This window comes from Peromyscus californicus, unplaced genomic scaffold (assembly GCF_007827085.1).
Source record: "Peromyscus californicus insignis strain IS unplaced genomic scaffold, ASM782708v3 Scaffold_8__1_contigs__length_139910024, whole genome shotgun sequence".
NCBI lineage: Eukaryota > Metazoa > Chordata > Mammalia > Rodentia > Cricetidae > Peromyscus > Peromyscus californicus.
The window spans coordinates 129,890,208-129,962,296 of NW_026294606.1; the positions used below are offsets into that span (position 1 = coordinate 129,890,208).

Sequence of the window (72,089 nt, forward strand, 5' to 3'; positions counted from 1 at the left end):
TCCCCACATTTACATACCCAGTTTTTGTCTCTGGAGTGAGCCGGACACACATAATACCTGTGTTTCTTGGTTGCTGACCTAATCCAGTGGGTGTCACACTCGTAGTCCACAACTGCAGTTAGATCCCCATCCCAAGTTTTTCCCACTAGGTCACAGAGATCTACATACAGATCTGGAAACCAGGTGTCCTTTGGGTCCGTTGCAGAGGAGGTGGAGTTGCTATGTCTCTGTTTTTGGTGTTGATGATAAACCAGGTCTGGTTCCAGAGTATGTGTGGGTTATTAAGATGACTTGTCCCGTAGGGGGCCTTTAGAAGCAGAAGCAGCAGAAGCAGGATAGGTTTTATTTCTTTTGGCAATGGAGCTTGAGCATCAGCGGGTTGGAGGGGTGTTTGGAACTTCCCAGGTCTCGCCCAGGTATTCCTCCCGGAGGGCGAATGGGTCTGCCAGTCAAGCATGGTAGTAGTGGACCCAGACTGCAATGCTATCCACCTTGAGAGCAGTGGATGTGGTCAGGATAACAACATAGGGCCCTTTCCATCTCGGCTGTAAGGTCCTACATTGGTGTCTACGGATCAGGACCCAGTCTCCTGGTCTGAACCTATGGGGGGTCGGGGTAGAAGCAGCCTCATAAATGGCCTGAAGTTTAGGACAGACATCTTGATGTGTGAGTTCGAGCCTCCAGATAGCATCCAGGAGATTATAGTTATCCAGGGAGGCAACCACCTCAGCCTGCAAGCTTGGTATCATAGGCAGGGGGTTCCCATACATGATTTCAAAGGGGGTAAGTCCCATCTGATAGGGCGAATTACACACCCTAAATAAGGCAAAGGGAGAAAGAATCACCCAGTCTGCGCCAGTCTCTAGGGCTAATTTAGTTAAGGTCTCCTTTAGAGTTCTATTTACCCTCTAGACTTGTCCTGAGCTCTGGGATCTGTGAGTGCAATGCAGTTTCCAATCAGTCCCCAGTGCAGTGGCTATTCCCTGGCTTACCTGAGAGATGAAGGCAGGGCCGTTGTCAGACCCTATCATGGCTGGGAAACTGTATCTGGGCAGGATTTCTTCTGTCAGCTTTTTATGCCACCACATTTGTGGTTTTATGCTTGGTTGGGTATGCCTCATCCCATCTAGAAAAGGTGTCTATAAATACTAACAGGTATTTATAGCCAAATTTTTGTGACTTGATTTCAGTAAAATCCACCTCCCAATACTCACCTCTTTGCCTGGCACCAGGGTTGGAAGGAGTTGGTAAAGCATTAGTCATCTGACAAACATGGCATCTGGATACTATTTCTTCAATAGCCTGGTTGCCATTCTGTATTTTATTTATTTATTTATTTATTTATTTATTTATTTATTTATTTATTTATTAGTGTTTTTTTTTGAGACAGGGTTTCTCTGTGTAATTTTGGAGCCTGTCCTGGAACTCACTCTGTAGACCAGGCTACCCTCAAACTCACAGAGCTCCTCCTGGCTCTGCCTTCTGGTGGTTGGTTTGAAGGCATTGCTAGGATTAAAGGCATGCACCACTGCCACCTAGCAAATTATACATTTTTTGTTTTTATTTTACAATTTGAATTAATTTTACATATCAGCCATTCTGTATTTTTACACTAGCCTGTCTCTGTAAATTTTGCATCCTTTGGATTTCCAAATGAGATGAACGGTGGATCTTCCTGAGTGTTGCCAATCCTTTTTCTCTCAGCAGGCTGACTCACCCATCTGCTGTCCTCCACCAATCCTCTACTATATGAGTCATGGGTAGGTCAGCCATGGTGTATTGGGGGGTTTGCGGCAGGGTCTTAGCTCCTGGATCCACCAAGACTAGTGTTACTCTTAGAGTGAATACCACTTCTCTGGCTGGTTTGATCTACCAGGTTGTTGCCTGTTTGGATCGGTCCTGTTCCTTTTTGACATCCCAGGCAATGGACAATGGTCAATTTTGTGGGTTTCCATATGGCTTGCAGAAGCTCCAAAATTTCCTGTTTATTTTTAATCATTTTTCCTTCTGTTGCAAGCCCCTTTCTCTGTAGATCACCCCATGGATATGCGCAGTGGCAAAGACATATCCAATATCTGTATAAATGTTTAGTTTTTTCCTTTTCCCAGTCTCAAAGCCTTAGTTAGGGCAATTAACTCTGCTTTTTGGGCAGAGGTCCCTGCTGATAAGGGTTCTGTCCAAATGAAGCCCAAGGTGGTGGTCACTGTGGCCCCTGCATACCTCTGTCAGTCACGCAGGTCAGGTCATCCTTGAACCAGGTGTCTTCTACATCTGGTAACAGCAAATCTCACAGATCTGGGTGAATGCAGTGTGCTTGAGCCAGTATCTCAGCACAGTCATGGAGCGGTGCTTCAAGGTTGGGGGTCTGGCAACAGTGTGGCTGGATTAAGGGCTGTTGGCACTTGGAATGTTATTCTGGCAGGGTTAAGAAGTAGAGCCTCAGGTGGCTGCTTGAGAACCCCCTCTAAGCGTGCGGGGTGGTGATGGTTAAATTTTGTCCCAAAGTTAGTTTATCAGCGTCCTTGACCAGCATTGCCACTGCAACTATGATACACAGACATGGAGGTCATCCTGTGGCCACAGGATCCAGTTTCTTGGATAGATATGCAGCAGGTCTTTTCCAGGACTCTATGGTCTGAGTGAGTATCCCTTTTGCTATTCCTTTATTTTCATCTTTAAACAGGTAAAGAAGTTTATTTATGTCAGGCATTCCGAGAGCTGGTGCCTCTAAGAGTTTTTGTTTCAGGGCGTCGAATGCCCTCTGTCTCTCTTTCGTCCATGTAAAGTCGGATGTGTTTTTGGTGGCCTCATATAACGGCTTGGCCAGCTCGGTAAATCCTGGGATCCATAGGTGGCAGAACCCTGCCGTGCCCAGGAATTCCCTTACCTGCTTGACAGTCTTGGTTTTATGCTGGGATGGTCCAGTTGGTCCAATCCTGCTGCCAGGAGGAGTTCTTTCGATTCTTCTCCATGCTAGACCTTCTGCTGTTCTCGCTAAACTTTTTCCTGTCTTTTTTCTCGTTTTTTTTTTCCTTCTGTACCCTCTCTTCCTCTTGCCTTTCTTCTTTTTGCTCATCTGTCTCTTTATTATGGTACACCTTTTCTGCCACTGCCACTAATTCCCTAAGATTCTTTTTGCCTAATCTTTCTAGCGACTGTAATTCTCTTTTTGATATCTGGGGCTGCCTGGGTTGATGGAGGCAAACATTATCATCTAAGCCAATTCGTCAGCCTCAAGATCGCATGGCGTATACTGCCAGAAGGCCTCTAGCAGGCGCTCCAGATCGGCAGCTGGACTTTCATTCGTTTCCTGCCCAACATCATAGACCTTAGCTATACTAGTTGGCTTCCGCGCAGCCACTTTGAGACCTGCCAACAGAGCCTGGTGGTAGACATGGAGCCTCTCCTTACCTTGTGCTGTGTTATAGTCCCAATCAGGGTGGGTGGAAGGAAAATAAGCATTGATGGTCGCGGGATCAGTGGTGGGAGCTCCTGTGGGTCCTGGAACCAATTTCCTGGCAGCCTCCAGGATTCTATTCCTCTCCTCCGTGATGAACAGGATGCTCAGGAACTGACCACAATCATCATAGGTGGGCTGGTGGGTGAAAAGAACAGTCTCTAAAAGGTTAATTAAATCCTGGGGGTTTCTGGAAAACAGGGCATTCTGCGTGCACCAGTTGTACAGGTCACTGGTTGCGAATGGCTAATAATGATAGGGTTGATTTCCATCAGTGTCCACTGGTCCGGCAGGTCTGAGGGGCAGGGCCACCTCAGTGTCTGGCTGTGGGGTGGCCCCTCTTTGGCTCCAGGTTGCTTGAGCTGACCCCTGTAAAGGTGGTTCTGGTTGGGGCTGCAGGTTGGGTAGAGGACTGGCTGACTGAGGGGGAGAGTAGGGTGGAGGGAAGAGTTTAGATTCCTCTGTTCTCCCTTGGATGATCTGGGGCTTTAAGCCTCCCTCGGGCTTGATGGGGAGCACCTGTGAGGAGGAAGAAGTTAATGGGGGGGCAGTAGGTTTGGGACCAGGGTTCATGGGTGTTTGAGGCACAAATGGTTTGACCTAGGGGAGGGGTCCCTCTATCCTATCAATGAGCCCCCTCCAGGTGACTATGTAGGGGATTTGATTTTATAGGCAATTTCCGGTGTTAGGACATTCTGTAGTTAATCAGTTGCTACCAGATGGCCCTCCAGACATCCTGACTTTGTACTTTTGAGTTCCTGGGACCTATGTCAGCAGTTCTGAGAATTTGAAACTCAGGCCTGTTTCAAGCTGGGGTTAGGGGCTTGCTTAAAATGGAGGTGCTTTGGTTCTTCATAGACAAGGCAACCCAATAGGAGGAAGAGAGTCTCAAGAGCAGGCAAAAGAATGATACGTGGCACTGGTTACCACATGGAAAGGTCAGGAGCCAAGACAAAACTCAGTATCAGAACTTTATTAGGAGGGAGGGGGACAAAAGAACCAGGCCTGGGGGAGATACACATGCAGAGGGGAGAGAGAGAGAGAGAGAGAGAGAGAGAGAGAGAGAGAGAGAGAGAGAGAGAGAGAGAGAGAGAGAAAGGATGGGGGGGGTCTGTGTCGTGCTTTTTAAGGGTTCCCACAAACATGTGCAGGCGGGCTTATGGAGCTATACCACGCATGTACTGATAGAGTGATCATTCCACGAACATGTAATCACCAGCACGCACTGATGACATAAGATGCAAGACCCCTTATTTAACTCCTGAACTACGCATGTGCAGTCATGCAGCTGGAGTGGCGGCAGAATCCCAACACTCACTCCTGCTACTAGGAGTCCCCAAAAAGCACTAAGCTAACAGCCATAATAGACACAGAGGATCTGATCGGACCCATGCGGGCCCAATGTTTGCTGCTTCAGTCTCTGTGAACCCATGTGAGCCCTGCTTACTTGATTCAGTGGGCTATGTTCTCCAGCTGTCCTCCATCCCTTCTGACTTGTACACTCTTTCCTCCTCAAGTTAAACCAGGCATTGGTTGGCCATTTCCACAAGCTCTGTACCACCATTGCCCCAGAGCATCTTACAGGCAAGACAGATTGTAGGTTCGGGTTTTGTAGTTTGGTTGGTGTCCAGATTTCTTTTCCATAGCCTGAAGAGTACCAGAGACTATAAATTTTTACAAAATTCTTAAAGGAAAACCTGACAGTGTCTTCTACTTCCTGGATTTTATGTAAATGAAGAAATGCAGTAGTTGTTTAAGGATATAAACTTGTTTGTGTATTCATACATTGATACTACAGAATACATTCTTTGTAGTATTAAAGTATTTGGGAGCAATAATAGTATATATCACGTAGGACTTGATTATAAAAGTTTTGGTAGATATCACAAATAAAATATTATAAATTTTAAAGATGATGATATAAGTTATTTATGTTTCTAAATGGAGACAAGAGATATTTAAGTCATAATAAAATATGCTGAAAGAACATAACTAGTATGACCACTGAAAAGCATAATATGCATGGTTAAGGGTATAGATGGAGTTAAGCAGCAAAAGGATGAAAAATGGCTGATAAAGAGTGAAACTGTGGGGTTAACATTTAGCTTAATTTGAGGCTTGATGATGATGTGGAGGCACAGGACTTTTTCAAGATCTGAAAGCATTTGGCAGTACTGGGGACACTGGTCATTTTCATAATTGGGAAATATTATTGGTCCCCATAGATAAAGAATGGAAATATTGCTGAACATCCTACCCAGTCTAAAGGGTTGATAACATCAAGACCTTAAAGTTACTCAAGCTAATTCGGCTTCACAGCTGTCTATCGGACTAGTATGATGTGGAAGATTTCAGCACTACAGCAGTAAACACGAGAGGCGAGGCTGTCACAGTAGGGACGGGGGTATAATACCTTCTAAAACGAGTTAACAAATTAGTGACAATCATAAAGTTGTAGTAATTAAAGGAAGGAGACAGGTGAGTCTTTAAAAAATATGTTTTCTCTTTGATCTATTAATGTTATCCATAAGAATTTTTAACTGAGTAAGAAATGCCAAGATATATGGACAGTATTGATTATTGAATGATTACTTACAATAGTGAAAACTGGAAATGAACAAGGTAGGGGTGTGGTAAAATAATGTACGATCATTCAGTTGATAAATTACCCTGGAGCTTTTAAAATACACACTTTTAGAAAACTGATGTGAAAAAATGCTTATTATATAAGCTAAGTGAATAAACAAACCACAAATCTGAGCACAGCTTGATCTAAATCTTACAAATACATGTGGGCATGTGGGGAGAATTTTAGCAAGAAATATGTTAAAATGAGTTATGAGTGGTTCTATGTTATTGCATTATAGGCAATTCTAAATATATTTTTCTTTATAGTGTGTGTACTTTCTAAATCATTGAAAATGATCATACATTATTTTTTATAATTAGAAGAAAGACAACCCATATTGATTACTACAGGCAAGGCCTTTACAGTAGCAGAGAAGAAGGAACTATGATTATTTTGCCTCGAGGAGCTTAAATATAAAGCAAGGAATGGATCATGTGGAAATGGAAAGTCTATGATGAGTATTAGCATACACAGCAGTGAAGTACAGGGATGGTAACTAACCTCCATTATCTGCTAGTCTAGCTCTGTGCAAGGTGCATTCTCTAACACAATCAGATCTCATGTCATCAACCATCTGGGTCACTGGTATTATTTAGCCCACCCTAGTGATGACCTTGTCCCAGGTCACCCACCACGATAAACAGACTGTAAGGATTCAACCTCAGATCTGAGTCATCTTCATATGAATCACTTCTCCTTGGTGTGCTCTTTCATTGTGAGACTCCAAGAAATAGTCCGTATTCATTATTCGAAATGTTTCAAAGAGAGCCAGAAACACCCATTTGCTTTTCTCCAGGGTTGTAGAAATAGTCCCTAAGGTGTAAATGGAAAGCCGTGATTCCACCAAGGACAGCAGCCTTGTGTGCTCAGTGTGTTGTGAGCACAGAATTTTTATGTTTTAGGTGTTTTTTGCTTTAAAGGACATAGCACAAATCTTTGCAAAGTCAAGTGCTTTTACAAGAGCTCTTCAGTCCTGAAGGGAAAGTGGTGAGATGTGATGGGTGACTGAAGCTTGCTTCCTCTTCAGAGGTTCCTTCCTAGAGACAAGTGATAGAAAGGTGCAAAGTAGTTGTTTTCATCAAGGACTTTTCATTCCTGACAGATCCCTGCTGAGCAGTGGGCCATTCTGAGTTGCTTCTCTTCGGCTCATATGGCTGCAGCTTGGTCTTCGTTTTCTGTAACACGGTAGAAGAATTCATTCAGAATAATGGCTCTCATTTAGGTAGGGGAATTATAGCTCTCACAATGACCACAGAGACAGACCAAGTTCTTCCTCTGTTAAACAAGCAATCATCACTCTTGTGTCTGCTCTTGAAAATGCCTATTAGCAGCTCCAGATTTATTTGTTCATTCAGTGCCTCCATTACAGAAAATCTAGAGTATTTCTTTTGGTTTTTAATTAATAAATTTAATTATACAGAAGATTTGGGAAGCAGAGAAACTAAAAATTTAGATGTGTTTCATTTAAGAAAAATATGAAAATACTTGGTTTTTAAAAATACACTTTATACTTTTTTATAACACTTTAACTTTTCTACACTGAAAATATATAGTTATTAATCTTATTAGTTTCAGAACTACCATCTTCATATTTCCTTGTAATGCTATGTTAAATAACTTAAATAGAAAGGGTCTATTCACTCTCAGAAAAGTTGTAATCTAATTCGGAATTTTTGCCAATGTTTAGTCTCTTCAAATAAAATTTGAATTGATATTCTAATTTTATGATGTCATTAATAATGACTGTTATTTGATTCTGAACATCGCTACCAAGCAAACGTTATTCCCTTCACTTCCTAATGCACTCTGAGACTCTGTTCAGATAAATTATTCAGGCTCCTATTGTGGTAATTGTTTAAGTAGAACCATATTCCATTGTTTCTGTACACAGCTTCTGTGGTCTCCCCTACCCAGACTCTCAACTTTATGTCAAAGCCAGTTGCTGAACAAATATAGAAATGTTCACCACTGATAATTGTTAGAGTAACACAGAATAAAACCATGCAACTTGCACTTCATATTCATTAGGATGGTATCATCAGACAAACCTCAGGAAAGCAGAAGATAACAAGTGTTGGCGATGCCGTGGAATAGATGGAACTCTTGTGCACTGCTGCTGGAAGAGCAGAATGGTGCAGCTTCTGTGGAAACATCAGCAGTAAAGGTGCAGGACTGCTGTGTGGTCCAGAAATTTCATTGCTGTGTTGTGATGTTCAATCATTTTCCTCTTCTTCTTCTTCTCCTTCTTTTCTCCTTCTTCCTTCTCCTTCTCTTTTTCCGCCTCTTCCTCCCCTCTCCTTCCTTCCTTCCTCCCCTCTCCTTCCTTCCTTCCTTCCTTCCTTCCTTCCTTCCTTCTTCCTTCCTTCCTCCCCTCTCCTTCCTTCCTTCCTTCCTTCTTCCTCCCCCTCATCCTTTTTTTTTCTTTACACACAGTTTGTAGCACTGTCTAACCTTGAACTCATGGATATCCTCATGCCTTGGCCTAATATTTAATCTGGATTCTCCACTTAGTTGAATGGAGTGATTCCTCAGGACCTAGTAAAGCACATTTCTGGCATTTCTGAAAAGATGTTTCCAGCGATGGCAGGCATGTGAAACAGCATCTGACAGAGGGAGATGTACCTGCAAGATAACGTAGCGGCAAGAGTGCCTGCCATCACGCCTGACTGCTTAAGTTTGGTCCCAGAACCTGAGGAAGGAGAGAGCCAGTTTCAGCAAGTTGTCTTCTGACTTCCACACAGACACCTTGTCATGTGTGACCTGCCCCCACCAAATGAATGAATAAATGAAAAGATAAATACGTATTTTTAAAAAGATTTACTTGTCCCTGTGTGTTTTCCAATCTTGGTCTCAACAATTCTCGCTCATACAAACCCTCCTCTTTCTCGCCAATTGGACTCCTGGAGCTCCACCCGGGGCCTGGCCGTGGATCTCTGCATCTGCTTCCATCAGTCATTTGATGAGATTTCTAGCACGACAATTAGGGTGTTTGGCCATCCTATCTCCAGAGTAGGTCAGTTTGGGCTTTCTCTCGACCATTGCCAGTAGTCTATAGTGGAGGTATCTTTGTGGATTTCTGGGGACCTCTCTAGCACTTTGCTTCTTCCTATTCCCATGGGGTCTTCATTTACCATGGTCTCTTATTTCTTGTTCTCCCTCTCTCTTCTTGATCCAGCTGGGACCTCCCGCTCCCCTAAGCTCTCTTTCCCCCACCCTTGCCCTCCATTACCCGCCCCCCCCATGTCCAGTTTGCTCATGTAGATCTCATCCATTTCTCTGTCGTTAGGTGATCCCCGTGTCTTTCTTGGGGTCCTATTTTCTAGGTAGCCTCCCTGGAGTTGTGAGTAGCAGTCTAGTTATCCTTTGTTTTACATCTAATATCCCCCTATGAGTGAGAACATACCATGTTTGTCTTTCTGAGTCTGGGTTACCTCACTCAGGATGATTTTTTCTAGGTCCATCCATTTGCCTGCAAACCTCATGATGTCATTGTTTTTCTCTGCTGAGTAGTACTCCGTTATGTATATGTACCACATTTTATTTATCCATTCTTCAGTTGAAGGGCATCTAGGTTGTTTCCAGGTTCTGGCTATTACAAACAATGCTGCTATGAACGTAGCTGAGCATGTGCCCTTCTGGTATGATTGAGCATTCCTTAGGTATATAAACACATGAACTATGAACCAATAGCTGAAGAGCCCCCAACTGAATCAGGCCCTCTGGATAAGTGAGACAGTTGATTAGCTTGAACTGTTTGGGAGGCACCCAGGCAGTGGGACCAGGACTGTTTGGAACCTGGGGCCTATGCAGGGACACTTTGCTCAGTCTGGGAGGAGGGAACTGGACCTGCCTGGACTGAATCTACCAGGTTGAGCTGATCCCCAGGGGAGTCCTTGCCCTGGAGGAGATGGGAATGGGGGGTGGTTTGGGGGAGGGCGGGGGGGGGGGGCGGGAGGAGAGAGGACAGGGGAATCCGTGGCTGATATGTAAAATTAAATCAAATTATAAAATAAAAAAAGAGACATGTGAAAAATAAATAAATAAAGAGATTTATAGAGGCCTGTAAATGTCAGATGGCAAAAAGTTGAAGAAAGAAGCTAGCCACTGTGTACAAGATTCCTTTTTCCCGAGTGAGTGCATCGACTACTGTTGGCATCACCTTGGACATCCAACCAACCTCCAAAGCCTCTGAATATGGACTCACATCGATATCTCTCTAGGGTGCTCCCAGGTCTTTAGCTGCCGTCCTGGACTGCATCATTGATGCATCATCCTTAGAGACCATCATTTTCCTGTACTGGGCAGCCATAATATTTGCTGCCTACTTTGGGGACCATCTGGAACTCCACCTGGTATGACAATTTCATATGTCATCTTTTATACAGAGGGCCCAGGAAGTGGAACTTCCTTTAAGACATAGAACTGTGCCTTTGTAAGTCAGAAGAAAACACTGAATGAGCATGGATTTAAAATTTCAACCATATAGTAACTATAAAGCATGTCAGAGTTACAAATTATCACTTTCAATGTCTGCATTCTTTGGGTTTTATTCTTAGATGTTCTGAAACAGCCTAGACTTTGCAAGCCTGCCCTAGGTTATTGGGACAAAGGACATGTTAAGTAGAGTGATTTCATAACAGATGGTTTAAAATTAAGCTAATAACAGAGTCAAGTAAATTTTTGGCATCTTATTTAAGTTATAGATGCCTACCTTCCATTCCAGAGGTTTTCTGTATTTATAGATTACTGGAAAACTCTGAAGTCATGGTGATTATGACACACTGCAAGATGGCCAGAGTCAAGCTAAACTGATCCACCATTCCTGGGGCTCTGATGCTTAAGTGATTAGATTATTGTCAAGGGTCAGCATTCCTTCCTCTGAAATAGTTTATTTTGCTTAATTAGTCTCTCCTCAACCTCAAAATATTACAAATGAAATATAGATACTACCACAAAAGCATTAATATAGTGAGTGTAATTTGTAGAATAAATGTTTAAATGGGGACTTTAAAATCTATTCACCATGTGACAAGACCTCTTTATGGAATCTAATAGAATTTGTAATGTTAAGGATTTAAGAGTAAGTTAAGCTGTGTGATGGACAAACTGCTTCCAAGATAAAAATGTACACAGAATTTGACTGTGTTTAAAATGAAAGCACAAAATTAAATAGGCAGTTTGTTTACAGTTTATTTTATGAGATTGCTTTAAATGTTTAACTAGGTTTGTCATCAAAAGGATCTGTGAAGGGACACACTGGTGGGTCACACTCACGCCAGAGCTCACTGTTTGCTGCACTCATTTGAGCTCAGATCCACAGTGGTTGGCATGCGACAGCAGGGTGTTGGGCTGATCGGTGGGGACACATACAATGCGTACACGATGTGCATATGCCTCCATTAGCAGGTCCTGCAGACCCACAGTGGACAATATTACACAACTGAACATCAGCTTCTGTAGGTCTCTGTTTCTTCTAAATGGTGGGCAACTTTTCCTGGGTTTCCCTCTTTTTCGTGTCCTAGTTTCAGAAATTCAGTGCAATGCCCTGCTTTCTCTTTTTACTTTAGTTTATGAAAGCATCTTTGCTATTTAGAATCTATAATCCCTGGTTCATGGAAGTACTCAATGATGGCTTTTTGAAATTAGAAGTAAAATTAGAGTAACTGTCAACACAAATGTTCAATTACTGATGGTCATCACTGCTGCTCCATGTAAGTACAAACTTGTCAGACAACTTTAAAATACTTCATAAAAAATTCAACATCAATTTTTAAATAGAGTCTAAAATATTTCCAAAATGTAATTTATGTAATTTGTCAATAAAACTAATGGTTTGTTATAATTTATTTAACACAAATTGAACATTCATCACATGTAAAAATGTAGGCTGGGGAGACAGCTTGCTGGGGCAAAGCCTTTGTAATGCACGCCATGACATCCATGTCAAGCCTGATGTGCTAGTGTGCAGCTGGAACTCCACTGCTCCTACAGCAAGATGGGTGGCAGAGGCAGGGGAACTCCCAGAAGCTCATGGGTCTGACAGCCTAGTGTCACGACCAGCATGACTCCGTCAACCAAATCCAACAACAAGACTTTGTCAGTATCCTAACAAGTTTGAGTAATCTTCACTGAGCACAAGAGGTCTAAATTTCTTGCCATCAGCTGGATCCCAGCGTACTTCCTGGTGGCAGAAAGTGACTGGCTTGAGCACCACATTTTCTCCCGCAATTCCTTTTAGGTAGGAAGTTCCTCCAAAAATTGTCCCTCAGAGGTGTGGCCCTTCTTATCTTGTTTGTCATGCAATTTTTTTGGCCCCTCAGGGACTGTGGAGCTTCCTGGACAGGTGAAGTTGGCCTTGTCCACGCTGTCAGTGCCATGAACTTGGACAAAAGCTCACATTTCCTTTATAATTTCAGTATGTTACAATGGATAAAGTTTCTGGCAAGATATTTAAAAGCTCACACTGATGACATGAAAAGCAATTGCAGAGTGGATTCCCAGCACCAGTGAGCATGACTTTGATATGGGATCTAACAAATCGTTAACACTGATAATTTATTAAGAATTGTTTCTAGATTGCTCCTCTACCAGCTTTTGCCCAGGCCTCCTCTCTCATTTTTCAGTGCCATTTACTTATGACTTGTAATGCACTGGAGTGTGTGACAATCATATAGTGAGATCACTTGTACACACACACACACACACACACACACACACACACACACCCCTGAAAAATGCTGAGTGACTAAGAGAGAAAGACGAATTGAAATCAAGCAAGGGCTTCCCAGTAGATCTTACTGTTTTGAGGACTTAGTGTAGAATGTTGTTTCTTATTACACAGGGTCTGAATAGTTACTCCTATATCTCTGCTTCTGTTCCTAAAGGTTTTCAGGAATAAGACATGATAACACTAAGTTTAAAAGATGAAATTTAAGATTAAAATTTGTATGATTCTGGGGACTAGAGCAATGGTTCAGTGGTTAACCTCTTGCAGAGGACTCAACTTTGGAAGTTCATATTTGCCTGTAACTCCAGCTCCAGGGCATCTGATGCCTCTGGCCTCTTCAGTCACCTGCAACATACATGTTACACCCACCCAGACATACACACCCAGACAGACATACCCAGACAGACACACCCACACACACCTCAAAATTAAAGGTAAATTATTAAGTTAAAGAATCATTATGTTTCATGATTCCACACATCATTTAACATACATCAATCAGAAGTTCAAACTGTCTCTCTGTTCATCTAACTTGCAGGTCATGTTAGGAATCTCAGATGAGCATCTAGTCTGTTGATAAAGCAGGTTGTCTGGTTTAGTCCTACTCTTGCTCATTCCCACCGCTGGATAGCTATGCTATGGCTTCCCCTTTCCCTCTCTTCTCCCACAATTCCACATGACTTGCCTTCTATCATCATTCTCAGCCGACAGCAAGGCATTCTGTTTTTCTAAGAAACTGAGAACAAGCAGGTGAGCCCTAGAGAATAACTCTATTCACTCGCTCACCTCCAAACATGCATTCTCTTCCTCTTCCTTCTCTCTGTTCCCAGCTAGAGCTATTTCCTCCCTTTTGGGTCCGAGTCCCTCCTGCTTCACTGTAATTCTCACGGACTTCTAAGGAATGGCTTTCCTGCTCGTTTACTAACTCAGTACCATCTGTTAAAGTGTTGCAATAGTTGTCATTGTTTGAGCCCCTCTCAACTTGAACTCTACATCAGTTGTTGAACCATTTCTTTGCCCCATTTGAGCAGAATGATTCTTGAGATAGTGATCTGGACTCTAATAATCCGTTCATCTGCTCCTCCTCTGAAACTCACTCCAGCCTGCCTTTCCTTATGATCACTTTGATATCCCTTCTTGGCCAGGCGACTGTGCATCCCACGAGCCCTGCAGGCCTGACCCACTCCATTGTACTGCAGCTCACCCTGAGAGCAATCAGAGTGCACATCTCTGCCTGAGAGCTCTTTCCAGAATTATGGACTGTGAGCTCAAGTGGAGAGGAAACTTAACTTCAGGGAGTCAACACTGCCTTCGCTTCCTTTCAGTAGCCTCGACTAAACTCCCAGCTTATAAATACCACCTCTCCTTTGCTCCCCGGATAAAATGTGACACTCAGCTCAGTTCAGATAAGGCAGTGAATTCAGTAAGCAGAAATGATTCTGGTAATACTACAGGAGCTGATGGAGGATCAATTGTGAAAGACTGTACATGGTCAGTCCACATGAACCAAAAGTCTCAGTTCGATTTCTTACAAAACATGAGGATTTTCAAAGATCCTGGAAGTCCGTGACATATGCAGGAACTTGGATTTCATTGATTATACCTCCCTACATTTACGGATCAGTAAAAAGAAATGCAGAGAGATTTACTGACGTACAAAATGGACTGCAAACCGACAGAAGGAGAGAATCTACTACTACAAACTCAAAGTCTAGGAGTTTTTCCATTATTGCTGCATAGAGTTAAAATCTATTTAGGAAAAATATAAAATATGATGATTAAACTCTGTGTCACCCAGTTAGAATGGTTTATGTATTGTATTTTACCTTCTTGGTAGAAAGCAAAAATAAAAGGACTATATCTCCTCGTTAGAGGGCATCAGAAATGCATGACTTCCCACAATACTCAGAAACTAATCAATGTAATTCACCACCATGGTAATTTAATGGAGGCTAGAAGCCAGATGATGAACTCAGTAAGTGCAGAAAAATCTCATGAAATCCAACTTAATAACAATTCTCAAAAAAAAAAAACCACCTAGGAATAGAAAAGCACTTGACTTCATAAAGAATATCTTAAAAAATATTTAAGTGGGAAGAAGAGGCTTATGCCTATAATCTTAGCTCAGGGATGCAGGAGGCTGTGGGAGTATACAACAGGTGACAACTAGTGTTTAACAGGTTGACCCTACCCACCAGAGGAGTAACTCTCTGTTGGGGAACCCCACTAGGCAAAGTTCCTGGGGTCACAGGCTGTGGAAACTGGTTGTTTTCTGTCTGTATCTTTCTCACATACCACCACTTACCTCCCTAAAAAGAACAGCTGTGGGGTTCCTTCCACAGTCCATTTTGGTAGTGTGTTTTACATCTTTGGGCATACATACATATAACTGTGGCCCATCAGGATGATGATTTCTGTTTAAGCTGTATAATTCTGATGACTAGAAATAATACTAGAATATTTTCCATAACTGATACAGGAAAGTAACAGTATTCTCGGTCACAAAGATAGCTAATTTTAGACTTCAGAACAAATTAAAAATAGACTAAGCTGCCCCCGCAAAAAACATACAAGGACCAGTTCCCAGGTGTTCATTGCTAAATCAAGGTCAGGATGGTTACATTGAGACATAAACCCCACAGTAACTGACTGCACATACTCCTAGGCTCAAGGTTCAGCCAACTAATTGTTTATCGCTAGTCCTGAATTTCAGTGTCATTTTCTATCTGGGAACTCTAACCACTCAGGCTATATGCTTAGCCAAGCATGACTCACTGGCCGGCCAGTGTGACCTTCCTAGCCTGAGAAAATCTGTGTAACTTATCGTGCATTATGAGAATGGGTTGGACCCTGAAAATGTAGGATATAATTGTCCAGAGTTTGGCTGAGAGGTGGGTAAGAAGGATGAAAGAGTGAGTGAGAGACTGAGTGAGAGAGAGAATGAATGAGTAAAGAGTGAATGAATGATGCAGTAGTAAGAAATACATCACTGTATCCAAAGAGGTATGAGGGGGGCTGTGTGAAAGAGCTATGTGAAGAAACTGTGAAAAGAGGTGTGTAGTTAGTGTTAGAGTGTGTGTGTTGTGTGTGTGTGTGTGTGTGTGTGTGTGTGTGTGTGTGTGTGTGTGCGCACGCGCAGAGGGAGCTGAGGAAAGAGAATGAATAACTAGGCAGGAGAGAGAGCAATAGAGATTTTCAGAAAGAGATTCTGAGATGTATGTATGGTGTAAAGAGATATATAGCTGTGTGGAGACGGAGAGATTTTCAGAGAAAGAGATTTTTTTAAGATGAAGTAAAAGAGAAAGTTACCATCAGAAAGCATGTGTGTTTCATCATTTTTTCCCTTCAGATAGAAGAAGTCTAGCCCTCATATAGATAAGATTTTTTTTGTAAGCCCTTGTTGTTCTGAGGTCTTCTATTCACAGCCCTGGAGCATTGTTGGGGAGCTGGCCTTCCCTGGACTGCATTACAGGAAGTTGATGTGAGTGGATTTCCATGACTCTGAGGCCCACTTAGGCTATGTCGGCTCTGGGCTAGCCTAGGTTACAGAGTGGCTTGTTATGGTAAAACAAAACAAAATAAAATAAAGCAATAAAATAAAATACCCACATATCTAGTCAGGCTTGATGGTGACATATTGAACAGTTTTGCCCCCATTTTAGAAATGAAGAAAAGAAATCCAAGTCTGTTAGATAATTCCCAGGTAATATTCGCCAATGCAGCAAGATAGCAAAGCCAGCCAGGACTGATCATGACAAGTGGTGATGGGCATGCGGCCTCACAGGCAGTACCACTTCTCACTGGTGGAAGACTAAATAACCCAATCACCTTTGGAAGCAAAATGTCAGTTTCTTTTTAAGTGAGATATAACCACATCATATCCCATCATACATCATTTTCACTTTTAAGTGGGGAACAGAAAAGAAAAATACACATTCCCAAAATCCTATACATAAAATTTTATAGTGCTTGTATTTACAGTCTCCCAGATATGGAAACACTCCACGTCAACACAGGAATGGTTAACTCCCAACATATATTGAGCCCTAAAAATGCAAAAGAAATCTAGGATAATATAAACCCAAGCGGTGTTTGCCTTCGTGGAGAGGCTATTTACTAGCAAATAGTAAATAGGTTACTGGAAATGTTCCGTTCATTTGAATGATGGTTTTATGGATAAGTACTTTTGGCAGCTACAGATTGAACTGTATATTTAAGAACTGTATGAAATTTCCATGTGAAATATATACACTAATAAAATAAATGTATAAAAGGAAAAGATAGGAAAGAAGACAATAAAAATTTGCATATTCTATAGTTTTGAATGCTTTGTGTGTAGATAAGGGCGTAAACGGGAGCACCGTGTAATGGGAAGGCAAGGGCAATGTTCTGTCACTTAGTGTACGCTCAGAGTATTCACTTAGCCTCCATGCTGCCTATACTGGCGGAAGAGAAGAAGTTTATTCTTTATTTTTTGAAGTAATAAAAGAATATTCAGGAGAAACCGAAAATCTGATGACATAAGAGAAAGACAAGGTGGTGGGAGGCGCTCGCCTGGACCTTAGCAATAAAATGAGTGATTATGAGAGGAGATTCTCTTGGACGGTAGGTTGCCGGGGTGGATTATGCTATGGAGAAAAAGCAGAGACATTTAGAGTTGACTGAAACAGACCAGAGCCTTGGGGCATGACTCTCCTGTTCTTTCCCACTCCTTATCTTTCTGCCAATCACCAGACTTTAAGGGCTTGTTTGCTCCCTTCCCTGCTGATCTGGGCAGCCCTCCCTTCATAAAATATAATGTATGATTAAGACTATCAAATAAGCCTCTTAGGACATGAAAGAGTAAAATAAAACAACTTGGGAGGTCTTCTCTTTTTGGACAACATTTGGCTTATCAGAGCATTCTCTTGCTACAGTCCAAGCAGTTAAGGTTTGAACCGTGAATTAATTGGTACTGACCTCTTGAATCCAGTCAGGACACTCTCTCCTCCTTTGAGAAAGGAGCCTTGAGCTTATTTCGAAAGTGAGAGGCTGCCAATGAACATGATCTAATAAAGAAAGAAAATCAGTTTAATAGTTAAAAAATACGTTCCTGTCATCTCTACTTTCAAATGCAGTGCTTATTTTATTTTGAGGAGCAGATTTTATGGTTACACTGTATAGTTGGTTCCAAGAATACCAACATGTTTGCACAGGACCTTGGCCATTTCACATTGCTACTTTTCCATTTACCTACAAAGGTAAAGGTGTTGGAGCTAATCCACATAAGCTTGGGGAAGCCATTTCAGCTCCCCAAATTCCTTGTTCCTTGGAGGTACAATAAAAGCTGATGAAAATGCTTTACCAATCCAATAGGCTGCTATTCTGAAATATTCAAATACCCTGAAGCCGCAGATTTTCACATAGAAGAATTTAATATCGTGATATCCAGAAGGCAAACTTCTGGAGACAAGGGGTTTTATGGAATGCAATTCAAATTAGGCAATGGAGCCATAATGTCATAATACGTCAAAGGCAGATTTTACTAGGGATTGAAATAAGGACTCTATAAAAAATGAAAGACTTTAAAAAAATGCTGTCTTTCTAAGAAAGCAAGTCCAGGATACCTAATTACCTCCATTTATGCAGCTGGCAATTCCAAAAAAGAAGTAAAAAGAAAAACCAAAATCCAAAAACCAAAAAAAAAAAAAATCAACTAAAAGCTTGGTATAGACAGACAGACTGTATGGCAGATGCAGGGTAATACCAAAGGGATTAAATGAATGTTTTGTTCAATGTCGATTGCTGTTCATTATTGTGCTTCTGTGCTTTAGATACCAGACCATAATTCTACAGATCTCACAAATACTCTTCAAGTTAGGCATGGCCAACCCAAATTCTGGGAGCATGAGTAAGAGAAATCAGCCCCAAGGGAAGATTTATGCAACCTGGAGGCCTCCTGGAGGGCCCAGCACAATTCTGTGGTGTACACAAGTAACCGTGTATAAACTTTCTTACATTTCCAATGGAGTTCAGAAAGGGATGGGTGTCTCTAGTTTGAGGTTAACAGTTTATGGGGAGCCCAGTTGCAGTGGATTACATCTTCATCATAGCTCCTTCATCTATGGCTCAGAGAACATCACAGAACAGGGGCTGAAAACTCTAAGAGCCCCAATACAAGGAGGTCTGCTATAAAAATCTTTTCAAGAAATGCTGCATAAATAAAACCGGAACAAGGGCGGCATCCATGGACATGTTAATGCAGAAGGAAACTCTCAAGTGCTTCCACTCCTAGACATAGCACCACAGGCAGCTAATGACTTCTGAGAAAGGGAGAATTAGCCTCTCACAGGGATGAGCCTCATTTGTTTGTCCATGCAGAGTGGTCAGCCTTGAAACCACATACACACAGCCAACAAAAATGGGCTCAGCCAGTATCTATATCTTTATCTATATCTCTATCTATCTATCTATCTATCTATCTATCTATCTATCTATCTATCTATATGTGTGTGTGTATACATACATACATAATATGTGTGTGTGTATGTGTGGGCATACATACATACATACATAGTGTGTGTGTGGGGGTGTGGGGGTGTGTGTGTCTGTAAAAAGGCTAATCAAGAAGAGGCTATCACTCTGAGAATGGTGGGGCATGGGAGGGATTGGAGGGATGAAGGAGAGTAGCTGAGAGGTGCAGAGGAGGAACAAAAGGGAAGGGGAAAAGTCGTGTCAACTAAAATATGTTTTTAAAAAGAGCCTGTCATTGAAGACTTAATCCATATTGAAACGCCTGTTCTATCAGTGAGTACCGAGCTCCGTCTTTAAAGTGTGGTGAGTTACAGTCTGAAAACACCGAGAGACAGAATTGTATCTTGTGTTCTCTGGGTGAGAGGAAGTAGGATAAAGTGGGAATATTCATTTTCTCTCCCATTTCTCTTCACCACTTAGCAATTGCTTTGGAAATATGTAGAAAGCATTTTGGAAGTACTTAGAAAGCAAAGGTACTCTCTCCTGCCAGTATGCAGTGGAGGGTCCAAAAGCACCTGCTAAAGACGTCCTCACCAACATGCATTTAGCTGTGGGCTTAGCTGGTAGAAGGTCTCAAAGTCAGCTGCCCACAAGATTCCCCTTGATGTCATGTGTTGTGGATCATTACATAGCATGTAAAGAGACTTAGTAGGAGTCTCAGGAGGTTCATACTTCACCAGAAAGAGTTTTTGAAGTAGTGTGGGGGAAAACCCTGGATCTATGGCAAGGCAGAGGACACTTATGTGGTAATAAATGGAAATTAAAAGCTGCCCATTGTAGACATAGCATCCTAAGAGCTTGGTGGGATTCAGGCTGTAGGTTAGAGATCATCAGATCTTACGGCAGGGGTTCTCAACCTTCCTAATGCTGTGACCCTTTAATACAGTTCCTCATGTTGTGGTGACTCCCAACCATGAATAATTTTCATTGCTACTTCATATCTGTAATTTTGCTGCTGCTATTACTTGTAATATGGTTATCTGATATGCAATCCCCACTAAAGGGTCATTTGACTCCCCAAAGGGTCACAACCCACAGGTTGAGAACAGCTATCTTAAGGCAAAGAGCCACAGTCTGAATGAAGCCATAAGACAGTCAGGCTTAGGTGTCAGCATCATAGATTAGTGGGTGGGAAGGATATTGTTCAGGGATCCTGAGAACATCAGGAGCAGTTCAAGGATACTGTGCCTAGGGATGAACAAGCTCCTGTCCAGCTCAGCTACCAGTCAGATCACAAAGGGAGGAAGAAACTCCCAGAAATAATCCATGGTCAAGGGCTGGCATAAAAAGAATGAATTTTATCTCAATACTACATATCTTAAGGAGTTCTGTGAGTGGAAGAAATAGTCTTCTCCAGGAAGAGCCCTCAATTGGTTATCCAATACCAAGCGGTCAGTCCTGAAATCGTATGCACACAATACACAAGTAACATTATACAGACTGTCAAGTTGAATTTATATATTTAGGAATAGATATATATGTATACATATATCACATATATATTTAAGTGAGTGAGTGTGTGTGTGTGTGTGTGTAAAACAACAATGAAAGAAAAAGAGGCCGTGAATGTAAGAGAGAGCCAGGGAAGCACATGAGAACATGAGAGTAGTTAGAAGGAGGAAAAGGAAGGAAGAACTGGTTAATTATATTATAATTTCAAAAAATAAGGAAGTCTTTTCTTAACTGGAGTAAAATATAAAATTTTTATAAATACATAAAAAGCTTATATATCAAATTCTTGGACTGCCAAATGTTTCTTTTTTCTTTTTTTTTCAAAATATGTTCTGAACAACTTTAAACTTTATTAAGTAAGTATTGCATAAACACAACTGCAAGATAATGAACAGAAAAGTTAAATACAATTTATCATATGTAAAATGGATTATTGTATAATTAGCAATATCAACCCTAAATCCCCAATTCCACAGTGGGAAGGGGATACAGCAATATTAATCTAATTAATTAAGTAAAAAACATTACTTTAAATTGAATAAAACTTTTCAAATAATTCAATATAGCCCTAGCAAAACTGAGGTTTGGATTCAATGAGACCTGGGATAAAAATGAATATTTACCATTATAGTTACTTTTAATCAACTTCCAAAAACTAAGGCAACTCTCCTTAATTCTGGGAAAGAATATGTCTTCAAATAACCATGGTGCTTTTCTCAGCAGTCCTGGACAGGCAGTTTGTCGCTTGGCCACAGTTCTGTATCCTATGCAAGTCCAGTAGAGTGTGATGGGTCAGAACAGCATCAGTCTGTGTAGTTCATTGTCCTTTCTTGTACAATTTTCAAGCTTTAAAAAAATACATTAAAAAAAACCTCCTCCAGCTTCAATTTAACCGTTACAACTCCAGCATTAGAGATGCTAGTCAATACTTCCTGCCTCTTCTTGCTGATGTCCCTCCTCATCTTAAACAGGAAATGACATTGTGATGGGCATTCCTTTCAGGAATAAACAGTTCAAACAAGGAATGGAGTTGGTAACTACAGAATTTTGAAAAATGACAATTGCCAGAGTTTGCAAATGAGTTAGTGAAAAGATAAACAATCATTGGTAGGAGAAGCAGACAAAAAAAATTCATAAATGAAATTCAACATTAAAACAATTTATAAACTAAACCCAACATTAAAACAATGTTTTCTGAACATACGTTCTTGTGTAGGTTGATCAGCAGTTTCTAAGCTTGCAGTAGTTACGTGCAGCCTATAGATGGCATTGGACAGGACTCGCCAGGTTAGGACTACATTGAAGAGAGTGGGCTTCATCCATATCAGACAGCTCAGTATCTGTTTTATATCTTTTCAATCCATCTTGCTTGAGGTATATAGAAAGATCAATGGAAAAGTGCAGGGGTGCCTTAGCAACCAGGTGGATGTTGTTACAGTAAGTGACAATTCAGGATTTGCCACACCATCCTCTTCCTAAAGATGGGCATGTATTCCTGAGAAAAGGTAAGTGATTGGTCTCTAGAAATGTAATCTGCGTATTTACAAGTAAAAATTCCACAGTCACTCCCATTCAGTTGTTGAGGAATCTCCTTTGATGTCATACTGTATCGCTTCCACTCCAATGGGTCCAGCTCAATGTTCCTTTTGCTCTCATTTTGTAAATACTCAAAAGATGGTCTCACAAATATTCTGCTCTGTCTGTGCCACTGAGTCAAGGTATATGATACTCTGTTTTCTTAGGTCGATTACTATCAGGCTCCAATGTACCTTCTGGTGAATAGGCATGAGAATAATTTCTTTTTCAAACAGTTTCATTCCTTGAGTCCATCATTTAACAGAACTGTAGCTTTAGTTTGGCATAAAAGAAAGTACTGAACACGTGAAGAGCTGGGTAGCTTTTATTTTTGTTTCTCTCAACCAGAAGATTCATGTAAAAATTGATGACCCCATCATTGAGCCATTGACCATTCTCTAGTGTCTGGATATCTCCTCTAGTAATTTGCAACTTAAATGCACTTGTTAAGATTTCTTCCTGGGGTCCTGGACTTAGTGCATTTTTTATTTCCTTTTCCATGTCCTCTGTAACATCAAGGACTTCCTCCATTCCTCTGCCCTTTTCTTGGTCTACAACAGGCTTTTTCTCTGCTATAACTACTGGCATCTTGGTGGGGAGTGACCTACTGCTGCCACTGTGCAGGAAGGCTTGAGCCTCTGCTCCTAGCAAGTCAGGCTCCAAGTGGTGTCTGCTTCTTCCTTCAAGGTTTACTGCATCTTTCTTCTGTGTATCAGAAGAGTTCTCTGCACATGTCTTCACTCTTTTGTCTGGTGAGAGACATTCTCTTGTGGCAACAACAGTAGATTGTTTAGGATCACATTGAGTTGTTCTGGATCCGTGACTGTGCCCTTTCATACAACCTTTGATCTTCAAGGTATCCACCAGGATTGTGTGAGCCCTGTGTGGGTCACAGTTCATAGGATCACTGGGTGGAAGGTGCTGCAGTAACATTTGGTACTTTTACCTTTGGTGGTTTTCGGCATATTCCTCCATGACGTCACAGGGCCGCTTGCAATCCTTGCTACCATCCCCAGACCTTTTCCCAGTTACAGCCTGATCTTGTGGATCTTTGGCCCACTCTAGGGCCTTTAGTTGTCTTAGACTTTTTTGCTGGGGTTCCCAAAGCTGATCCTTACATGGCTGTTGACTTTGAAGCTCTAGGTCTTGCTGTTCCTAAGGTATCCTCTTCTGAGTTTTGCAGGGCTCTTCACACTCCAAATCCGTTGCACCCTCATCCTGACATTTCCGATTTTGTTTGTTTGTTTGTTTGTTTTTCTTGTCCCAAAGCTTCAGACTCCATCTCCATCCCACCTTCATCCTGGTATTTCCATTTTTTACCTTGTCCAGAAGCTTCAGGCTTCATCTCCATCCCACACTGTTTAGGTTGCCATATGGACTCACTTCTGGATTTGCCTTTGTGGGGTGCCAGCTCCCCAGTATGGTACAGCTTTCCTATTTCAAATGAATGCAACCACCTGCCTGACTATGGCTGGGTATTTTTGGGCTATTGTCACCCTGATATCTGAAGAATTACTTATTCCAGTAACGGCATAATCTACAAATTGGTTCAAGGTCAGAAACCTATCAGTCCACAGGATGAAGAGCTCAGAATAGATTTTCTTTATAAACAAGAGTTGACTTTGGACGTCAGGGTAAGTCAGAGTATGAAGTCAATTGAGCTGGCAGTGGGAACTGATTGGTGCATATCAAACGTTGGCAGTTCACCGGGGTCCACTGTGGGAAACCCCGTGGAGTTCTAGGATTACTTCCTCAGAAGGATCCTGCAAGGGCTCAGGAACTGGCTAAAGACCCCGAATTTTGAAATTAGAGGGATTGTCCTAGCCACCTTAAAACACCAGGCCTTAACCATGCAGCTAACACATCGGAGGCAAGCCTCACAAGCGATGCCTGACTCCGAGGTTGCCCTATCCACAACCTTCAAGCTTTCATGGTTCCACAGGTGATTGTGATGTGACCTGAAAAACATTAATCAACGTTCTTTGGAAGGTGGCGGCCCTGATCACCCCCAGTGGGTCCAGGAGTTGGAAGACAGGGTTAGAGTGTTGCGAACGAATCATACACATCTCAGTTCCCTTCAGTAGAGCACAGGGTCACCTAGATCGTCTCAGTATAATCTAGCTTGTCCTGATTAGTACATTTGTCTTTTAGGAAATCGTCCATCATGGTCAATAATAGAAAACAAAATATAATTGCCCTTCAAAATGACTCCTCACGATGTGCTTACTAATTACAAAGAAAAAAATAGAATTTTACAGGTATAAAATCTAGTAGGTACTGTTGTGTGACGAAATTTTTCATGGGGAAATGAAACACACACGTCTACTCTCCCCAGACAGAGAACCCAGGACAGATCAAAGTACAGATACCGCCCAAGCCCAACTTGGTGAATTAATAAGTTTTATTGGGGTTGCTTACAGTTATATGGGTGAGGGATTATTTACAGGAGCAGAACTGACTCAAAGACAGGTGCATCATCATAGCCCACCCTCAGCATGAGTGACAGCTCACAAAAGCTGGGAACCAGGAAACACTGCACACCCTGCAGGCAACTCAACAGGCTGGAGAGTGTCCTTTCCAAGTGAGTCAGTTGATTTAAACCTCTTTCAAGCAGCTGGCTGGTTTCTGCTTCTTCCAGGTAGCTGGTCTGAGGTGGGCCCTTCTGAGAGTCTTCCTTGCTTCTCAGCTTCCTACCATCTGAGAGGGACTCTCAACTTTTATTGCTTATTCTGGCAAGGAGAGGTCGAGTGAATCTTGTCAGTTTCAGGGACTTTCTGAGCTCTTGAGTTGTTTGTCTTCACACTTAAGGAGCTTTCCATCAGTGTGGAATGTTTCAATCTTGGAGAAAACTGTTGCGAACAGGTACTAACTCACCAAGGATAAGTACCTTGCCATAAGAGAGCAAATAAAATCTCAGCATTGTCAATAGGATTGCTTGAGAAAAAGACACATCATTATCTTGGTGACAGTCCTGGCAATAACAAGCCTTGAATTCATTCCTCTTAGTTTAATGGGATCTGGCAGACTCTGCCAAATGTTTCTTGAGAAGAGACTAAACATTTTATATATAATCTCAATCTAAATCCTCCATATACTTTCATGGTTTCCTTATTTTTGTGCTGAAAAAAATTCTCAACTGAATAATATATAGATAAGACCCACTCATTCTTCATAGTTCTAGAGGATGAAAAGTCCAACACCAAGTTACCGGTAGATTCTGCTTCCCAGATGTCTTTACATGGCAGAGGATAGAAGGGAAAAAGTCCATACCTTGTGCTACCCAAGCCTTTTTTGTGTGACATTAGTCTCATCTATGAAGGGAGAACCACAGAACTCACCCCATAAAGGCCACACCACTTAATTCTGCTGCATCAGGAACCAGGTCCCAGTGTTAGTCAGGAGGGTGACACAAACATTCAGAACACATGGTTTGGTAAAGAACAGCTGAGATCAGCCATGAAGAGACACTAGATGCTCTCTGCACATCTAGGAATCGTGTGAGGGAGTTTCCAGCCACACTTACTGTGTTGATACGAATTTCTTCATTGCACCATAAGCTCACCAATTAGTAAGTGTCAAAATCACTTCGTGTGCATATGTCAGAAACTGTTAGTTGAACAATGCTGTATTTGCCACTAAAGATTCTTTCAAGTTTGACTTGTGTGTTCAAATCTGGCTACCAAAGAAAGGCTTTGGAACATAGAATTTACTTGTAAACCTTTCATGATGATATGAATGCTTGGTATTCTGGAGCATTGGCCTTATATATGTGGTAAATTGGTAGTCAAAGGCAATGTTTAGATGACTATAATAAGGAGTTCCTTGTATAAATCAAGCCAACAGAAGCATAATTTTTTATATTGACTTTAGTTTTCATGTATAACTATGATATGAATATTTTCTAAGATTAAACAAAATGATGTTTACATATCATACAAATATCATTTTTAAATGAAGACGTTTAATAGAACCCTCTGTGACAAATCAGAGTAACAAGTCTAAATTATATACCTATTACAAATACTAATAGTTACATTTTAGCATGAAACACCTGCGAATATTTGTTCAAGTAATAGTATTTTCTGAAATAATAGGCAATGTACTTAAAATAAACAGAAGTTTTGACATGAACTTTAAAAATATTAAGTATTACAGTAAAATTTTTATTACACTTTTTTTGCTAGAAAAGTCATTGAGGTTTAGTAGTTGTTTTTAAGTCCATCTGCTGTACACTTGTAGTAGAGTAAATAACAAAAAAGAAGAGAGAGAGGTGATCACTCTAGAACACATCTGTAGTAGAACTATTAGCAGAAAAAATGAGTGATAGAAAAATATATATATATTAGTTTTCAAAATTGGGGTCTACGCTGAGGTACCCAGTTAGTAGTAAGAATAGAGTAATAATACAAATATATCAATACTCAAGAGTATCTCAGAGAACTCAAGGATATTTACCTACTCATTGATAGTGCTATTTGTTCTGGTCTTATTTATGTAGCCAGTTCTAGGAGAGACGGTTTCACATCGGACTTCCTGGTGTTCTGGCTCTTTCGACCCCTTCTTCTGGGATGTTTCCTGAGCCATAGATGCAAGATCTGTGATGTATCCCTTAGCATGAAATGTGGTGGTTAGTGTTAGTTGCCAGTTTGACAAAACCTAAAATCATCTGGGAATGGACCTCAGATCGTGTGTATGACAAATTATTCTGGTTGTATTACTGGAGGTGGGAATATTCTCCTACTGTGAGAAGTGCCATTTCTCAAGCAGGAAATCCTATACTGAGAGTCCAGGGCACATGCTGGGCACTAGCATGCATGCACTAAGTCAGTACTCTCAGTTCTTGATTGTGGGTCTAATGTATTCACTGCTTCAAGTTCTTGCACATTGATTCTACTACAGAAAGGACTGTCACCTGGGACAGTGAGCCAAATAAATCCTTTTTGCAAGGGATTTTGTCACAGCTGCAGGAAAAGAACGTAAGAGAGGAACTGTCGATTGTTTCCTGACAGTTTGTATAAATGCCACTAAAAATTATTCATTGTTGTGAAAAATTGGAAGCAAGTACCAGGAACCCAACTGAGTAAAAATTAAGTAAAATGAAAACTAGAAAGATGAGGAGTAAGTGTTAATTCCCACCTAAGTATTATCTGGAAAGGGTGAGATTTAGTTAACAGGTTTTAACTCATAAGACTCCAAAACTGAATCATTCTTAATGGTTTGGTTTGCCATCTAATCTTTTGACTAGGATGTGTTTTACTCAATGTTTGCAAAGTATCTTATTTTTTAACCGTCATGGTATTTCAGTATAATAATTGCTGAGTCTTGGTTCCCATCTCTAAAATGAGGACAAGAAACCATTTAAACCTATTGGAATTCACCAGTCACCTCTAACTTACTTTTAGTGTAGACTCTCAGCATCTTGACTGGAAGATATTGCTTCCCAAGGAACAGTACACATTCTACACAATTAGAGAGTGGTTGTCTTAGCTGACTTCAATAGGTTCATGGGACTATTACTCAGTTTTGGCGAACAAATGATAGATGCAAGTTTTAGGATGTTTTCCTTCTCAGCAATAAAAAGAAGACTCGAGGTTCTTACAGACTGTCTTTTTCTGGCTTTAGATTCTGTAGAGATATGAGGCCTTGCGCAGCAGATGTACTCTGTAACCATGATGAAGCCAAGGGGGTGCCACGTGGACTGTGGGGGGAATGAACAGTTCTGTCCCTTGAAATCCATGTGTTGAAACTGTAATCTCAAAATAATGGCGTTTGGTGCTGAGGACTTTGGGAAATAACTAGGAGGACTGTAATTAAATTTGTATTTATTACTAGCCACAGGACCTAGAAAAGATTATATTGAGTGAGGTAACCCAGGCTCAGGGAGACAATGGACTATGCTAGAAGACTCAAACATGGGCACTCATAACTACAGCCATGTGATATTTAATGAAATGGTAAAAAACATTCACTGGAGAAAAGATACCTTCAACAAATGATGCTGAGGAAATTGGATGTTAGATGCAGAAGAATGAGATTAGATTCATACCCATCGCTCTGAACCAACAATAGAAACAAATGGACCAAATATCTCAGTTTAAACCTGAAACACTACAGTCCTTTATTTTAGCAACCCAAAGTAGGCAGTAAAACAGCATTGTTACACAGCTACCTCAAACATGCTTCAGACCTGAAGGCATAGGTCAGCCACAAAGGTCCTTTTGTTTCTAGATGATTTTTCTGTCACTTGCAGGTAGGTGGGCCATATGGATACTGAGAGAAAAAGGATCACTAGTATTTTAATGCAGTTACTTATGATATAAATGAAGTTTAATATATAAAATTTGGAAATATTGAAAAGTTCCATGACTCCTACGGCTGGTAATAAATACAATTTCAATTACTGTTCTCTCACCCATCAGGGTGTCTTTTTGGGGGGTGGATATAAAAACTATAGTAAGGGTTTTTTTTTAATGTAAGTTTAGTTTGCATGGTTGTGATGGCTAAAACTCATGGTCAGCTTATCTGAACATAGGACCTCCTAGTAGACACACATTTTGGTGTGCCTATGAGGGCATTTCCAGCCATCTTTAACTGAGCTCAGGTAATGTACCTATGAAGTAGTTATGCATTCTCTGACAGTAATACATTATTTTAGAAGTATCCATTGAATAGGACTGTGTCCATGAAAAAATATAACACATGACCCTGATAAAATGGATGTGGAATTAAACAAACAAACAAAGATTCTAGATTTGTGAAAGGCTCTTTGTGTGAGAAACTGAGGCCCTTCAGATAGGATGGTAGGATGTGGAAAATGCCGTTAAAATGCCATGAAATGTGAGGACTGTGTGATTTGAAGTTGATCTTCACATGTCCTGTTTTCTTGCTGCCTGTAACCTCCACAGGTTATGTAACTTCAGGTTGGAGATTCAGTATTTGACAGTATTAACCTTAGAACTAGAAATGATTCTGGATGAGGCTTCTGTAAGAGTAATTTAGTAAATCTGTCTGTAGTCACACAAACAGCCCATAGGATTCTGATAATTTCACAATGTTTGATAAGATCATTGCTTGCAAAACTCATGACCATTGCTCAGTGGGCTTGTGGATATGTCTTAATATCATTGATTTATTTTTTTATATATTTCAAAATAATTTCTTATAGAATATACCTTCTTAAAATTTTCACACAAATATCTATATGCTATGCATGTGTCAAATATAAGCACACATATATTGTTTTATAGTGTATCCTGTATACTACATAGAATACAATCATTGTAGTATCCAGGACCTGCCATGTTCTATTTAGCTTCTGGGAATTCATAGCTCCCACTTCTGAGGATAAATTCCTTCCTTCCTTCCTTCCTTCCTTCCTTCCTTCCTTCCTTCCTTCCTTTCTCCTCCTCCTCCTCCTTCTCTTCCTCCTCTTTCTTCTCTGTCTCTCTTTCTCTTAATGAGTATAGTTTATCTCTGTTCCCACTAAAAAGGCTTCTGCTAGGCTGCTGGCCAGTCTGTTTTTTTTTTTTTTTTTTTTTGCCATAGCTTCTGTTTAAAAACACTCTATCCTGAATTTATCTCTCTTAATACTTCTAAGATTACATTATAAAAGACCCATTACTTCCAAACAAGTTGAGGGAGTTAATGTTCTAATCATCTTGAAACCACAGCTGCATAGAAAGACCTCAATAAGCATGTATTGAAAGACTTGTTTTATTGAACAATGTTAGGGATTGTAGTCATTTTGGATGCATTAATAATAATCTGAACCAATAATGCATCAGTGTAGCATTAGAGACAGAAATCAATAAAGCACTCTCCCTTGGTATCACTTGACCAAGAGTGAACCAAGATTTGAATTCTTTAGTTTTCTCTGTATGTGTCTTCTGTCCTCTGTCTGTCTATTGTATGAATCTAAATCTGTTTGCCTGAACGCTGTCTTGTGACCCTGACTGTGTCTGAGTGCCTGTCCCTAACAAAAGAACTTTGCTCTGTATTTACAGAACAGCACATAAAGCATCACATGAGGGAAGGAATGGCATACTTCACAGATATATTTCATAGAGTTTTACAAGGGATTAGTCACTGCCTCCAATTGACCTCAGCTGACCCAGATAATAAACAATATTACAAATGTCATTGTTTCTCAAGAAGTATCCATGTATCAATCCAACATTTATAGTGGATTTTCATTTTATTGGGTTGCTTCCAACTTTTAGTTGCTGTTTTCACCAAAGTATTATCATAACAAACATAAACATATATCCATTACCCTTTTGTCAGGGGCTTAGAAGAGTACATGACTTAAGTATGTAACTTACATCTATGCATTAACTTAGGTTGTAAAAGTTGATTACATGGGAAATCTAAGACAAGTAGGGTTGGTTATTACATTGCTATTTAAAGGCAAGTTAAAGAGACAGGCTAAATACACTGTAGGATAAAAGTGTTAAGTCTTAAATGACCTAAAAAATCTATTGTTCACTTTGACTGTGAGGTCCAGCAAAAGTTCCAGTCTCTTAGAACATAAGGGATATTCTTATCATAATGCGTTGGCCCAAGAGTTGGTAAATATCTACTGTTAGATGCAGTTCTTAGGGACTTTCTGAAGGTGATGAGTAGAGAAAAGTAAACTCAGACAAAGAGTCCAAGCACTCAGACCTTCGATGCTGCTGAGTAGTGTCTTGATGCTGTCTTCAAACAAGTCCAAGCCTGCAGAGTCATTTGGATCACTGACAGAAATTACTGCAACTTTTGTGAGTGTGCTTCTCTAGCATTGAGTGTTATTAACTGGGTCTCTTTTATTGGTTCATTCAATGCCCAGCATCAAAGTATAAAATCAGAGACATGCAAAAAAATAAGAGGAAAGTCACAGGAAACAGTCAGAAGTGACAAGTGTAGGTATGCCATTCACAGGATATGGGAAGCGCGGTGAGATGTCTTTGGGAGATCATTGTTGTTCTTACTATAGATAGAGAATTTTATTAAAAAGATTTTATGAAAGACAAATGTCCATTGTCTTTGAAAATAAAAACATTGAAAGTAAAAATGTACAATAAAAAGAAGAAATTCCTTGATGAACTTATTTGCAGAGAAGTAGAACAGATCACATGTGCCAGAAATCATGTTTGGTGAACTTAGAAGTATTAAAAAAGATACACAGCATCTTCACTGATGTAATGGCATTAAATTCTAAATTAAGGACAATAAAATATATGGAATATTATAAGATATTTTAAAATAACGAAAGCAGTCCACAGATCAAAGCAGCCACAAAGATAGCTAGGCCTCAGTTTGGGTTAGAAGTCAATGAAAGCAGTACATACAAATAATGCAACAAAAGTCCTTTGAGAAAAATTCTGTTTTATATCTATAGTACAGAAAAAAATATAAAGTTTATGCTTTGTGTTATACAAAGAGTGTTCCGTGGAGTCCCAGATTGGGAATTTAAAACAACTATGATTGATGTGGTAAGAACTGTCTGGGTCTCTTCTCTTCTTTAGTTATGACAGACTAGGCAAGTCTGAGTAAATCACACCAAGTGGTAATTATATCTCTCAGTCTAACTGATTAAAAATTAAAGATAGAAGTGGTCACATGAATTGGCCTCTGGTGAGAGTGTTGTGACAAAAACACCACCATGGTAGGATCACAGTAGAAAAGACATCATGGCCAAACACAAAGTCAGAGAATTGGGTTCTCTTCCATAGCAACTCACTCTCAGGAGAGATTGATTCTTCAAGATCAACATTGACCCCTCCGTGGGCACTCCTCAAACCCAACTATCATACTGTAGACACTTTTATCTTTCCCAAATTGAATTCCAAAAGTAGTTCAGAGAAACCAAAATCACTTTCTGAAAGGTCTCTCCTCCTTGACATGACCACACTAGGAATATGTTTCAATATATACACCTTTGGGAGACAAAAACAGTATCTTAAATATTGTAAATCATAGTAGATTTTAATGAAAAAGTAGATAAAATCATAATAATGATGGATGTTACAAGTAGAGAGCAACAAATTCTAAGAAGATATTAAAAGAAATGCTAGAAATCAAAACCCTACAAGTGAAGAGTTTCACAGATGGGCTTATCAGTAGTCTCACCACAAAGAAAACATCAGTGAGTTGGAAGATGTGTTAGCAAAAGTTTCTCAAGTGCAAAGCACTGAAGAAAAGAGTTTAAGGAGAAGAGCCAAGTACCCCAATGTGGTGGGAAAACGATGAGAACATGATCTGTGAAAGAAAATGTTCGGGACTTGGCAAACTGCTCAACAGACCAAGTCAACAGTTTCAGCTCAGCAGCTCCCCTGGTCAGCAGTTACTGCTCCTGTGGCCTTCGGTCCCTCACTGATCTTTGTTTCAGGTTTCCCAGACATGACATTTATTTTCTTCGTGAGCATCGTCATGTGTTTTCCCCCTGCTTCGTGGCAGGAGTCTTCAGTTCTGAGAGGATTGCTTTACAATATGCATGGGGAAAAGCAAGTAGCCCACAGTCCTGAGAGTGCCCTCGTTTTCAGCGGACATGGGCCCATGACTGACAAATATGCCATGGCTCCTACTTGCCCACACCTTCAATTTGGATAGGAAGTAATGAAGGCCCAGGTTGAAGATTTTACCCTCCTTAGCTTGGTTATATTCCAACAAGGCCTTTATTTGTGAGCTTGTAGTAATATGTAATATTTCTTTTCTTAGAATAATAAAAAAGTAATAATTCTTTTCTTAGAGAAGAGGTTCACTAATGAATACAACATACTCTGGTCATATTTGAAAATATCTTTTTACTTCCCTTACCTGACAGGAGAGGAGGTTTTCCTGTGTCCTCTACCCTGAGAACAAAGTTAAGCTTCTATGGCTAAAACTCTTGAAAACATGAGGTCAACCCCACTCCTGTGAGGCTGAACCTCAGCTCCTTTAAATCTGTTGACCTTGTTCATAATTAATAGCCAGCAATTCATCAGTTACTCTTGAGATGTCTACCATTCCCTATTTCTGTTCCTGGTAAAGTGTGACTCCATGTCCTCTTGTCTATCCAGTTTAGAGGGAACTTGTCCTTTGACATCTGTACCCTTGGTTGTTACGAAGACTTGCTGACCTTTACTTCGACTAGCCATTTTCTTGTTGTGAGGATGACAGTGACAGCTAATTAGTGATTTGCATGTTAGGATGGATTCAGAAAGTCTCTCCTAAGGTGTGTTTATAGCAAAAATTCTTATACTGTACAAACAACATCTCCATCTAATTCAAAGACAAGTTTTCACAAAATAACACAGTAAAGTCATTAAAAAGAGCTCTAATAGACCTGAGCATGGCAAACATGGCTCTGGCAGGCCTTGCCCTTCTCCCCATTCCCTCTGCCATGCTAAGAACTGTTAGATTACATTCCTAAAGCTAGCCACCAAGGTCTGTTCCCTTATTTGGCCACTTCTTCCTCCTGAGGCTAACTACCAAGGTCCAGCTATCAAAGTGTTGAAGTCCAGCAATCAAAAGCCCCCTTGTGGCTGCCCTAACTAACCTGTCCAATCAAAATTAAACATGTCATCCTAAGACTGGTCTCCCCTTTTACCTTTATAAACCGCATCTGCCTATGGGCCACATCTGTCTCCTCCAGGACACATACCCCTTCCCCCTTTCCCTGGTTCCCTTCCACTTCTTCCTGGTCTTCTCTCTCCTGTCTTTGTCTCTTATTTCCTGCCCTCTGTCCTGCTGGGGCAAATAAATCTCCTCTGTGCTGAGAACTTGGTCTTGGGGTATCTTGTGCCAACACTGGTCCTTTCCATGAGTTTCCTTCCATCCTTACAGAGAGGATGCAGGCTGCCTGTGTCTGAGCTAGGCTACCACCATTTCATGCATGGTATTCACTGAGACCCCACTACTGTTGCTCACAAGACCAGAGGCCGGAGATCTAATTCAACTATCTTTGTATTAAAGGTGTGTGTGGTACTGCGAAGAATAATGGGTTTGTCCTGGAGAGCTGGCTTAGCAGTTAAGAACACTGGATAGTTTTACAGACGACCCATAGGGTTCTGTTCCCAGTTGGTGGTATGGTGGTTCATAGCAATCTGTAACTCCAGGTCCAGGGGATCCAACACTTTCTCTTAACCTCTGTGGGCACCAGGCACACATGTGGTGCACATACATATATGCAGGTAAAATCACTTACACACATTAAATAAAATATAAATCTAAAAGAAAAAAAAGAATAACATGTTTTGCTTCTGACTCAGAAGTCTGAAATCTGCCAGAAACCGAGAAACTATTCCAGGCAAGCTTCTTTGACTGTTAAATAGGATAATCTCCTAGATTTTTCCCCATCCTTAAACACACACACACACACACACACACACACACACACACACACACACACACGTTATCATTAAATTCAGAAGCTGCCCCTTATGCAACTGCTGTCCTATTCAGCAGTTACAGCTCCACAGCTACCAGTAGCTGTTCAGCCGCACTGGCCAGAGCCAGGCAGGAATTCTGTTCCCTCAGGCACAGGCTCTATCAAGGCCACTAAAAGGAACATTATTATCTACATCTCTATCCCTCTATGGAACTCAGGATTCAAGGGTTGAGGTGAAATTCTACTTGCTCAGAGAGGCTGAATAGCAAGCGGCTAACCTTCTCTCCTAGCTTGCTTCTTCCAAAAAGACAGGGTGTCCTTCTGCTCAACCCCCATTTAAGATTCCTAGCTACATTTGGTTCCTCCCTACCACTTCCTGTCAGCTACTTGCTGACTCAGCCTCCTAACTGCAGGTTAATTTTATTTAATCAACAAACGTAACTTGTCTTTGCATCATTGAACAGATATTTCACAGCATAAACAAATATAACACATCTTAAATTAATATTCCACAGCGCACACACACACACACACACACACACACACACACACACACACACACACACACACACATACACACACACACACACACACACACACACACCAAGAAAGGCTTATAATAGAATGATTGTTTTTATTACAGCTACATTCATAATAACAGCTATTTGGAAACATAATACCCAACCAATTCTGAGATTTCCTGGAATGGGATAGTTCTCAGAAATGTAAGGGAGTAAATTATGGATCCACACAATGACACATGGGAAAAGCTCTCTGAGTTATTCATACTGAAATAGTAGAGTCAGAGAAGTGCAAATCCTGTGTGTTTTTAGAAATGTGAAACTCTGGAGTGATCATAATCAGTTTAGGGTTAAAGAAATCACAATAGTATGACCAGAAATTTTGATAGAAATGTAACTTTAGTGAGCACATTTTCATAACAGATTAGAGATTAAACTGTATAAGCAAGGAGTCAGTAACTAGCTACGATAGAAATTAGACCTTCGCACTTACATAAAAACTAAATTATAACCACTAAAGGAATAAAAATTTAATCTAGACTTTCCAAATTGAAAGAAAATCTAACTCAAGTCACCAATATAAAATAAAGGAATATGCAAAAGAAAAAAAAAGAATATATGTAAACAAGCGCAAAGCAGAGGCTTGAAGAGTCCCAACATACCAATGCAATACTAATTATACAATTGGAACAGACATTTTCAAACTGTGTAAATAGCAGCACAAATACAAATATTAAAATCCCAGTCATTAACGTTATGCAAGAGACATCTATGAAATACTATGAAGCCAAAAGTATCAAGGCTAAAGATTTAAAACAATGTACCAGGCAAATATTTTACCAGAAATAAATTATCAGAAATGCTTCCTGGTAATTTCAGAAAACACTTATTTCCAGTCAGATAAAATAAATACAATGTGACAGTTTTATACATTATGTAAGGCACAATATCCCAACGTGCTACTGTTCATGAATTTTATATGCACCTGACACCATGACTTTAACATAAAAGAAAAGCTATCAGGCATGCAAGAAATACCTGACAAAGAAGGTACAATTGTATTTGGATGATTTAGCACAAATAATAAAGAAACAATGTTTCTGGATTATTCTATTAACATTGCACAATTTAAAAAAGGCCTTCTGGTGTTAATTGAAAAAGCTGAAAATTTCACTCATAATAGATCACAAGTAAAATCGCAATTATTTCCATGAAAATGTGTAGAGAAACTCGAGATTCTACACTGTTGACTAAATAAATGATAATAAACACTTTGTAAGACAGTTTGGCTGATTCTAGCAGGATTCAGTTTGTATATTTTTCCAATGTACTTTGCTTCTTATGTAACTAAATTACACACACACACACACACACACACGCACACACATGCACACGAAGACACGAATGGATATATGGTGTTACATGGAGTGTCAATGTAATAAAAATTTTGAAAAAACTTATTTAAGCTCGTCATTAATTGATTCGGTCATGATGTCTGAATCCAAATTTGTCTGCATAGTGAGTCTCAAGGCCATTCTAAGCTAGAGAGTGAGATTCTGTCCTCCCAAACTGAACAAAAGACATGGGGTAAACACATGATTATGTGTAAAGCTATGAATCAATGAGAAGAATTATATGTGAAGCACAGGTTTCCTAACCTGTGACTGAGGGACAGGCACAGCGGTGCACTTCTGCACCTCCAGTGCTTGAGAGACTGAGGGAAGAGGCTTACAAGTTGAAGACCAGCTTTGGTTCCATGGTAAGAACCTGTCTAGGGAAGAAAAATGAAAAACAAAACAAACAGAAAAACAGCCCCACACATAAATACACATGACCGAGGAGTGAGCCAAAACCACTGGCTTGTTACAGCAGAATCACAGGGACAGAATGACCCGTCTGGAGACTGCCAACACTGAGAGTAAGAGGAAGGGATGCCCCACATAGTAGGCAGGTGTCGCTGCTGAGGAGGAAAGGCTCCCGATGGCAGATGGTGATGTTTACTCAGTAGGCACTTGTACACTTTGTATTTATGATTAGTTTGTGGCTTTTCCCAAGACATACAGTCATGTATCAAATGCTTAAAAATATAGTTCAATCTAAAATCACCAACTATAATTTTTAAGACATTGTGACCTGCAGCTTAATAAGGAAAAAAAAACTGTAAGTTTTGAATTTCACTTAGAATTTAGTTCTAACAGTGGATTTGAGTTTATAATATAATGCAAGAGCAGCCAGGGTTCTTAACTGCTGAGCCATCTCTCCATCCCCGACAGCTCATTTCTAAAGGAGTTGTGTTCCAATGCGTTCATAATTGGCCGTGTCTTCAAACTCAGTATCCATTTGAAGAAAAAAAAACCGCAGACAATTTGAAACAGAAATCTTAAAGTTTCATTGCTGAAGTTTCACAAAGAGTTATCAGTGATGTGGGCATACGAGCTGGGCACTGTACAACTTCACAAACCTCTGCATCAGATAGGGCCGTGTCTCCTGTCCCCTCCTGGTCCACTGGTTATCTGCAATACCCTCCTGTCATCTCAACCTTGGAAGCTCAACTGGCTTGACAACGCTAATGATGTCCTCCAGTGGGTTTTAACATTATCTGGAACAGAAACGCCCTGAACTGGTATTTGAAACAGTCTGACAGACACCAGATATAAGCATGCTTGTTGCAGGTTTTTAAGTAGTCCTCCCACCCCACCTCGTGAGTTTGTAGCAATAGACCACATTGGCTCACAGTGTGGGAGCAACAGGGCTGTACGGGGTTGCTCCTTCTGATAGGTAACTCTTCTGTCTTGATGGAGGATCTTTGCATAAAAATTATCCCCTGTAGCAAGTAGATTTAAAGAATCATTACACTCTTAAGTTCTGTGTTCTTCATAATGGAAGACTCAGCCATCCAAAATTCCAGCATGAGTAGGGGCGGGGCTCCTGAAGTCCCACCCACAGCTGAGGAGCTAAAGCCAATTGATGGTTACTAGGGAAGGGAATGCATTCTCTTAGAGGAGGCACCCCTGGTAGGTTGACTGTGTGCTAGTGGATGGCTCTACACCCACACATGTACTGGTGGCACAAATTCAACTCAGTGGGTTAAAAAAATGCTTACCTTTGCTTGGGAGGGAGAAGTGGTATAGGGGATGGAAAGAGTAGCAGGGAGGGAGTGAGGGATGGTTTTGATCATAACCACAGTGTGTAATTACATGACATCCCCAAACATTAAAACATATCCACAGAATATTGAAAAGCACCATAGAGAAGAACAGGTGATCTGAAGTCTGGTACACGTGCATCATATCTCCTGCTAAGTCTCAGGGATCGGGAAGACATGCACATTCCATCAAGTCTAAAATTCAGCAAGTGTTACCCATACCTCACTGCCAAGATACAGGATGAGAGCATGTACAGATATTCTGTACCTAGCATATTCCAAATGCTCACTAAACATTTTATATTAAAATGATGTAATTTTGCCATGAGTTGAGTCTAAAGAAAAGTTTTTAAACTTTATATATGTAAGTAGGTATTACAAACAAACCAAGAAGCTTGTAATATTAAGCATGTTAACTTAGGACATTGAGATTTAAATGTTCCAGAACTAATTCAAATTGCTCATAGTCATTTCTGAGGGTTTCCATCTTGTTTAACACAATATAACATGTTTAAAAAAAATAAGCAAGGCGGTAGTGGCACAGGCCTTTAATCCTAGCACTTGAGAGGCAGAGCCAGGTGGATTTCTGTGAGTTCAAGGCCAGCCTGGTCTACAGAGTGAGATCTAGGACAGGCACCAAAACGATACAAAGAAACTCTGTCTCAAAAAACAAAAACAAAACAAAACAAAACAAAACAAAACAAAAAATAGACATTAACCTATGTTTATTATACACGGTTATAATCCCCAACGAGATTTTTTTATGTAAACATTTCCAGAAAAGTATGGGCCTAGGAAATTATGAACCACACTGATAACATGTTAACTTCTTAACCATTTTTTTAAAATTCATCTTTATTGTTTTGAGACAGAGTCTTCCTGTGTAGCCTGGACTGGCCTGGCTGTTGTTTCTGCCAACCAAGTTCTGGTATTTATAGGTGTGAGTCACCATACCTGTCTTCAACACTGTACAAAATCCATCTTATCAAAATAGCTAAATTATTGAATATCAGATTGTATTTGGTAAAATTATATTTACTACAGCATTGTATTCACTTATACAAATAGAGGACAGAACCTTTTCTTGAATCTCCCGTATTTTCCGCCCTTATTGCAGTTTCTGGAGCTTTCTTCCTTATGTCCCAATTTTCTTTCATCTCTCTGAGTGGAATAACTCTCTAAAACTGTGACATCCCTCTCGTCCTTGCCAAGGCACACCACTCCCTGGGAGAGAGGGAAGAGATGAGTCAGGGAGCCAAAGACAGATCCAGAAGCCAAAGAGCCAACTCGTGCCGTGAGCTTGCCTCGGTGTGAGCCTGCCTGGTTCTTACCAGTGAGAAGAGCGCCTGTAATGGTGCCTTGCTCACCAAGTGACTTAAACATTAACCTCGGAGCCTCTTAGTCAGTCAGACCGTCACAGCTGTGTAAACTGCAGCTCTGACTGGAGGGGAAGGATTAGTGTCAAGTGTGCCTACCCATGGCTGAACAGTGGGAACTTACCACACAGTGTTGCTCGATCAATGTTGTTCCTGGCGTCTTTGACTTCAGCCAGCTGAGTGACAGGACAGCATTCCAGCAGTCTGGAGTGACAGGGGGTGCAGAATCGATGCCACTGAGCAGGTGGAAAAGACGCTCTGAAACCGAGTGAAATGAATGGACACACTTTAGCACAGGGAACCGAAAGGTAACGGTAACAGACCCGCATGCTCGAAAGATATCCTGTGGGTGAGCTGACACCCTCCTCAAAGAGTCATAGCACCATGCTCTACGTCCTGCCCATCTCCCCACCTCCACCGAGGGCCCACACCGAGCTCTGTGTCTTGCCCATCTCCCCACCTCCACTGAGGGCCCACACCGAGCTCTGTGTCCTGCCCATCTCCCCACCTCCACTGAGGGCCCACACCGAGCTCTGTGTCCTGCCCATCCCCTCAGCTCTACCGTGGGCCCACAACACGCTGTGTGTCCTGCCAATCTCCCCACTTCCGCCATGGGTCCACACAGAAGCATAAACCACTTCTCAGAGAGTGGTCAGAAAAGAAAGATTATCATGTTTTCTCACAGAGAATCCTTTTTTTTTTTTAATTGAAATTAAATCTGGTTGGGGCTGAGAGGAGAAGGCAGACACAGGCAGGAAATTAGCCTAGGGCAAGGGGTGTGAGATACAAGCACAGAATGCAGTCTATCAAGAGAGACTTGTGATCCATTGCGGTAGCTGAGCATCCTTGCAATAGTCCTGGACTTCATATGCCCATCCAAGTGAAAAAGTATCCTGATGGGATGAAAACACCACGGCAGTCTGTCATAGCCAAGATGGTAGTAAATATAATGGCTGTTTCTCTGAGCACCGGAAACTGTGAACAAAATGATAATGCTAAGTTGTCACACAAAACCACTGTTTTTAAGCAATGTTAAGAGTGCTATAAGATTCTTAGAAATTCCATAAGGAATGCCAGAAAGTATTTTGGATGTATGAGACGGAATTAACAATGTTATAAATTAATGAAATCTGAAGAAGTTAATAAAAATTCTCTTAAGTCAAGAAAGGGAGCCCAAGTCTATGTATAATGGTACAGTTGCCCACTGACTAGGATATGTATTTTTGGCAACTTAGAGCTAGCGCTCTCTCTCTCTCTCTCTCTCTCTCTCTCTCTCTCTCTCTCGCTGTCATTCAACCTCAAGATTATTCCTCATGCCCTATATAGCATAGTTCTTTTTATTGTAGTGTTTATTAACTATATGAGAATTTCATGCACTGGTGTATTTTGAACATGTTCATTCTCCTCAACTCCTCCATCACTCTGCTACCATCCCTCCATCCCTTGTCCCCAACTTTGAGATTACTTTTTTTAATGTCTCCATTCCCCATCATGTCCAGCTTATATTGCCCAGTTAGACTTGGGATTGGTGTCTGATCTGGGGTATGACCCCAGTCTACCAGGAGTCACATTATTTAAAAATAAAAACAAACCGACTTTTCATCTCCCAGGAGCCATAACATCCTCATAGCTCCTCAGCTAGTGGTTGGATTTCTTCCTTCCTTCCTTCCTTCCTTCCTTCCTTCCTTCCTTCCTTCCTTCCTTCCTTCCTTCCTTTCTTTCTTGTTGATACATTTTCTGAAAATATCTATTGACCCCCAAGAGACTGGACTTTTGCGGAGCCTTACAGCCAAGTTAATAATATGCCTCGAGATCATTTGAGACTGTGTACCCAGCCCTCTATCCTGCTGTATACTCGGCCTGTTTAACTTGCTTATAAGAGAACAGTGCAACCAACCTCACTGTGCCTTGGATTGCCCATGTCATCAGCTTTACAGCCTAAGCTAAATGCACAGCTTTGATCATATGTTCATGCCTCTGACTTAGAATAGTGTGTGTGTGTGTTTTGTGTAAATCATCTACTTAAAGCAGCCAGTAGATTGAAAGGAACCTTAAACTAAATATCCCATAAATGTAATAACATGTGGATATAGTTTGATAACATCTGTGTGTGGTTTAGAATGGTGTTCTGGGTCCGTTGGGTCAATCAAGTCACTTCTTCCCTCATAACACTTTGTTAAAAATCTCTATAACAACTGTCTTTCATCCCTTTCCTCTATCATGTTTCCTGCGCTATCCACTAAACACAGAGCAAAGCCCTTTGTTAGAAACAGACAGTCGGTAACCGTGCACTACAGAGAGATGGAAGGCGCTGGAGGAAGACACTGGGATGTTTGCTAGGAAGAACGTGCCCCAGAGAATACACTTTATGAAGGAGGGTCTGAGACACAGAAAGAAATGATGCACTAAACTGGGAAGGGTACCATGGAGCTTCCACGGTCTGGGCAAAGTTAGATTGTACTACACAGTTATTTAATAATGTTATATATGCTACACACATTCATGTGTGTCAAATGCCTCACAAATTTGAAAGGGGGTCAAACTCATCTAATGAACTTGGCAGAAAATATATTTTGGCATAAAATATTGTATTATAGCTATACAAGCCAAAAAAGATTTACTTATAAGACAATCTTGGCCAGGTGGCAGTGGCACATGCCTTTAATCCCAGCACTTGGGAGGCAGAGCCAGGCAGATCTCTGTGAATTTGAGGCCAGCCTGGTTTACAGAGTAAGGTCTAGGACAGGCACCAAAACTACACAGAGAAACCCTGTCTTTAAAAACCAAAAGAAAAGATAATCTTGGTTGAATGATAAAGACAGTTAATAACTAAATCCCTCTGCAGTTACCTATTTTATTGAAAAGTGCTTATTTCTTTCATATAAAGAGTAGTATTTTTCTAATTCACATAAAAGCACTGAAGGTTAAAACATCAGAATCATTCTCAATACAAACAATACTCAGTAGCTATTATGAAAGTGTTAACAAATATAATCTATGCAGATGGTATGATACCCATTGATTAAGAACATTTTAATTCAGATGTGTAGACTACTTCACATTTCTGATCATCAGCATGGTACAGGGTTGTGGTGCTCTCATAATAGTATGTAGGTAATAATTTTTTAATTTTTTTTGAGATTTTATTTATTTCATGTGTTTGCCTGAATACATGTCTATACACCACATGTGTGGAGTGCCCATAGAGGCCAGAAGAAGGTGTCAGATCCCCAGAACTGGAGTTGTGACCTACCATGTGGGTGCTGGGAATTGAACGTGGGTCCTCTGGAAGAACAGCAGTGGTTTAACCACTTACTCATCTCTCCAACTCCTATAGGTAAAAATTTTAATAATACTTTGTTAACAACTATGATTATCTTAAAATTAACCAGGTATATGCCAAAATATATAGTCTACAAAGATGGTTGCTATGATGTCAAGTACAAAATATTGCAAAAATGTAGTATTTTTTCAAAGTATCTCACAAAATAATACTGTTTATTAAAACATTATACTGCATATTCATCAAGCATGGATTTTGAAAAATACTGGCTGATGTGGGAATAGAATGTTAATGCTTAGTGAAAAGGATATATGTTATTTTTTACTCTGAAAATATAATTTTATAATGAAATCTAAAAGAATGTTTTGAGTGTGATCATCACAAGGAAAAATTTTAATTCTTCTCTTAAGATTGATTATCTTCCAGTGCTGAGGTTATAGCCTACTTCTGTGTCTTTGTGTGTTAATTCACTGAGGAGGAGGATGGGAAGACGTGGGAGAGACATGGAGAAGAGGAGGAGGGAAACAGTCTCTGAGCTTGCCTCACCATGAAATGAAGAAATATACATATCTGAAATAGCCTGAAAAAATAATGTACGCCAATTCCAAACCAAGTGTGTTCAAGCAAGAAGGACTCATGGGGAGAAAGATGAGCCATGCCTGAAGCTAGCATGGGAAGTCTCCTTGAAGGAGAGACGTCCAGACGAGAGACAGGAGGACTTGGCTTAATGCAGCAGCATGGACTGAGAGGAGGGCCTTTATGTCAAGGAAGACTCTGTTCTTTGCCTAAAGTCTCAGGAAGCAGACAGCAAGACAGTGAGCTCATTAGGATAATCACAATTATATAAGATAAAAAAATAAAATCTAGTAGATTAGCTAATGAGAATGCCTGAAACAGCTGCCTAAGGGGGCTTCGGTGAAATACCATCTTGTCTTCTGGACACGACATATGACTGCATTCATGAACTCACATCAGCTGTACTGTCCGCACAAGGGCTACACTCCAGATCCACCCAGCCCAAATCCCACATAGATGGGAATTTACTTCTCTTACTGTGGGTAGAGCTATTGGCAGTTGATAGCTACTGGGAGAGGAAAAATTCCTCTTCCTTAGTGTAGTCATGGGTAGCTTTGCAGGCACAGCTGATGGCCCCTGACCATCCATGTACGGGCAGGAGTAACTGGACTTAGTGCATTACAAAAAGAAAAGAGACATGAAGTTGAGAAGGGCAGGTGTTGGGGTGGGCAGGGAGGGTCGGGGGGGGGGGGAGTGGGAGAATGGGGAAAAGGCATGTATAGGTTGATTTCATCCTATGCATGTGTGAGATTCTCCAAGACTAAGAAGTGGTTAATATAATAGAACATATAGAAAATGTTTTAGTGAAAAAATAATCACTATCCTCACTGTATTTGACAATAAAGCTAAGGGAAATTGCAGATGCAAAAAAAAAATCTTCAAAGATAATGGGGGGTAGGTATCAGATTTTATGGGCAATTCTTTAAAAGTTCAGCTGGACGTGACTTTTGGTTTTCCATTAGAAACTGTAGTTCGAGTTCATAAGTGATCCAGTAATATAGTTATGAGCTGAATGAACTCTGGACATTCAGAAGAGAAATGATTCACAATTACTTTTGGGTACTTTGTCTATGATTGTTAACTAGCACAACCTCCAAGAGAGTGTATAAAAATCTGTGTATTGTAGTGAAACACTAAGTAGAATTTAGGAATTAGTTCTTTATGCTGTTTTTCATACACATCTTCATTAAATTCATCCAAGAATTCAATGAAGATAGTAGACTGTAATTATATGTATAAATGATACTGTAGTGGGTAAATTAAAATAAATAAAAAGACTGTGGGACAATGTCTTTGTAAAGAGAGGATTGTGCTTCCGCACCTCTGCAGTCTTGGCTAAAGCCTGCATAGACAGAGGTAGCATGCAGGAGAGGAGGGTGAAAACCTGCTGTGATAACTTTAGTTGAGGTCTGTCAAAGGCCTTTCTCTAGCCTACAGATCTTCTCAAATACACTTAGTTGTAAATACAAATGAGTGGAGATTTTAAAAGGGAGACCTGGAGACAAATGTGTGAGACATGTGCAAACCCAACAGCAAGGCTGTTGTTATGGCTTCTTTAGCCAAGTTTGAACAGTTATGTGTGGACGGAGGTGTCTTCAAATACAAAGCATGGATTATTATGGCTTTTTTTAATGTTTTTACTAGGTTTGAACACAAAAAACAGCTTTGTGAACATAAGATTTTATTTTTATGCTCAGTAATCTCATTTCTAATTCATGCTGCAAACACAATAAAAATGTCAGGCTTCTACTTTGAAAGCCACTTTTCAGGGGAATGGCCACTCAGTGTTTGTATGAGTTTCTCTTTCTATGTACCAACAGTAAAGATTTTAATGTCTTCTTTTGTTTTCTCAGAAAGTAGCACATTTTCTATTTTGTTTGGGTAAGAACTCAAATGCTATATCACCTGCCTTCAATTTAGCCTGCTATTTCAAATGTTTCAGAATTTTTTTTTAATTTTTAAATCCACAACCAAATTTTACAACAAAGCAATGCTAGTTTCCACCAGCCTTTAGTTCCACATTATTTAATACTCATTTTTATTAAGTTGCATTAAAAACTTGTTTTTATTACCATTGGTGGTGGCTTATGGTGACAGAGTCTCCCTATGCAGCACACTGGCCTGAAACTCAAAATCTCTCAGACGTAAACTTGCAGGTGCTGAAATCACAACCAAGTGCCATCATGCTTACTTTTTATTTTTAATTGACACATGCAAATAATACATATCAATAATGTATTGTATTAATTATTCTTCTGGTTTTGTGACAAAATACCATGACCAGAAACAACTATGGGGAGAAGGGGTTCGCCTTAGGTCATGGTTCCTGAAGGATAGGCTCCATCATGGGTGGGGAAGGCATGGCCCCGGAACAAGATGGTTGATCGCATTTCATCTGTCCACAGGAAGCAGGGGTGGGAGCAGTCTATAAATCCTTCAGAGCTCACCCAGTGACATATTTAATCCTGTAAGGCTCCATCTCCTAAAAATTCCATAACCTTCCAAATCTTTGCCACCAACTAGGAAGTAAGTGTTCAAATATGCAAACTAATGGGGCATTTAAGCCATCATAGGTGTACCATGTGATGTTTGATATAGATATTCATTACATAATGTTTAAATAAATTAAATGTATTAATATATTAATCTCCTCCCTCAAACCACTTCTTTATGGCAAAAGCATTCAAAGTCATCTCTTACAATTTTTAAGTATACATAATGATGTTGCCATCACCTATAGTCATCCCCCTTATAATGATTCAGAAAGTCTTTCTTCCCTCAAACTGTAACTTAGCACCCCTGATTACCTTTTATTTATCACAGTTTCATTCCCCAACTTCTAGTAACCATCATTTTAATTTCTATTTCTAGATGAGCTTTTTGGACTCCTCATACGAATGACATCAGATATTATTTGTTCTTCTGTGCCTGGCTTATTTTATAGAATCGAGTGGATTCTGCTTTTGTCCATTTTGTGGCAAATGACAAGGTCTCACACTTGTATAAAGGGTGAATGTTTTCCCATGGGGTCTGCACCACATTTTCTTTACAAATGCGTCATTACTTTACTTCTGCCTCTTGGTAATGCCAGCAGTGAGATGAGAAGCTGAAGAGTGCAGACATCTCTTTCTCAGGCTGATTTGGTTTCTCTGTATGCATCCCTGAGCAGGGCTGTCGGTCATGTGATAGTTCTTTTACATTTTTAAGGAACTTTTGTATTTATTCCACAAAGGCTACAATTCACTTTTACACTTTTAGAGATACAGAGCTTTTTTTGTTTTCAAGTACTTCTTGGCAATTTATTTGTCTTCTTTGAAAAAATGTCTATTCTGATACACATTCATTCAAAGCTAGGAACTTTGATTTCTGATCTATTGATTTTGAGTTGGGCATTTGGGTTTCGACCTCTTATAAGATGGCTATTTTGCAAGAATTTTCTCCAAATCTGTGGGTTATCTCTTTACTGTTTTGATTCTCTTTTTCTATGCAGAAGTTGTGAGTTTAATGGAATCTGTTTATATAATTTTGTTTTTGTTTTCTGTGCTCGGGAGAATTGTTCTAAAAAAGCTCTGCCTTGAAGAGTTTCCCTTATGATTAAAAAAAGAATTTCATTGTGATGGTTCCTTTTGGTTGTCAGCTTGACTGCATCTGGAGCTGACAAAGAGGCAGGCCTCTGGGCTCCTGTGAGGACTTTATTGATCAGTGTGGTGGCTGCTCTCGATCATCAACTGGACCACATCTGCAATTAACTAAAACCCAGGCACTGGGCACACTTGTTTGTTGATTGGATCATCTGAGGTGGGGAGACCCATCTTAAATCTGGGCCATATCTTCTGATGGCTGCCTATACAAAGGGCATGGAAGAAGGAAGCTCTGACTCTTTGCCTGCTTGCCCTCATTCTCACTGGAAGTCCATTCCTTCACTGGTATTGTACCAGAATCTTTGAGATTCTGACATATACTGAAAACCAACTGAGACACCCAGACTCCTAGACTGAATGACTATTGGATTCTTGACCTTTCCATTGGGAGACAGTCATTGTTGGAATAGTTAGACCACGGCCTGTAAGCCATTCTATTAAATCCCATATATTTAGAGAAACAGAATCTAAAGTCTAGTTAACCCTGACAAATACAGTCAGATTATTTGAAATGGGAGGAGCCACTGTTGTACCCATTTCTCGAAACCCCCAGAGACCGCCAAGGAGCCAGTTTCCGATGCAAGCCCATAAGGGTCCTTTTATTCAGGTTCAACCTGGGCCACCACATGGCAGATGGAAGGAAATGTGGTGGTGGCCACCAGCCCAGATGTAGAGAGTTTTTATAGGGAAAAACCACAAGCCGGGAATTGGCAACTTGGGATTGGGTAGAAGGAATATGGGGCGAGGTGATTTTTTTTTGAAACTATTGGTTTAGACTTTGGGCACGAAACCACATTTGAAACCATTGGGTTAGACTTTTGGTGGGGAACCACAACCCGCTGAACAGGATTATCTGGACTGCTCAGCAGGATTATCTAGATATCTTTAAGGGCCATAAACCACAGACAGGATGTCTGCAGGAGGATACTGCTCTGTATCCGTTCAAGTTGTCATGGCACATTCCTGAGGTCCTTCCTGGAACTGAGTACAGCAGGTGGTCTGAGATGGTGGCCCTTTCCCTAAGATGGAGCCTGTAAAGTCAAGTCTAGGCCTTCGCACCACCTGAACATGGCATCTGGTATGAGGGAAAAGCTGCTTTTCATCTGACTGCCTTTATGTTGCTTTCCCATGGTTCTGACAAGTTCATTTACCCAGTTGCTGAGGCTGCTGCTGCCGTTCCTTACTGACTTAAGTGCTTAGCTTCTTTGGTCTTTCAACACTGACTAAAGACCAGTGGCACTCCAGGATCTTCCGGGTCTTAAGAGTCAGACATAGGCAGCTGAGGCAGACTTTCAGCCTAGTAGACCGAGCAGCTACTACCATCTCAGCCTCTGCGATGTGGAGACAGTCTTTGTTGGATTCATCTCTTGTGTAAGCCAATCTAGTTAAGCCTCTTTAAATATATATTCCATCCTTTCTGTCCCTCTAGAGCAGCAATTCTCAACCTGTGGGTCGTGACCCCTTCACCAAACCTGTAGCTCCGAAAATATTTACAGTACGATTCGTAACAGTAGCAAAACTATGGTTATGAAGTAGCAACAATGAAAATAATTTTTTGATTGGGGGTCACCACAACATGAAGGGTTGCAGCATTAGGAAGATTGAGAACCGAATTAGAGAATCTTGACTAATGTGGATTTAGTTTCAAAGTTTTAAAATTTATATTTCTGCCTTTGATGTATTTCAAGTGGATTTTTGTATAAGAAGGGAGGGGAGGGAAGGAGGACTTGGCTCAGTTTACCTGAATGTAAGGTATTCCTGTAAGCTCTCTGCTGAGAACGCTGTTGACAGGTGAACTGGGACACTGTGATGAGTTGTTCTTTTACTGAGTTCTGCATGTGTGCCTGGCGTGTGCCCACCCCTCCACCCTCAACTAATAAATAAATGTAACAAAATAAGTCAGACAATAATTTTATGTGTGTTTATCACTGTCAACAGGTGTATGTGGTGCAGAGTATTGAAGTAAATGTCAACAATATGAGTTTGTCTCTTTATACACTCTAGAGAAACCTAAGAGGGGCAATGTATGAGGTTTGTATTAGATTCTGATTGAGAAGGTCACTTTTAGAAGCCTATTCAGAATAGGTCTTTGCCAAATGAATTCCTTTCCTGTTTCTATTTAAACCACTTTTCCCTCCTACCGTGTAACAATTCATGTAGGTTTACATGCAATGTGAAATCCTTTCTGTGTCTCTCCATCTCCACCTTGAACCAGGTGTCATCTCTTACTTTGCCTTGGATACACCCAGATACCACACTTCAACACAGCTGCCCATCTGATTAAGAACTAGCAGTAACCTGTCTGCCATTGACTTTGTGGTTTTAACTTTTCAACAGTGCTCTGCCAGCCTGCTGTCAATCACTTTATTCAAATGACCCACGTTTGTAGCAGGGCTGTAATAGTCAGCATGCTTTCATTAGGGAAACAAGAGCTCAGCAGGCGGAAATTCAAGGTAAATGATGAGCATCCTCCCTCCTGGTGGCTAAACTCCTTGAAAGAGCCTCCCCGAGGGGCCCTCCATTGTTTCCTGTCCAGTCTGTGTTTAAGAACAGCCTGTGTTTCAGAAGCAATGACCTGTAGTTATCAGTCTAGAAGGAGCAGAGCAGAGAGGTTGGTTCTCAAGCTAGACTTCTTAAGTTCGAGACCTTATGCATCAGTCAACTGCCTTGTAACATGAGGTGGATGGAAAAAAAAATCCATGTACCCCAACATTCCAAAACAAAAACAAAAAACTGAGCAAAACGGTGAGAGAGAAACAAATACAGAATAATCTCCCTCTGCTCCGACTTAACATTTATAAAACTAAGATGATGTCTTACATACCTTTAATGTTACTGAGAGCACACATGTGCTAACATCTATGCTGATTTGTATGCATGCATAGAATTTTATAGTGTGTGTGCCCCAGCAGTGTGTGAAATCAAACTAAAAATAATTAAAAAAATAGCAACATAGGACCAAACCACTGTGTAAGACAGACACGAGGAATAGCTAGCACAGCTTACTTCTCACAGGCCCCCAAGTTTTGAAAAACTAACCCATCTTGACAAGCAAGTGAATTTCCTTACTGCAAGGGAGGAGAGGAGAGGGAGGGAGGGAAAGACCTGGACGGGTGAGGGAGGGAGCGGGGAGAGGAGGGGGAGGGAGGGAGGGGGAGAGGAGGGGGAGGGAGGGAGGGGGAGAGGAGGGGGAGGGAGGGAGGGAGGGAGGGGGGAGGACCAGTGCATCTTTCAGATTTGCACATTTTCAACATACTGTCAAGGAAACTTGAGGTGGGCCAAGCCTCTTTCCAAAGATCCAAAGACCAATGTCTTTCTGCCCTGTCACCAACTTACCCTTACGGGGATATAAATGAGGTCACTGCTATGCGCTGATTCATTAAATCATACGAGCTAACTTTTAACTTCTTCCTCTTTTACTCAAAAATCTGTTGAAATAATATTAAATCATTGCTTTTTTTTTTTTTTTTTGAGGCAGCCCAGGTAAACACTGAACTTGTGGCTTCAGAATCCTAAGCCCTGGCAGATGGGTACGAGTCACCACACCCATCTAGTAATTTATTTTAAAGACGGCAATCTTTGGGAAACGATCAGATATTTTCTTTAACTTATTCAACTCTGACTTCCTTGTTCATCCTCTGAAAATCGCTGTTATGGAGATTTCCATGCATTCTAGTTAGTTGGTTTTCAGTTCTTCTCATGTTGTAATTGTGAAAGTTCTCTTACAGCAATTTTAAGATTATTTCATCAATCTTGGTCTTTCCTTTTAATTTATGCAGTGGAATTTACTTGCTCATTGGTGTGAGTAATTTTCAATATCTTGCCAAACAGCCTGTGGCAAGTGAAAATACAAGTTGTATATATTAAAATTTTCTGTTTGAAATGCAACAAAACAAATTACGCTGCAAAGTCAAAGTCATTGGATTGCAGGCACTCACGAGTAATTAAAAACTTCATTTTTTAAATCTGTAATTAAGAAAACAAATTTGCCCTATGTATCTGAGAGGCACTAGAAGAACACAATGAGTCCTGTGGCTACAATGCTCCATTTGACTTTATTGTTATTGCTGTTACTTTTACCACAAATCTGCATAAACACTTCATACATCATTCAGCATCTTAGTCCAGAGCCTACTCTATATATCTATGGAGTAGTCATATATATGTGTGTGTGTGTGTGTGTGTGTGTGCGCGTGTGCGTGCGTGCGTGCGTGCGTGCGTGCGTGCGTGTGTGTGTGTGTGTGTGTGTGTAGACAGTAGTTATAGTCCAGTCTTATTGTTTTTATAGGCTGAGAATATTCCTTAAAGTTCAGCTCATGAAGCGCTCACTGGTTTCATAAAGTATTATGGAAATTCTCTATTAGCTCAGAACATGTAACACAAGGTGGTGGCTGCCGAGGTTTAAAAGTGTATTGTCAGGCAGGGCTGCCTGATCAGTCCTGGGGACAGCCAGCATGACCTGAATCCCAGGGCTGGTGAAGTCTTTCTGAAAGCATATGCCTCAGAGGAGCACATGAACAGAAGAGGACACTTTGGGACCTATTGTGTCGTCTGGCGGCAGCAACATCTGGCCCTGCTCGGAGGTACTGGGTGTGGTCCATGAAGTATCTTATTGTTGGCCATGTGGCTCCTCTACCAGCGGACCAAACTGAGGTTTGAGGTATAACCTACTTGTTCACCTCTATGTAGCTCATATGTTGGGATGTTCACTGCTGTTTCATCCCTGTGATGGAATTCAACCCTGCTTCAGGCCCCTTCTCAGTACATGTCATTTGGCAAAGCAGAGCTTCAACTTACCATGATGGAAATGTGACTGGGCTTGAAACTCATTGGCATGATTCAAGAAAATTCATTATATTGTTATGACAAATATGATTCCTCCATTTCGATTTTTTAATAAATATATTCGCCTCCCCCTCCAGTGTGTGTGTGTGTGTGTGTGTGTGTGTGTGTGTAAGTGCAGGTCCCTCAGGAGGCCAGAGCTGTTGTATCCTCTTGAGCAGGAGTTACAGATGTTTGTGGACCATCTCGGGGGATCCTGGGAATGGAACTTCAGTCCTTTGCAAGAGCAGCAAGCACTCTGAACGCCAAGCCATTACTCCAGTCAGATTCTTACATTTCTTTAGATATAATTTATAATGATAGCAAAATTGTGAATGGTTATAAAAATATGTGTTTTCACTTTTGATGATTATAGTAAAGTTTGGAGTGACTGTTATCAAAACGTCTATTAGATTTTGTTTCAAATATAAAATTTGATGTGACACAAGATAAGTTTGTTTTCACAAACTTCAAACTTCTCATAAAATTTTTTTTATGTGGAATGCCATGTACAGTTAATATTTAATTATTTGAATATTTTAGTTTTACCATTTTCTAAAATGATACAAAGAGAACACAGCTGCATTTTCAACTAAGTGCCAGGGTCCTTGTTATTTCCTCCTGGATTTCTTAAAAGCTTTGGGAAACCCAAGCCAGTGGGGCTTTTCAGTGATTCACATGTCTGCTGTTCTCAGACGTGCTTTGCAAAGCTGGGAACTGGGGCTCTCCCGTTGCCTGAGCTGCTTGAGATGGACATGTAGTTGACTCCTCATTAATGCAATCATTCCCAACTTAAAGATGCTGCTGTAACCATGTCTTGATAAAGTCAAGTGCAATGTTGTATATTAAACTACAAATCAGGCTGGAAAAATAATCCAAGAGGGATCCATTTAGTGGAAGTTTACTCTCCTAGCCCAAAGGTTCCACACAGCTTCTAGCAAGAGTTCAGAAACTTCCCTTTTCCAGACACTGCAGCCGGTCAAGGGTTGTTCTGGAGGACCGCCCATTCCAGACCCAATCCTCCCGGTGCAGGCTGAGTCCAGGTCTCCGAGATTTTCTGGGGGAAGCCTTCCAGCCTCCCCGCAAGGCCAGCTGCTGTAGATGTATGCAACCTGTGAACTCATGCCAGCTCCTTGAGACTTCACAGAAGGCCAAGGCGTTCCAGGACACACAGAGGCTGTGGCCAACTGCCCAGGGGGCGGGGACTGCTTTCTGCTCTCAGTTGCCCTTCAGGTTCTGAGCCCTGGGGGCCTGGCAGTGGCAGAATCATGTGGGCACCTGGTGCGGTGGCCCAGGAGCGGGTGCGCCTCCCGCAGCCTCCTCCAGGATGTTGATCTCCGCCTCAGCTTGGGCTCTTTTTCTTTCACTTTTCTTTTAGATGGGGTTGAGATTCCCCGGCTGGAAAGCGCAAGGGGAAACCCCAGCTGATTCCCCCCCCTCGTACCTCGATTGTTCACACTGGCTACTGCCTGCACCCTGCAGCCAGAACTCGATGGAGGTACAGAATGGGAGGTGGTGGTGCTGGTGGTGGTGGATCAACAATGGAATTTTTCCCGAAAGCCTACGCCCGGGGCCCCTCCCACCTCTGGCTCTGCTCAGGCACCCTTCTCCCCACCAGCTGCGGGCCAAGCTGCCCCGCCCTCTTGACCGAGACTTCAGTACTCAGTGGCACTATATTCAGAGCGTTTTGCCTTCTGTCCAGACATTCTTCTCGGGGTTCTCCTCTACATCCCTCCCCCTCTGCAGAATAGGGCAGCTTGCCGGTCCTCCTGCGAGTCTCTCCAGCCAGCTGCGTCCCGCAGCTTGCGGTGCACCTCCGCGCTGCAGGGACCTTGCCAGGGCAGGCCCAGCGGGAGCAACGCACGTCTGTCTGCCCCCGCCCAGTGGCAGAGTTGGACGAAGACAGGACCCTGCTGCTTGGAAGGCTGAGTTCCACATCTAACCGAGCTCAGAGAGGTCAGGAAAGGTACCAGCGCTTCTCTCCTCGCCACATCCCCCTTGCAAACTTCTGCTGGCCCTGGTGAATGGATGCGTGCTCTGGACTCTCTCGCTCTCTCCCTTTGCAAAAACCACCTCTTCCTTGATGAAGATGTGTCTTCTAGGGAAAGAAAGGTGTAAGGATGGTCATAGGCCTGGGTCTGTATTAGCGACAACTTAGCTCGAATCACCTAATGCTTATCATCGCAGTTGTCTGTCTGTAATGCCAGATCGGAGGGCAGCGAATTGTCCTAAAATCAAATCCGTACTCACGAGGGCGTTAGATGAAAAACCGGCAAACTTTTTCAAGTGGTTTTGAGACTGCAACGCTACAGGGATGCGAAGCTCAAAAGAATTTCTATAACCCCTGCATTTAAGGCTATGCTAACTCCCAAGGACATGTAAACACTGTAAACGATGCAGGTTCCAGACTCTACCAGAGTCACCAGAGTGGAAATGGAAACGAAGTGACTGCCTGCATCTACTTTCCACTGGCGATTTTAAATTGATTTCTGATACTCTCATTGGTGGCAGGTCTCTACCAGTGGCTATCATTCACCCTCACCCTTTTCTGTAGTAGAGGAGGTTATCAAACTGGCTAGGTCCTCCAGTTTGATTTGGTAAATAATCAGATGAGTAGGCTTAGCTATCTTTCTGTGCAGAGGCTGCAAGTTAGATCCTTATCAGCACTGAATAATTTAGAGGATTTCCTACAGAAAGCTTTGTGGGCGTCAGGTCAGAAGACAGGAGGCAACTCCGGGAGGGCTGTCAATAGAAATACAGGACGAGAGACAAAGCGTCATTTGAGGCTTTTAGAGGGAAAAGAATAAAATTAAGAGCTTTACTTGACGTCGAAGCATCAGGAAGTGCTTCAGGCATATTATAAGTGTGTCTGCACGCCCTGATCTTATGCTTCTTTCTTTTATCTTCTGGGAGTTGGGAGTCCGACTCCCATGGGTCCTCTTGCCTTATGATCTGTTTTGCAACCTGATAGGGAGTAGGTTTTCCCTCGCTCAGGTCCATGACAGGCTTTTCATAGCTTGGATGGTATTGCTGGGGGCAGCTTTACAGTGTGATGGGAAGCTAGTTCTGCTTGGAATTTTCCTGTAGATTGCCGGTGGATTAAAGGGAAAATACTGCGGTGCTTTCTTGTTTAAGTCTGGTTTCAATGATAGGAAATGTCCCAGGCTGTATTGCGTGATATAAAATTTGTCATTGGCATATATTTTTGTAAACTAATTTTGAAGATGAAAAAACAATAGCTTAAGGTTGTTGAAGCAGAATTTGGAGACTGGAGGATTTTGACCTTGGGAAGCACTCCAGCTAAGGTGTGCTGCCCCTCAGCAATTTCAGGAAAGCTGAAAAAGGAATGCTGCAGATTTGTGGATTTTCTTGAGGGAAATGTTTGTGACACTAATCAGCTCTAGAAATGGGTGTCTGATCCAAGCCTTTTAAAACGTTTTAGACTTTAGGCATCTGGCTGGTTTCTCCTAAATTTCTCTGCTTTTGTTTTTTTGTTTAACTGTTCTGAACGCTGACTAATGACAACACAGGAAATACTGTCTTCAGCCTACAGCCTGGGTTTTGGGTAGTAACACAGGTAACAGCCAACAACTTAAATTCTAAGCTCCCAATATTGTTCTAAGTATACACATATTTAGAAAGTGTCATAATGGACTAAATATGAATAGTAGTGCATATGGTAATCAGTGTGTAAACTAACTCAATAACTTATGCAAGGAAACAGGGCTTGGGAGGGTTGACCTCTTCCAACCCAGACAGACCTGAGATTGCAAAGCTGATAAAAAAATTAATTATTCTCATTGAACTATTTCCCACAGTTTGACAGTGACGATTACTACTTCGTTTGGGCCAATGTTGTGATGCTAGAGTTTGGGTTTCAAATTAACTTTTGTAGCTAATATTATTAATTATATATTAAAAGATTAATTATCACATAATATCTGCATGTATTTGATCCCTTAGGGAAATTTATGGCCCATGAATGAAAATATCTGCTTAATGTATATCAGGTTTTTAATAATGACTCATAACGGGCAAATCTGGATTGGTTTCTTTATTTGAATCCCTCTACTTGTCAATCCATCAGTCCAAGTAGGGAGCTAGCACTCAAAGAGAGATGGGAAAAGAAGATTCTCCTATCACATCCTGAGTGAAGATGTGATAGCTGCTTGGTGAGATGGCTTCTTTAGTGGACTAAGGTGGTACCGTTGACAAGGAGCCATGCTCCTTCTCTCAGCCCCGACAGTAGCTCTTACACGCCCCTATTCAGTGGTTCCAGCAACAGCAGGAGATGGCTGCAACTCAGTATTGCTGTGGTTTGTGCTGCTTTTGCATTGGTAGGAGGAAAAATTCTATAGTGGTGTTGAGAGAAAATTAGTGGGTTTTGGGAGAAGTAGAATGCAATTAATACTTATTTTATATTGTGTTTCAGCTAACTAATTTCAAAATTACACATGCATGTATATATGTACATATTTATATATCATGTAGGTTTGAATATATGTGTGTGTATTTTAGCAGCTGTCAGCAGATAGAAGGGCTATTTTAAATTATATCTGGATTACATTGACTGGAAAAGCAAGGTTAGCCTAGAAATCCTGACACTGATACTGAAGTAAAAATTGTTAGCAATGTATTCAGAAGGAACCAAATGTGAACCAGAAAGTTACTAACAGGGAGGCTCTGGTGCCTCAGGCACCATGTTGGCATGTCATAGGCACAGCCCCACTGAATTCTAATGCATTACATGTTTATTCCTACTGTACAAAAAGGAAAAGAGTAAAAGGTGGCACTACCATGCCCTTCCATGTGGAGTAGGGTCCAGCTAGGGAGGCATTGTCAATGTGGAGTAGGGTCCAGCTAGGGAGGCATTGTCAATGTGGAGTAGGGTCCAGCTAGGGAGGCATTGTCAGTGTGGAGTAGGGTCCAGCTAGGGAGACATTGGCCTTCTTAGGGTCCAGCTAGCCAGACACCGAGGTTAAGATTGACTCCATCAATGCTGTTTTTGTGGGTGTCATGATCTTTGTGTTCAGTGCAGTGAGAAATAATGCCAGGAGGCAGGCGTTGGCCATCATTTGAGTGATTACTTTGCTTTATATTAAACAATGTTATCTCTTTCTTAAGTGTTACTTGGGACCAGCAATGTGGCTTGTTGAATAAGGATCTGGCTACGTAGTAAGCCTGGAGACCTGAGTTCAAACCATGGAATCCATGTCCAGATAGAAAGAGAACCCACTCCATGAAGTTGTCCTCTGACCTCACACGTGTGCCAGGGCACACTTGCCTCCCACCCCATTTTGCATACACACACAATGATAATGAAAGTTAATTGAAAGTAAGGAATCCCGTGCTGGGGTCAGAACAGGAAGTGAGGTTCCTTGAGCCATTTCTGTTGTCAGTGTCTGCACACATTCTCCTGGAGTGTTTGTGTGCATTGATTGGAAGTGTTTTATCCCACAGCAGGGGAGAGGCCTATAGAGAGGCAGTATGATGGGCATCTATGTATCTGTTTGTAAATATGTGTGTTTGCTCCAAATGCTCATTTCTCCTATGTCTGCAGAGGTCGCAGAACAGATTAGGAGGATGACAGAGATTATTTTGCCAAATGAAGAAATAGAAACTGAAAACGATCAAGGGTGGGGCTGGGAGAAGTGATGAACACAGGGTTGGTGGGGGAGGGGAGCTGTATTCATTGTGACACAGAAAGAGGCCCAGAGAAGTCCCTGGTGTCCAATAACATTGAGTCATATTTCTTGATAGACAGTTTACTCTTGTACTTTCCACCTGAAATGTACAAAACGAAGCAGTGCTTGAGAACTCATGACCAAGCTCTGAGTGGTGAAGGAACTTCCCTTCGCTGAAAACCTTCATAGTTAAACGTATGTTTTTCCAGTTTTGTTTTGTGTTTATGTTGGGTATAGGAGTGTGTGTGTGTGTGTGTGTGTGTGTGTGTGTGTGTGTGTGTGTGTGTGTATGTGTGTGTGTGTTGGAGGGGGGTAATTCCTCAAGCATCCATCATTTATTTTTTCTTGAGACAGCGTTTCTCATGGGCCTGGAACTCATGAGTAGGGATGGGCTGCTTGGCTGTTAAGCTGTAGAGATGTGCCTGCTTTTGCTTCCCAGGCATTGGCTGGATTGCAGTCTCAGGTCCACATGCCTCACTCTTTTACAGAAACGTATATTCTGGTGATCAAACTCTGGTCCTCAGGCCTGTAAAGCAAACGCTTAAGAACTGAACTATCCTTTCTCCAACCCTACTGTATTTAACTTTTGTTCTTAGCTCTCTACAACAAAAAGTAAGTACATAAAATTAAAATGAAATATTATTATTAATACATTTTATTATTCAAGACTACTCTTGGGTTATTTTTCATATTTTTAATGCATAACTCAAACAACCTGTGAACTTTTAATATGTAAGAACTAGGCATAAAACTAAGAGCTATTGGAAATGTGTATAAAAGCAGCAGAGAAGACAGGAATGTCAATTCTTTGATTAAAGGCGTCTCCTATGTGAACAGTTCCCCTGTATGTGGCACCAGGGAAGATCAAGGTACATGGTGAGACTCTGGGTGGGGGAGGGGAAGGGTAATCCTGAGAAGGGACAGGGAGAGCAGAACTCAGGCTCATCCGTGAGAAGCTCCTCCACACGCACTGAGTGTGGCTCTTCAGTTCCTTTGGAACCCTGTGTCTTCTCCCCTTTGTCAGATCTTGGGTGCTCAGGAGAGCTCTGACCTGGTTCAGCCTCATCGTCACCCTCCCCCGGACTTCTGGAGAAGCCGGCAGAGTGGGAGCATGAAAGAACCTGGTTTGGTTCCTGTGGAGGGTCCTCCGAGATTGAAAGAACTGAGTGTCTGTATGGCTGGCATAAACAACGCTTCCTCACCATATCCTCCAGTGCCAGCTCCTGGATGCTGCCTCTTCTCTTCTATGTATTTGTCATTCCATCATGCTTCATGAGTCATGCCTAGGTGAATCTGTGAGATGCTGTTTCACAAAACGAGGTGGAAAGTAATTGAGGAAAACATCTGATGTTCACCTCTGATTTCCACATACACGTGCATACTCGGGCTTGTACACACACACACACACACACACACACACACACACACACACACACACACACACACATTGATGGGACAGTGTATTCTTTATGCCTAGACAGGAGCTGGTCATAGGGTTGATTTGTATTAACTTCAGTAGAAGTCAACCACATCACCCAGGAAGTTCACAAATGAACAGGGCTATAAGGAAGTAGGAGACAGAAGTCACAGGGGAAAATGTTCAACAAAGGTAATAAGATCAATATTTGAGGAAAATATTTTGGGATAGAATTATTGATGGAAAAGACAAATTAGAACTAAGGAAATCATCTGGAAATTCAAGTAGTTAATTCAAGTGTACAGTCTTCTGCCCATTTTCACTCAAGGACATAACTCTAGTTACCCTTTCTCGCCATTTTTCCCTGCCTTCTTTCTTCCTAGGAGACCTTTCCTGTCACCTACATCCTAATTTCTCCTATAAAGAAAAATTAGCCTAATTTTTTTAAACTTTTTTTGTTGTATTTCTTTCCGCTATATCTGGTTTTTATCCCACCATATGAAAAATTTTATACTGTTGTGGGAGAAGACTTTTCCTGTGGGGATGAAACACACACACACATACACACACACACACACACACACACACACACACACACACACACACACACACCCCTACTCATCCCTGATATGAAGCCCATTACTGACCAAACTATGTATCCCACCAAAGTCCTTCTTTTTACTTACAGAAATATGGGTGAGGGGTCACTTATAGGAGCAAAAATGACTCAAAGACAGCTAGCTGAGACACCAAAGCTCACTTAACATGGATGACAGCTCACAAAGCTGGACAAAAGGTGACAGCCTGCTGGCAGCTCAAAGGGTTGGAGAGTGCCCTTTGCAGGTGACTCAGTTGGTCTGAGGCTTTTCCAGGCAGCACATGGGGTTGCTGCTTCTATCAGGCAGCTGGTCTAGTCTGTTTTGCAACACGTCTGTCTTGACTTTTCTGAGAGTAACTCTCAACCGTCTTGATTGGTTTTTCTGGGAGGGAAGGGCCTAGTGAATCTGGTGGGTTTCCGGGACTTCCTGAAACAACTTTGAGTTGTTTACTTTTTGTCTTAAGGAGCTTTCTTGGAAGATGGAAAGTTTGGATCTGGGAGGAAACTGTTACACGCTACATGCTCACTTCTCTGAAAGTGTACTTTTCTTGCTAAAGATTCACTGAATCTAGGTGTAGTTTACTCCACAGGCTAGTTCTTGGTTCTCTTTGTATGTGTCTCTCCCTACCCTGTACCCATCTATTACCTCACTAGCAACTATTTCACTCTTGAACTAGTTGTTTATTTCTCAACATGTAGATATAGGAAAGTCTCAGAGCCAGGTTCTTAAACCTGATCTCTAAATGGACTTCCTCTCCTGGTGATCTCATCCTGACTCCTGACTCATGGATTTTAATGCTTTCATGGGCTGATGATTCATAAATTTATGCCTCTAGTCATGATCCCCCACATGAACTCCAGACTCACATTCAAAGTCTGTCCATCATCCTTGATTAGATGTTTAATATATTGGATTCTCAACTTTACTCCATAATCTACCTTTCTATGCTCTTTGGTGATAATTTGATTCTTTAAGTTCTGTAAATAACCAATGAGTAAGTCAGTATGAGTTATTTTTAATTTCTGTTTTTCTCATGCCCACACTGACTTTGCCACCAGATTACTTAGCCATGCCTTTGAACAGCATTCAGTATCTAAATGATAGTAATGATGGACTTTGACACTCTTAGCCTCCTCCTACCTGTGACTTATTATATCACTGTCTGTAGCTCAGGCTTGAAGTTTTAAAATTAGATCTTTAAATGATGGATATTTTTTTTTCTGATGCTGTTTGTTTCCTGAGTGCTGAGATCTCTGACCTAAAAAGATAGCCATTTTCTCCTGCCCCCAGCACACAGTGATATGACATAATCAGGACAATGACAATAGATAGTGCCATTTTAAAATGAGACAAAGAATGGCTGTGGTAGCCATCAGTCCGTAGCAATTCTAAACCCAGCCAAGCCTATTCCCTTATTTCTCTCCGTCTTCAAAGCAGAAAATGTGCCTAGTAAAAGCTCAGATTTGTTCCCAGAGTGCCACAGTCCAAGAATGGAGTCCTGTGAAAGGCATTCTAGGTACTTTTGAGAAAACTCCAAGATAATAAGACTCATAATCTCATTTTCTTCAGAACACAGAATTATTCTTGAAATGTACTTTCATATCCCTCCAAGGTTTAGCAGATAGGAGTGAGTTTGCCTCAGCTCTTCTTATTCATATACCTCTATGGAAAAGCATGCTTTATTCAGGTGACTCTTCTTAACCCTCAGTGTATAAACTGTCCGATGCTCTGAATAAAGTTGGCCAATGCACAAGCCTTTAGTTCACCTCATATTTAGGCCTTGTTTGCCCAGGTTCAAGCCACCAAAGAGAGTGCTAAGTACCAGAGAACAGTTCTCTTGGCCTTTTATCTTCATTCTTTGGATATTTGGCTCCTTGGACATTTACTCTTCTTTCCCTAAGAAATAGCTAACATTTTCAATTAAGTTGTGTACTTCCTGCTTTCAGAGTTAGACCACCTGTGCACTCTTTTATATATTTGCTGGTATTCTGTTTTTGCTTTTAAGTTTAAATATCTTTAAAAATTTGAGCCTTCCTTTGAGTTTTGTTGAGGTCCATTCCGTTAAAAAAAATACTAGTACAGTGCTCCCGAGACTGGCTCCTCTTTACTTTGTCTATGAATCAGAATACTATAGAGAGAGCCCATAAGGTGTTTTAGAGCTCTTTAGACTGACTGGTAAGATCTGCAAGATGTGACCTTAAAACTTTCTCAGGTCTTAACGAGAGGTTCAGCTACACAAGTGCTTGATTTTTAACCTGAGATTACACAGTTCTAATGGACCTCAGATACGATCTTTGCCCCTAGACCATGTGGTTCTTTGAGAATTTGTTGATGTCTAGACAAGCAAGGAGGAAAATCAGTTTTATTTCTAACTAGGCAAGTACTTCATTTGTGAGAAAGAGTGTCACGTAGTCCATGGTGCCTTGGAACTTGCTACGTCTCTAGACTGGTCTTGATTTGTGATGCAGCTGTTCTGCCTCTCCAGGGGTGTGATTACAAGGATGGCCCACCACAGCCACCTTGAAACTCCCATATTTTTCTGCTCCTATATTTGGTCTTAGCAGCTAAATTCAGCCAATTGTCACTTTTATAAGTCCATTTTCTTCCTTCAATATTATTGCAGGCCACAGTACTACCAATAACATTCTGCAATGTAATGTAGCATGAATTGTCCTTTCTTTAGACTCCAGGAACAGAACATCACCACCTCACCAGTCTTTACTGACAGTGTCTTTGCCTTTTATCTGCTCTCTACTGCTTGATCTATTAATTGCTTATGTAAATTGCTACCCTAAACTTAGTGTCATAAACTTTAAAAAAATGATTTTGGGGCGCTAAAGACTTGGACAAAGAACAATGGTAATGGTCTTCTCCTCTCCTTCAATACCAGTGTCCTCAGCAAGAGTGTGGGTCCAATATGGCTCAAGGCACTGGTGGACACAGGGCTGTCTGTATGGAACATTGTATCTGTTCCTGGTCGTGTTGCTTGACTGGCTTATTTGTCCTTCACAAGGCTTTTTTCCTCTTGCTGAGTGAACTTCCTGACAGCATGAGGATTTGAGGATTTCTGGGTGTCAGACTTGGTTTTGTTGTTGTTTTTAGTTAAAAGAAATTTTTTTGTACTATGTATTCTTATCCTGGTTTCCCCTCCCCTTTATCTTCCCAGGTCCATCCCAACTCCCTCCCCACTCAGCTCCACTCCCCTTTCTTTCCATACAAAGTAAGTAGATAGGCAAACAAACAAACAAAAACACCACAAATCAGAGGTTTTTTTAAAAAGTAAAAACACAAGAAATATACACAGACACACATAAGACCCATAAAAGCACAACATTGGAAACCATAATATACAAGCAAAAGACCATTATGACCAAAAAGGCCCAAACGAAGCAAAAAGCCTACAAAAATCTCCCTGAGTTCACTTTGTGTTGGTCATCTATTGCTGGGCATGTGACCTACTGTTAAGTGTGGTAAACATACATATTGGAGAAAACTAATTTTTTCTTTTGTAAGTTGTTATCAATTGCAGATAGCTTCTTGGTAAGGGGTGGGAGCTCATATTCACTTTACATAACATTCAGCTCCTGTGAGACAGAAGGATAAGCGGCCAACAAGTAAGGACTGGGAATTCAGTTCTCACTGCCACACTTGTGCTGTTCTTCTGGGAAGAAGAACTTATAAGGTCATCCTCTACTCAGGATTAGAGGGCATAGACATCATTTCTTGACGAGTAGACTGACATGTATTGTAGCTGGAGAGTTTTCTCTCCGGGTCCCGCCAAACCCCGGCAGTCACTTAGCCCACTTATAAAATAAACATATAGACGATTATATTATTTAAACTGCTTGGCCATTAGCTCAGGCCTATCATTGTCTAGCTCTTACTCTTACATTCAGCCCATTTCTATTAATTTATACTTTGCCATGTGGCTCGTGGCTTACTGATACCTTACATCTTCCTTGTCCTGGCGGCGGCTGCAGGCAGTCTCCTCCATCCCTTCCTGTTCCCTTAATTCTCCTCTCTGTTAGTCCCACCTATACTTCCTGTCTGGCTACTGGCCAATCAGTGTTTTATTTATTAACATATGCCATACAGAACATCCCACAGCAATGCATAGCCACAGGCTGGAAGCCATTGCTTTTATGGTAGCTATTTCTGGAAATTATGCTCCACACAGGGTGGTATTGAAAAGAAACTACTGGGTCATGCTACTGTCCTCCTAAAAACTGTCCTCTGCTTTCTTCTCTAACTCCAAGTAAAAACCAAATTCAATTACAATGACTGGTATCCTTAGTATCTCATTTATTCTTCTTTTTCTTACTTCACTGATTGACTAACAGACATCCTTTTATACTTATCAACCATAATGCTATGTTCTTGCCTAAGAACCTTTGAACTTGTTATTACTTTTTGCCCGAAATTCTCTTATCTGAGATATGTCCACTCTCTTTTACCTCCTTTGGGGCTTGACTCAAGTACCCCATTTCCATAGCAGCGTTCTGTGATTGACAGTCTTCAAATTACATGCTTTACAGCAGTCCCTGCCTCATTCTTCTATGCCTCTGTTGCTGTCTAACACGACCCCATTTGTAATACTTCGGAAACTCTAGGGGAATTGGAAACACAGAGTTAGTTTCCAGGTTTTTAAAAGTTAGATGATATTTTATGGTACAAGTGGCAACAATAAAACTTACACCAAGTCAGATACCAATTCAAAAGCAATTTAAAAAGAGATGCATATCTGTTCATGTTTGACTAACTGATCAAGTACAGAGAAATATTCAGTTTTCAGAGCTTTATTTATGTTCATAAAAAGGAACTCTGGACTTGTATATAAGGTTTATTTAATGACTTGTGAACGTTTTCTTCATTTACATAGCTTTGTCATTTGTTGGTTCTAGCATGTGGTAGTTTCTAGTAGAAACTTGAATGAACATGTGAATGAATGAATGATGTATTGCTACCAAGGAATACAAACCTGTTTAAAATAGGGGAGACTAGGCATGATTGTCCATACCTGGCAATTCCAGTCCTCAATAGGCAGAGACAGGAAGATGTTGAGTTCAAGGCCAGCCTGAGATGCATTGTGAGACCTTGTTTTCAAATGCAAGCAACCAATCAACCAGATAAGCGAACAACCATTGTAGCTTGAGTTTTCCTGCCTGCCCACAGTCAGGACAAATCTCTCTCACCCGCCAGTCCCACAGCCTCTCAGACCCAACCAAGTAAACACAGAGACTTATATTGGTTTCAAACTGTATGGCCGTGGCAGGCTTCTTGCTAACTCTTCTTACAGCTTAAATTAATCCATTTCCATAAATCTATACCTTGCCACATGGCTCGTGGCTTACTGGCATCTTCACATGCTGTTTCTCATCGTGGCGGCTGGCAGTGTCTCTCTGACTCAGCCTTCCACTTCCCAGCTTTATTCTCCTCCTTGTCCCGCCTACACTTCCTGCCTAGCCAATGGCCAATCAGTGTTTTATTTATTGACTAATTAGCAACACATTTGCCATACAGAACATCCCACAGCAAACCATAATACTACCGGGGAAAAGAAAGAAGAGTTATGTTCAAAGAGAATCTAATCATTGACTTTATCCATCAAATTATTTTCTTCAGTCACTAGTAATGTTGAGTGTCTAGAATGTACAGGCTGTATTCTAAGCACTTGGCAAGTTTTGAATCAGTGAGAGCCATGAGAGAAGATTTGGGAGGGTTAAGATATCAGTCCTACGAGATAGAAAAATTAAAGGTACTAGGGATAGATATTGTGCCTAAAACAAGAAAAGGAGAAACTGATTTTGGACTCTCAAGACTGTGATACAAGTAGGCCATACAGTTGAAAATATTAGTCATTGGGAGTACTGACATGGAGAGCAGATGACCTAGAGCATAGCTTGTAAATTAGCAAGTAAAAAATTGTCAGTTGTGGCCAGTTGTGAGACCCTTCTCCAGGAGGCAGAGAGATGTATTGAAGATGCAGGTCACATACACAATGAACTGTCACAGAACTGGTTACATTGGGAGAAGCAGAGCTCAGTGACAGTCTTCAGGAAAGCTGTGGTCAGTTCCCAGGTCTTCAAGAAAGAAGGTTAAACTTCACACATCCTTGCTTGCCTGTCAAACTTGCTCTGTCCGCCATCTTCTGAAACCCTTTCTATCCACCTGTGCCTATTCTTACATATCTGTATTTAAAGAGTCAGTTTCTGTATGAAGTTTTCCATTCAAAATCAAACTTCAACCCAATTTCCTGTCTTGCTCCTGGAAATTTGTTTACACTCTACATTTGTGAACTTACCAAGCAATTTCAGCACTTGGTAGGTAGAGGAAGAAGGATGCTGAGTTCAAGACCAGCCTGGGCTACATTGGTAATGCTTTGTCTTCAAAAGCCAGACGACCAACCAACCAACCAACCTACCAGTCAGTGAACCAACCAACTAACAAAACAAACACACACAGACACAAACACAAATATCACAAATATAAAAACAATTGGGAAGAAAAAGAAGAGCTAGTTTAAGGAGAATTGATTTATTAATACATGTTATTTATTTGTTGAACTATATGCTTCAGAACTGCATGCATGGAAAAAAAACTTAGATAATACTTAATTAAATAGAAACATATTCATGTAGCCCCTCCTCTCAGGTCCACAGGATGAGCAGAGCTGTGATGATGGGGTTGGAAGGGCTGACACTGAAACATTGAATCCTTGTATACCTGCCACCTTGCCTTCAAGAAAAAGGGGGCTTTACAAATGTCATTTTTGTTGCCTCTAAGCCATTCCTTCTTGCTGAATGTTAGAGAGCTAAGTGTCTGAGAAAGCGTGTTCAGTTAGATTTGACCCAGTATGAATTACCCCTAATCAGATCACATGACTGTTGAGAATTCTTCCCGGTATACTCCTTATTTTCAGGGTCAAGAAATGAACTCAGATTTCCTGGGAGCCTCATTTGACCCAGGATACATATAGAATACTTGGATTCATTATTAGAAATGTGAATGTTTTAGAATTAAGGAAACATAATAGAACCAACCCAGGGCTGTTTAATATTTCATGCCTTTTTTATTTTAGAGTGGGTAATTTTTCTATTTCAAAGAAAACACTTTCATAAACGAAAGAAAATTGAAATATGGCCCACTCTAATCTCTAAATTCATTCAAACAGGAGTCCTTTTGTTTTCTTAATTCTAGCTGCCAAGTATTTTAGAAACAATTTAGCATAAGAGGATAAGAGAAGTTTAAAAATATATACTGTTAGTATATAATTTATCTAGTGCCTCTTCTTCCAAGAATACAAAAGATCAAACATACAGTCTTAGTATTATTATGTCACTTCTAAATGTCAGTCCAATGATTAGATTTACAAATCTGTATTTCATAGTTTTAGATGCTACTCTTGTAAAGCAATGTCCTAGTGGTTGCCTGTGAAGAAACTTGTGACATAGTTTTGCTGATGTCTTGTTTGACTTGGCATGAATGTACTTATCTTATTAACCTTGGCCTTTCTTCACCCCAGCTACTGTTATTTACCAAATAGCTCTTCTAAGGCAAGGATTTTAATTCTGGAAGACTAACAGCAGGGCAGAAGGTCTGCTGACAATAGTGCCTGTGTACTGAACCCTTTCTTTGTGCGCGGTTCTCTGCCAGGCTATGTGAGAGACAGAAGTGATGATGAAACCCTCCAGAGATGTATTATCTAATGGAAAAGTTAATAGTTGTATATCTGGAGTAGAGTATCCCTTGTGTACAATGCATGGCTTTGTACACATTGTTTTCTTTGACAGCCAGGAATCAGGACATGCTGCCTTTGTTGGGCATGCACTATTTCATCCAACATCTCCTTCCCCTGGCGTATGTCTGGTTCTTCCTCCTGACACAAACCTGATCCAGTGGTCTTTAGGCTCCCTGGGGGACTATTTCCATAAACCTCCAAGACAGGGTTGTGAATCTTTCATTGTTAACTCCATTCAGTAAATATTTATACACATTTCTTTCTTCTCCATAGTGCCAAAGACCTTAACTTAATCAATTCTTCCAACTTATGAAGGCTAATTTCATATTCATACACTGAAACGCCATGACCTAAATGACCTGCTGTGTGCTCTCAGTGAGAAATTGGTATAAATGGGGCTTGAACTCGGGTCTCACTTTAGATTCTATTTTTAATATGAAGACTATTGTTTGCTAGTAATCTCCACTGGTGACAATTAGTAACAAATATAAATATGTAAAGAAGAGAATATAAAATTTCATAATTTAGAGATGAAACTCATGTAAAACAACAGGCTAATAAATTTTATTAGGGAGTTCAGCAAGTTTACCAGAGAGGTGAAAAAATAGGATACTTTTCAATAGTAAATTATCATTAGCCAGCATAATACATTAGTAAAACAAATCATACAACTTCGCACAGCTGGAACACAGTCTCCACAATAAATTGTGGCTTCTTTGAGGGCTGAATAGATGACTTAGAGTAAGAAAACATGGCAGTGTATTCTCAGTAGTGCAAAGAAAGCTAACGTCAAGCTCTGAGAGGAGTAGGCATGAATGTGGTCCTTCAAAACTGTATGCATAGAAAAACATAGTAAAGATTGAATTTTTTTTTTTTTTTTTTTTTTGGTTTTTCGAGACAGGGTTTCTCTGTGTAGCTTTGCGCCTTTCCTGGAACTCGCTTTGGAGACCAGGCTGGCCTCGAACTCACAGAGATCCGCCTGACTCTGCCTCCCGAGTGCTGGGATTAAAGGCGTGCGCCACCACCGCCCGGCGTAAAGATTGAATTTAATACAGAAATATGAAAGAATATTCCTAGGACATGATGAGGAGTAGAACACCACTCCAACCTTGAAAGGAGTGCTGAAGACCCCGGTAATGGCACCTTGAGACAGAGAACGACGGAGTCTAAATGCTGTAAAAATGAGAGTGTAGTGACTTTAGCAAAAGTGTCAGGGAGCAAGGGCGGTAACTGAGCTACAGTGAGGGAGGAGGAGGAGCACTTTGGACCAGTGCCTGGTTCTGATCCTCAAGGGAGCTCTTTGCACGTAGTAGATTATAGTCACAACACTGTAGTAGCATTTGGTTCACGGCGTCATGGTATAGGACAGTTAATTCTAAAATGTAAAACAAAAAACTCAAAAGCTGCTAATAACTGCCCTTTTATATGTAGCCAATCCACGTGGAGTTGCAAACCCAATCATCGTAATTCTGGATAATTAGGACAAGTTGCAGCCATCTTGGAACTGAAGTTAGTGTGGGCAAACTGGCATAGTGCCCATATATTCCTGGTGGCCACGTAAACCAGTGAAAGATGGTTGTGTGTGTGTGTGGGGGGGATCCCAAAACACATTGTCAAATCCAGACTTTACCTCACTGCATAAATCTAGACTCTGCATTCAAAAGCTGTGTATTTTCTCCGCAGGAAAATTAAGGTGATAAGACCAAATTCCTGGGCTGTTAAATCTGGCATTCTGAAGAAAGGAAAAACATATCTGGATTCAGTATATGCTGTGATAGTCAAGTGTGACCCCATAGGAGGTCCTTAGACACTGAATTAGAATCACCTCCAATATAATCTCCTTATTTCAAAGATAAGTTGTCCTATGTCATGAAGCCATGCGGAAACAGAACCAAAAATTCATGTTTCTTGGCTTCCCATCTACTTCATAAAGTAGGGAAGTTTGTTAAAGTTAGGGAAGATCCAGATTTCATCAAGAATTCTTCAGCTTCAGTGTGATACCAACTATTATAGTTTTAGTAATTTAATGGAATTGTGGTAGCATGCATGAGAATATACTAGAAGTTTGTAAACCTGCCACCATTGTTCACACAACACATCCAAAGACAGAGAGATTCTACATCCTAGAAATGAATTCTTGTCACACCATCAAATGCTAGGGATATGCTGAATATTACTCACCTAGAAAGCTGTGGGCTGTGCTGTTACATTTCGTATGTTCTGTTTTCGCATGACCGTGCTATAGTTTTTATTGCTGTTGTTACTATGACAAACAGTGGAGGGGAGGAAAAAGGAAGAATTTACTTTGGCTTGCAGTTTAGGTTAAAGTCCACAGTTGGATGGCTGCAGTGTTTCTCAGCCTGTGATCAAGCAGTGTATGACAGAAGTGAGTGGGAGAGCAGAGCTGTTCACACCCTGGCAGCTAGGAGGCAGAGAGCATGACAAAGTAGAAGAGACCCAATGGTCTTTCCAAGGCATTCCCTCAGTCACCCACTGCCCCCACGTAGGACCAGCCTCCAAGTGCTACCACCTCCACACAACCTATTCAAATACTGATATCAGTAGAATAACCCAATTATTATTATTGAACAACAATAATAATTACTAGCCAGAGCCTCCAAGATCCAAATACTTCCCCTAAACTCCACCTCCAAACATCATTTGCACAAGGAACCACACCTGGATCATGTGAGCCTTTTAGGATTTTTTTTTATGTAAAAGTTTTTTTTTTCCATTTTACATACCAACCACAGTTCTCCCTCCCCTCCTTCCACTCCTGCCCTCAACTTCAAGAATACTTTAAGTCCTAAGTTATAAAAAAGCCTTTTCAGTCACCTTTGTCCCCAACCTGTGTGTGTTAAAGAATCTGCTTTTCAGTAGTTCAGTCGTGTAGGATTGTAGCCTTCCTTATGTAGAGATGGTCCTGATGCCAGAGGCAAGTTATCCACGTTTATCTGCTAGATCCTTCAGTTCTTCCCTCACCGAGTCAAAGCAAAACCCAAAGCATAACCTTCGAAAGAGACCTGACATCTTAAAAAAAACAAAATTGTAACCACCTATAGCATCCTGTGACCAATCCTGGAAGGGGTCGAATCTTGGGGTGTAGCAAACGCGATTCCATGAGGAGTGAGCCAGTATTTGCTGATGGCTAGAAATGGCATGTTCTTTACACTGGATCCGAAGAGGATGAGAGAAGTGATAGAAAGCAGAGAAAACATCAAAAACAATTAAGGTAAAGATGCCCAAAATTAGTAATGGCCTAATGCATGCTACTTTACTGGAGTAATAGTTGGCCCACTGATAACTACTTGAACAAGAGTAGTTAATGAGGCCAATGGAGAGAAGATATAATTATAAATTAAGTCCTTGTCAGGAGGGCCAGTGCTCTACAGGCTCTCCCCAGATAATTGCCCACCACCATTGTAGAGACGAAGCAGTAGCAGTTGACAGCATGGACTCTGCTGTCCAGGTCAGGGAGAGGAAACCCAGCAGCCACATTCACCACACAGGAGCTCAGCAGTTTACTATGCCAACTAGCAAATAAACTTTGTTAGTAGAAACAGCCTGGCTCTCAGCAGTTCAGCAAGCTGCTGGCTTGCTATTAGACGTTCCTTGTCGAGAAGGGGCCCAGCAAGCAGTGCCTTCGACATAAGATGCCCGGGACCACTCCAGGAATCTGTGGCTGCTCTGTTGATTCAGACATACAATGTAAACCACTCTACAATGCACAAAAGGTCAAGTATTCAGAATGAGTGGAGTCTGAGGTCTCAGCAATAGGAACAATTAAAGCACGGAAGAGTGGCGGTCGGTCCTGGTGAGACTGTCTATAGACTGGAGAGGCATCAAGGGGTTTTTTGGTCAAAAGTACATCAGTGTTTAATAGAAGAATGACTTTGTCCTAGATTGCTTGATTTGATGGCGTTCTTTCTGAGAGCTGTGGCGGTCCTGCTGCCATGCCTCTGCAGGAGGCACTAGAAATAGTGGAGTCTGGTATTTGCCAGAAGGAGCTGTGCTGTGGCATTAAGCTGTCGTTTCTTTTGACGGGATATTATCAGCAGGTAATAGCAAGTCCTCGTCATTACAGCTGTCGTGCGATATTTCCTGAGACAAACAGATGAGGTGTATCTTCTGTGGCAGTGCTGAGTGATCGCACTGAGATTGGTATCAGTGTGGCTGCTATAAATCACAGCGTACACTTCAACAGTTAAACAATTATCTCTAGTGGCAGCACTGGAAAATTGTTTAGTGATGATTTGCTGCTGATTTATATAATGAAGAATAAATCTTATATGGATCTTTTTATGTAAATACCAGAAGGAATCAAAAGCAAAGCCTGTATTTTAAATGCATACCTGGGAATCTTTTGTGTTTATTACATTTCTGTGAACTGGAGGGAGGTAGTTTATCTTTAACAGCAAATTCAGGAAACAGCCTTCCGTATCTATTTCTACAATTTAAAGTGGCATACATGTATAACAATTTTATCATATAAAGATAATATGTAAAGGAATGAAGACACTTAGAACTGACCACTAGTAAAGTCAAGGCTAACCAGACTATTTTGGTGCTGGAATCTACAAATAAACCCG

General features: G+C 41.0%; 1 protein-coding gene and 1 pseudogene across 1 annotated transcript in view; one reads left to right on the forward strand and one right to left on the reverse strand.

Moving 5' to 3' along the window:
• Window positions 1-22,210: 22,210 nt before the first annotated feature.
• Window positions 22,211-40,070, reverse strand: LOC128104611 (sentrin-specific protease 2-like; annotated as a pseudogene).
• Window positions 40,071-53,577: 13,507 nt separating this feature from the next.
• Il15 (interleukin 15) overlaps window positions 53,578-72,089 on the forward strand; it is a 71,442-nt gene continuing 52,930 nt past the window's right edge. Inside the window, exon 1 of the mRNA XM_052728756.1 lies at window positions 53,578-54,028. The gene's annotated coding sequence lies outside the window, so the exon portion shown is untranslated. The remainder of the gene's footprint in view (window positions 54,029-72,089) is intronic.